At 40.3% G+C, this 65,433-nt stretch overlaps 1 protein-coding gene across 1 annotated transcript; it reads left to right on the top strand.

Moving 5' to 3' along the window:
• The first annotated feature begins 20,922 nt into the window (after positions 1 to 20,922).
• On the top strand, positions 20,923 to 55,218 carry LOC119826016 (ankyrin repeat domain-containing protein 26-like). The gene is made up of 10 exons (XM_042055939.1): positions 20,923 to 21,043; positions 24,199 to 24,391; positions 30,845 to 31,028; positions 32,539 to 32,676; positions 38,676 to 38,746; positions 39,200 to 39,293; positions 43,588 to 43,878; positions 45,092 to 45,306; positions 46,742 to 46,970; positions 55,180 to 55,218. Exons 1-10 carry the CDS (start codon positions 20,923 to 20,925, stop codon positions 55,216 to 55,218), a joined length of 1,575 nt encoding a protein of 524 aa, XP_041911873.1.
• Positions 55,219 to 65,433: the final 10,215 nt, after the last annotated feature.

The following is a 65,433-nucleotide window of genomic DNA, read 5'->3' as shown; positions in this document are numbered from 1 at the left end:
GCTCTCTCTTCCACTTCTTGAGCAACTCACTTCCTTTGTGTCAGTGGCCTCCTCTATGAAACTATAAACACCACAAAGGTCATGTGTCCGAGGAAGTAAGGTGAAGCAGGTTTGTGTCCAGCTCTCATATCAGGGTTTATTCCTACATCTGTGTTGTCTTTGTTTCTGGGCCGATGATCTCCAGTGAACCAACGTGACCTCTACTGTTGCAAGATAACTTCTTTAGAAAACATTTGGACTCTTAAAGCCAATAGAAAGTCTTTATTTGCCACACAGGGAACTTGCTCAAATTATGTGACCCAGAGCCTCATCATTCCTTGCCTTTTATGCACAAAGAGCACATCCTGTTTGACACTTTTTAGTCATCAAGAATCAAAACTACAGAAGCGAAAAACAAGGTTGGTACATTTAGGACTTTCCCAGGTCCTGGAACTATGCACTAAGTCTTTCATGGATTTGGTCTTTGTTCCCATTTTGGCAGGTGTTGGAGCCTATGGTGCTCAGTTCAAAGGTCAGAATGGTGCCTTTAACATGGCATCAGTTGTGTTAAGGTCTTGGGGGCTCCTAAGGTTTGGGGCCATGTTACGTCACCAGGCCATACCTTGTTCATTGGAACCAATAACTACTTGCCCTGTGTGCTGGCTAGTCAGTCTCATGTCAATTTGACACACACACTGGGAGGAAACCTGAAAGGAGGGCACCCTAATTGAGAAAGTGCCTTCATAGGTGTAATATTGAGTTGGAAGTGTCACTCCCAGCCTGCCAAGTGCTGACCCCACAGGATATTTAAGCTTGCACTGAAAAGAGAAGCATGTGGTTTGGGGTTTGCACATGTGCTCCCTGTCTTTCCCTCACCATGTTCTCCCGGCCACCCGGAAGTCCGCTATCTATTAAACTCGGGCACTTAATTTGGCTTAATCTGGTTTGATTGGAGTTCTTTGCGCCAGTGGAGAGGTTTTTCTTAACAATAGGATCCAGTTGAAAGGCATTTTCCCAATTAGTGACTGACGGGGAGGGTCCAGCCCATAGGGTGGTACTATCCCTGGGCCAGTGGTCCTGGGTTCTATAAGAAAGCAGACTGAGCAAAGTATGAGAAGCAAGCCAGTCAGGAGCACCTCTCCATGGCCTCGCCTCCAGGTTCCTGCTTGAGTCACTGCCCTGACTTCATTTGATGACTGATGTAGAAGTGTAAACACACCCTGTCCTCCCCAAGTTGCTTTGGTCATGGTGTGCCATTACTGCAGTAGCTACCTAAGACAAATGGGTCAGGGTCTTCAGGTCTGCTGGGGGCTAAGGGGTCTCATGAGGTTAGCATAGGGGGTTAGGGGTTGGCCTTTAGGGTCATGTTTATTGCTAGGGTTTATTTAAAAGTCTGTCCCTATCATGCTATATTTTACTGCTATACAATAGTTAAATATTTTTATTTTCATCTCATGTAGCACAACACCTGCTGTGGTCTCCCTTTTTACTTTGACCCCATTCCCAAAAGATCACAAAGATCTCCAACCATCCTTCCCCCAGTGCATGTCCTGTGGACAAGAGCGTATTTGAAGAAACAGAATAGGTGAGGAGCAGCCCGAGGTGGGTGCTTCATCGCCACCAAGGGCAGTGGTGATGTTAGTATTCAGGCATCTGTACCGGCCTGCCCTTGGGGTCCTGACAGGAAACGTCCTCAGTGCGGCCACTGAGCACCTAAGAGCACCTCCTGTGCGTGTTTACTATGTTCCCTTTCAAAAGGTGGGCCTTGCCCAACTCCTGTCTGTCTCTTTCTGCTTCTTTGCCTCTCTCTCTCTCTCTCTCTCTCTCTCTCTCTCTCTCTCTCTCTCTCTCTCTCTCTCTCCCCTCTTCTGCGGCTCTGTCCCATGGCGTCTTACTCTCACACGCTGCTTTTTTTTGTTGTTGTTACATCAGTGCTGTCTGGGCCTGGGCTGCTGTTGGGGTCCATGTCTGAGTTCATGGCTCTGTTGGTGTTCTCTGTTGATGTACATGGCTCCTGATACCACCAAAGGCCGAGATGCTAGGGCTGTGCAGAGTTGGCTCCACCCCTCACTGGCTGCAGCTCTAGAGAGAACTGGTCCTGCCCCTCACTGGGTGTAGCACTCGGAAGAGAGGGTCCTACACCTCACGTGGGCAGCACAATAGAGCTGACCCCATTTGCAAGGGTGTGGGTGAACTGGCCCTAAGAACATGAGAATGGGAGAAGCAGGTGGTGTCTGCCAAGTGGTGATGCCCTCCTTCCCCTCTCCCCTCACTACCTGTAGCAGGTGGGAGACCTGACCCAACATGTCTGTCATCAGCTGCAGCACCCCTGAAAACAGGCCCTGCGCCTCACCTGGGCAGCACGGTAGAACTGACAGGGTGCTACTGAGGTAGCCCTAAGGGCTCTAGATGGTCATAACTGGTCCGGCCTCCCTCGTTTGCAGTGTGATGGTGGGAGGAAGGGAAAGATGACCTCCTCTCCAGCCCTACTGCCTTCAGCTGGTGAGGGAGCTGACCTCCCCTTTACCAGCTGCAACACTCAGGAGAACTGGCCCTGCGACTTGTCTGGACAGCATGGCAGAGCTGACCCAGTTGGTGGAGGTGTGGGTGAGCCAGCCCTGAAGTTGTGAGCTTGGGGGACTGTCCCTACTACTAGTCTGTTAAGCGGCTGTGTGGGCCAGGGAGAGATGTCCCTCCTTACCCCTCGCCCCCATCCTCCGGCAACAGACGAGGGAGCCGCCTGCCTCCCTACCAGCTGCAACACTCAGTTGCAATCAGGAAAGGAGGACCCTTGTCTGGGCAGTACAGTAGAGACAGTCCTGTTCGTGGAGGCACCAGTGAGCTGGCCCTGAGGGTTTGAGAGTAGGATACCTGGCCACACTCTGCCACAGAGGAGGGAAGGATGCTCTCTGCCCTTGCCCCTGCCGCCTGTGGTAGGGGAGGGATCTGACACCCCCCCCCCCTTACCAGCTGTAGCACTCAAGAAAGTGGGGACTGCACCTAACCTGGGCAGTACAGCAGAGCTGACCCTATAGACGAGTGTTTGGGTGAATGGGCCCCCCAATAACTGAGAAGGGAGGATCTGACCCCACCCCTCATCTTCCATATCATATGGTGGTATGGGCAGGGGAGAGATGCATCCCTCCTCCCCCGCTGCCTTTGGTGGGTGGGAGAGCTGGCCCTGAGGTCATAAGAACAGGAGAGCTGCCCCTGCCCCTCACCAGGTGCGGCACTCTGGAGATTGGTCCCTGCACCTCACCTGGGCAACACAGTAGAGCTGGTGCTGATGGTGTAGGTGTGGGAGAGCCGACCCAAAGACATGAAAGCAGGAGAACTGACCCTGCCCTTTGCTCAGTGCTGCAAGGGGTGAACCAGCCAGGGTAATGCTGGAGAGCTCACACTGGTGGTGAGGACAAGGGAGAGCCAGCAGGCTGGCCAACCCTGCCATTACCTGGGCCCAGAACCAGGATTATTAGTTAGCTCACCCCAACATATGCCCCATCTATGATCTGCTGGAGCATGTGAAGGGACCAGTCCTACAGACCCAAAACTGCAGGATATCTAAGAAGAGTCCCAGTGAGGGCCCAGCATTGATAGTGTGTTAGAAACCAGAGGCCGTGAACCGGATCAATGACTTTGCAATGAACACTTGCAAGTAAAGATGTACGGACAAAAGGCTTTACTGCGTGACTCACTGCGTCACATTGTAGCTTCCATGATGAGGTTTTTCCTTTTCCTGTTTTTCTCTTAAATTTTTTATTGGGAGGTTGCAAGTGCAGAGGAGGGATATGAAGAGATGCAGAAATGAATGGGGTCAAGATGCATGATGTGAAAGACACGAAGAATAAATAAAAAGAAAGTTAAAAAAAAGACACAGACTAACAGAATAGGTGCAAACCCCCAATCTATCCTTTTGCTACACCCAAGAAACATACCTCAACATCAAGGATAAACATTACCTCCAAGTAAAGGATTACAAAAAGATATTCCAAGAAAATGGACCTAAGAAGCAAGCTAGTGTAACTATTTTAATATCTAACAAAATAGATTTCAAACCAAAACTAATCAGAAGAGATAGGGAAAGATACCACATACTCATCAAAGGAAAAATCTACCAAGGTGGCATTTCAAGTCTTAACATCTATGTCCCAAACACAAGGGCTCCCACATTTTTAAAAGAAATCCTTCAAAACCCATAGAGAGAGCTGGCCTGAGCACATGGGAGCCCATGGACTCTGAACTGACAGCTGGAGACCCTGCATGGGACGGAACTAGGCCCATGCAGAGGCATGTGGGGGGGCAGTTGTGTGACTTGATCTATTTGTGGGGCCCCTGGCAGCGGGACCAGGATTTATCCCTGGTGTGTGAACTGGCTTTTTGGAGTCCATTCCTTGTGGTGGGATACCTTGCTCAACCTTGATGCAGTGGGGAGGAGCTTAGTCCTGCCAGGCTTTGTTGACTCCCCATGGGAGGTCTTACCCCTCCTGAGGAGTGGGATGGAGGTGGAGGAAGGGGAAGTGAGGATGAGCAGGAGGAGGGAAGGTAGGGGGAACTGTGGTTGGTATATAAAAGGAATAAAAATTTAAAATATAAAAGAAATACTTCAGTCGCTTAAATCACATATTGACCCTCACAGGCTGATAGTGAGAGACTTCAATACCCCACTCTCACCAATAGAAAAGCCATCCAGACAAAAACTAAACAAATAAATTCTGGAGCTAATAGATAGAAACCAAATGGACCTAGCAGGTATTTACAGAACATTTTGTTCAAACACAAAAGATATACCTTCTTTTCTATACGTCATGGAACTTTCTCCAAAATGGACCACATACTTGGACACAAAGGGAGTCCCAAAAGATACAGAACCTCAAAATAATACCCTGCATCCTCTCAGAGCAGCGTTGGTTAGAACTGATAGCAACAACAACAGAAAGCTTAAAAACTCGTGGGAACAGAACGAATCTAATGAACGAAAAATGGGCCAAGACGGAACTTAAAGATTTTCTACAGTTAAACGAAAGTGAGTGTGAAACACACCCAAACATGCAGGGCACTATAAAGTGAGTGTGAAACACACCCAAACATGCGGGGAACTATACAGCTGTTCTAAGAGTCAAGTTCATAGCCCTAACCAACTAGATTAAAAACAAAACAGAAAAATAGACAGATCTCATACTACCAACTGAACAATACACCTGAAATCTCTAGAATAAAAGAGAAAAAGGAAGGAAGGAAAGAGGGAACAATCACATCCCAAAAGACTAGACAGAAATAATCACAGGGCCAAAATCAATAAAATAGAAAAATACAAGAGTCAATGAAACAGAGTTCAATCTTTGAGAAAATCAATAAGATTGTCAAAAGCTTATTCACATCAGCTAAAAGACAGAGAGAAAATATCCAGATTAACAAAATTAGAAATGAAAAGGGGGACATAACAACAGATACTGAGGAAATCCAGAAAATCAAAATCATAAGACATACTTTAAAGGCCCATGCCACCAAATTAGAAAATCTAAAATAATTGCATAATTTTCTGGATAGGTACCACTTGCCAAACTTAAATTAAGGTTAGATAAGTAACTTGAACATACCTGAAACCCTTAGTGAAATAGAATCAGTCATTAAAAGTCTCCCAACTAAAAATGCACAGAATAGATGGTTTTAGAACAGAATTCTACCAGACTTCCAAAGAAGAGTTAACGCCACTACTCCTCAAATAATACTACAAAATAGAAACAGAAGGGACACTGCCCAGTTCATTTTATGAGGCCATGGTTACCCTGATACCTAAACCATGTAAAGACCCAACAAAGAAAGAGGATTACAGACCAATTTCGTTCATGATGTAAAACCACTCAATAAAATGCCTGCAAACCAAATTGAACACATAAAAAGGATCATCCACTGCAATCAAGTAGGCTTCATCCCAGAGATGCGGAAATGGTTTGACATATGAAAACCAGCAAATGTAATCTACCATATAAACAAACTGAAAGAAAATAAAACCCACACATGATCATCTCATTAGAAGCAGAAAAAGGCCTTTAACAAAATCCAACACTCCTTCACGGCAAAAGGCTTGGAGAGATGAGAGATACAAGGAACATACCTCAACATAATAAAAGCAGTTTACAGCAAACCTGTAGCCATCATCAACTTAAATGGAGAGAAACTCAAAGCAATTTCACTAAAGTCACTAAAATCAGGATCAAGACAGGATGTCCACTCCATATCAGTTGGGCAAAGCAGCAGCCTACAGCATGGAAAATGATTTTTATCAACTCCACATCCAATAGAGTTTTAATATCCAATATATATAAAGAACTCAAGAAACTAGATATCAACAAACCAAATAATCCAGTTAAAAATGGGTACAGATCTAAACAGAATTTTCAACAGAAGACTCTCAAGTAGCTGTGAAACACTTAAAGAAAAGTTTAACATCCTTAGCTATCAGGGAAATGCACAATCAAAACCACTTTGAGATTCCATCTTACACCTGTCAGAATGGCTAAGATCAATAACACAAGTAACAGCTCACACTGCCAAGGATATTGACCAAGGGAAACACTCCTCCATTGCTGGTGGGGTGCAAACTTGTACAGTCACTTTGGAAATTAATATGACAGTTTCTCAGGAAACTGGGAATCAATCTACCTCAAGACCCAGCTATACAACTCTTGGGAATATACCCAAAAGACTCTACCGCAAGGACACATGCTCAGTTATGTTCATTGCTGCTCTATTCGCAATAGCTAAAAATTGGAAAAAAAAAAACTAGAAGTCACTCAACCAAAGAATGGATAAAGAAAATGTGGTACATTTACACAATGAAGTATTACTCAGCTATTTAAAAAAAATAGTCATAAAATTTGCAGGCAAATGGATGGAACTAGAAAAGATCATCCTGAATGAGGGAACCTAGACCCAGAAAGATAAATAAGATATGTATTTGCTTATATGTGAATATTAACCATTAAATAAATTATAACCAAGTAATAATCCATAAACCCAGTGAGATTAGGTATAGAGGAAGGGACTAGGGAAAACACAATGGATCTTCCTGGGAGGGGAAAATAGAATAGATTTTTTTTTTTTTTTTTTTTTTTTTTTTTTTTTTTTGGTTTTTCGAGACAGGGTTTCTCTGCGGCTTTGGAGCCTGTCCTGGAACTAGCTCTTGTAGACCAGGCTGGTCTCGAACTCACAGAGATCCGCCTGCCTCTGCCTCCCGAGTGCTGGGATTAAAGGCGTGCGCCACCACCGCCCGGCTAGAATAGATTTTTATGTGGACTAGAGGTTGTGTGGGCTGGATTGACAAGATATCATGGGGATGGGTAGAGAATAAGGGGAAAGACAACTAAAACTGAGGGGTGTTTGAGGGGTGGTATGGAAACCTAGTGTGATGGCTTGAATGAAAATAATACTCTTAGGCTTAAAGGAAGTGGCACTAATTGAAAGGATTAAGACTCCTCGCCTTGTTGGAGTCGGTGTGGCCTTTTTTGTGGAACTATGTCACTGGGGGTAGGCTTTGAAGTTTCAGAAGCCCAAGCCAGGATCAGAAACATTTGATCTTTCCACTACCTATGAATCCAGATGTAGAACTCTCAGCTCCTCCTACACCATGTCTGCTTGCTTGGTGCCTTTTTTCCTGCCATTCTAATAATAGACTAAACCTCTCAAACTGTAAGCAAGCCCCAATTAAGTGCTTTCAATTATAAGAGTTGTCATGGTCATGATGACTCTTCACAGCAACAGAACACTGACTAAGACAACTAGTATAGTGAAACAGTAAAATATAGAAAGGTGATCCCAATGACAGCTCCAAATAATGGGGAGACAGAGAGTCCTAACTGGCTGTCTCTTGTCACCAAACAAATGGGACTGAGTTACAGTCCAGTTGCGTTGTTGGACAAAGAAGTCCCATGGAAATCCCCAAACAACCCAGGCTGTTTCCAAGACAATAGGTTGCTCTCCACAAATTGACAGCAAGCCCCCTTGCTGAAGACAACACCCACACAATTCATTGAACATGAAGAGTTCTCCTTCACCCCTATGTTCTGATGTCTTTTTAAAAATTTATTACGTATACAGTATTCTGTCTGTGTGTATGTCTGAAGGCCAGAAGAGGGCACCATACCTCATTACAGATGGTTGTGAGCCACCATGTGATTGCCGGAAATTGAACTCAGGACCTTTGGAAGAGCAAGCAATGCTCTTAACCACTGAGCCATCTCTCCAGCCCCCTGTTCTAGTGTCTTTTATACAGGAAGTTACTCTATAGAATACCAAAAGAGAAATGTATATACCTAATGTAGTCACAAAACCTTTGATCTACAATGGTGTCCTGCCTGCAAAATATTCTAGGGCAATGGTGGCACAAACTTGTGGAAACAATCAACCAATGTCTGATTTGACTTAAGACCTACTTCATGAGATAGAACCCATACCCAACACTGTGTGGTTGACTAAGAACCAGAGACTAGATAGCTCAGAGACTTAAGGTAAAATCAAATACTATTGTTCTTTTGTTCTAAAGTAGTAATAAAATCACTCCAAATGATAGTCTATTGTACTCACAGATCAGTGGCTTATTCAGTCATCATCAGAGATGCTTCTCAAATAGCAGATGGAAACACACACAGAGACCCACAGGCAGATGTTATGCAGAGAGAGAAGCCATGGAACATTTAGTTCTAAATGGGATATCTCCGTAAAACCTCTCCCCTTGGAGATCAGGAGAGGGGGTAGAAACTTTCATCATTACTGTCTTAGTTCGGGCTTTTATTACTGTGAAGAGACACCATGACCAGCAACTCTTATAAGTGAAAACATTTAATTATGGCGGCTGTCTTACAGTTTAGAGATTCAGTCCATTATCACCATGACTGGGAGCATGGCAGCGTGCAGGCAGACGCAGTGCTGGAGCTGAGAGTCCTACATCTTGCAGGTAACAGGACATTGACTGAGACACTGGAAGGCATGCTGAGCATAGGAAACTTCAAAGCCCACCCCCACAGTGACACACTTCCTTCAACAAGGCCATACCCACTCCAACAAGCCACACCTCCTATTAGTGCCACTCCCTAAGAGATTATAGGAGTCAATTACATTCAGACTACTACAATTACCAAAATGATTTTTTTTAAAAAAGGACACAATCCAAGTGATTGCACTCCCAAAGGATGATTCTTCTAAAATAAGCATGGCCATGACTTTCCTTGCTCTCATCTTTTCTGCGATCACTGATCAACACTTTAATGTTACTCTTGCTTAAATCTCGCATTTTAGTCTTGCAAGATTTATGTCTTCTTGGAGAGCTAATGATTTTAAGTTCCCTTTGACAGGAATTCCAGATAACTCTTATTACTGGAAATGCGAAATTTCCTCTTCAATCAAAGGATGAGATAGGGAATTTTGTAGTTTTCTTAAGTAGAGAATCTGCCCACCGTCAGCTGAGAAATAGTATTAGAAGGTTAATTGATCAGCACTGCCTTAGTATGACTTTCTATTGCTGATGAAACACTGATAAAAGGTAAGTCGGGGAGGAAAGTGTTTGTCTAGTGTATGCTAATCATTGCCCTTCACTGAAGGAAGCCAAAGCAGGAATGGAAGCAGGACAACCATCATTGATCAAGGAAGCTTCCCCACACATGTGCCTACAGGACAATCTGATGCTGGCATTTTCTCTGTTGAAGTTACCTCTTTCCAAATGATCTTGGTTTGTGTCAAGCTGACAAACTAGCAAGCATAATTGACTCCTTGTCAACTTGACACAAGCATATTATTATCAAACCTTAACTTCTCCTCTTTCATTTCCAAGATCTCATGTTAGTATCACAATACATCAGTTAATCTATTAGAGATTACTACAGCAAAGTCTCTCTGTCTCTCTCTGTCTTTCTCTGTCTCTGTCTCTGTCTCCCTCTCCCTTTCTCTCTGTGTGTATGTGTGTGTGATCTGAACTGCCTCTATTGCCTGTGCCTGTTCTGTATCTCTGTATCTGTCTCAATCTGTGCTTGTCTCAAAAAAAAAAAAAAAGTACTTTACTCTGCATTTCTTAAACATAAAACAGCATGGGCGGGAAATGAAAGATTCTTTATAGAAATCTCCAACAGAGGTTTTGTTTTTGTTTGTTTTTAGGAGGCTCTCACTTTGCAGCCCAGCTGCCATGGAACTCACTCTGCAGGTTAGGCTATGTCTCTGACACAACAACCCACCTGCTTTCCTGTTGCTGGAATCTCCCTGAAGGCAGCATTGTGATACTGCTGAGAAAGGAAGAGAAATGTCACTAGTGGACGGAAGCCAGGATAGTTTGCATTTCCATCTTACACTAAAGCCACAAGGTGGGGCCAGCAAGCAGGGAGGTGGGAATTTTCCAGACAGAAGCATAGTTGTCAGTTAGCCTTTTATTTTAAAGGCATAAATTATAGTTGACAAGTTTAAGTTTCTGTGGTCAGGCTCCTAAAGGCAATGACTGCCTTGGGCCTGGGGCTTTCCAATTTCCTTGACTCCTGTCCAGAATAAGAGTTAGAGGGTTAAGGTAGGATTATGGTTAGGATTAGGGTAGGTTAGAGATTGGGTTAGGGTGATGGTATGTTAGGGTTAGGATAGGTTAGCGTAGGTTAGGGTTAGTGTTAGGATTAGGGTAGGTTAGGATTAGGATTTGAATTAGGCATGGGTTAATGAGGTTTTAGTATTAGGATTAAGAGTTTAGGGTTAAACTTAAGGTTTAGGATTTTGTTTAAGGTCTCTACTAATAAAAACATCAGTTTTGTGTGTATAATGGCTCTATTTTTATAGATATTTTTATAGATATAGATATATAATAAAGATATAAAATATCTTTATTACTGGAAACTGTAATATAGAGACATTGACTGAGTCCATTATACATTTGCGTAATATGATGGTTATATGTTAATGTCTAAATTGTCTGCAAATATCCTACACACATCCCACATTTTACCAGTCAGGACACATTATACACACACACACACACACACATGTACACACACATACACACAAGCACACATATCTGTTCAGAGATTTTTATCTCTGCAGATGACTTGTGCACATAAATCATAATTCTCTTTGCTTGGTGATCATTTCTGGATATCTATCTTATCCTCTTTTGGCATCCAAACATCCAGGGCCTTTCTTCATTTTGAAGACAAGTATTTTCCTGCAAAGACAAGAACAGAACCCTGCCCAAACTTTTATGAAGTTTCCTTACCACCTGTATGGTTGTCACCTCTATGGTCAAGCTGTCATTTCTCTTTCTCAAGAAGTTTCTCGGGGTACTTGCATCCATTGCTGGTGGGAATGCACACTTGTGCAACCACTTTGGAAAGCAGTGTGGCGGTTTCTCAGGAAATTCGGGATCCCAGGACCCAGCAATTCCACTCTTGGGAATATACCCAAGAGATGCCCAATCATACTACAAAAACATTTGTTCAACTACGTTCATAGCAGCATTATTTGTAATAGCCAGAACCTGGAAACAACCTAGATGCCCTTCAGTGGAAGAATGGATGAAGAAAGTGTGGAATATATATATTAGAGTACTACTCGGCGGTAAAAAACAATGACATCTTGAATTTTGCATGCAAATGGATGGAAATAGAAAACACTATTCTGAGTGAGGGTAACCCAGATCCAAAAAGATGAACGTGGGATGTACTCACTCATAATCGGTTTTTAGCCATAAATAAAGGACATCGATCCTATAATTCGTGATTCTTGAGAAGACAATAAGAAGGTGAAACCAAAGAAAAACGTATAGTTATCCTCTTGGATATTGGAAGCAGACAAGTTTGCCGGGCAAAAATTGGGAACTTGGAGGTGGGGTGGGTTGGGGGCAAGGGAAGATGGGGAGAGAAAAGCGTGAAGGGGAAGATAGGGAGAGCTTGGGGGAATGGGACGCTTGGGATATAGGAAGGGTGGATATGGGAGCAGGGAAGCATATATCCTAATTAAGGGAGCCATCTTAGAATTATTAAGAGACTTGACTCTAGAGGGGTTCCCAGGTATCCAGTGAGATACCCCCAGCTACTTCCGTGGGCAGCTGAGGAGAGGGAGTCGGAAAAGGCCAGATCCTATAGCCATACTGATGATTATCTTGCATATCTTCATAGAACCTTCATCTGACGATAGATGGAGCTAGAGACAGAGCCCCACATTGTTGCACCGGACTGAGCTCCCAAGGTCCTGACGAGGAGCAGAAGGAGGGAGAACATGAGAAAGAAAGTCAGGACCGTGAGGGAACCTTCATCTGGTGATGGATGGAGATAAAGACAGAGCCACACATTGGTGCAGCGCACTGAGTTCCCAAGGTCCAAATGAGGAGCAGAAGGAGGGAAAACATGAGCAAGGAAGTCTGGACTGCGAGGAGTGCTCCCACCCACTGAGATGGTGGGGCTGATCTAATCGGAGCTTACCAAGCCCAGCTGGACTGGGACTGAAAAAGCATGAGATAAAACTGGTCTCCCTGAATATGGCGGACAATGAGAGCTGTTGAGAAGCCAAGGACAATGACACAGGATTTGGACCTTACTACACATACTGGCTTTGGGGGGGCCTGGCCTGTTTGGATGCTCACCTTCCTAGACCTGGATGGAGGGGGAAGGAACTTGGACTTCCCATAGGGCAGGGAACCCTTACTGCTCTCTGGACAGGAGAGGGAGGGGCAGTGGAGGGGGGAGGGGGGTAAATGGGAGACGGGGAGGAGGCAAAAATTTTTAATAAAAAAAAAGAAGTTTCTCCTTTTCAAACTGAATCTTTATTAATTTTGATGGTATCCATAGCTTTTCTTCACCTTTAAAAACAAGAGCAAAACCCCTTCTCCAATGTAACACATCTCCTGGTTTCCACTGTGAGGTCAACATATCCTTGAACTACACTAGCTGATTTAACTGTGAAGTTTTTTCTATTATTCAATGTTTCTCTGCTGCCGTTGTTCCTTTCTCATTAGCATTAATCAAATTCAAAGTTAATAAAGCCTATGTTATCTATCTGAGGGTATTTTCCAACCCTTTCTGTTTATTTAACATATCCTTTATAGTTGAATATGATCTTTCTATATCTACCTCACTTGTAGGATTGTTTGGTATACTTCTAATATGCTTTATAATAAGAAAAAACTATTTCATTTTCTTAGATACATATGCTGAAGCATTATCTGTCTTTATTTGTGTAGTTTTACCCATAATGGCCATAGCTTTTAATAAATGTGTGATTACTGAATCAGCCTTTTCTGAGCTCAAAGCAGTTGCCCATTGAAAACCTGAATAAGAGTCAATAATGTGGTGTACGTATTTTAATTTTCCAAAATCTGCAAAGTGGAACACATCCATCTGCCATATTTCATTCCTTTAAGTACCCTTTGGTTACTCTCTGTGGGTAGCAGGGTTTGGTTATAGAAAGAACAAGTAGGACATCTCTTTATAATCTCCTTAGTTTGTTGCTATGTAATAGGAAACACTTTCTTTAAACCTTTGCTATTTACATGACATCTTTTATGAAATTCTGAGGTCTTCAGCACATTTCCAATCAATAATTGATCAATTTCTGCATTACCTTGTGCTAGAGGGACTAGTAGACCAATATGGGATCAGATGTGTTCTATGTATATGGAACAAAGCCTATTCCTGATCATATCTTGAATGTGAATGAATAATGAAGTCAATTCTGTATCATCTGGTATAAATTTAGCAGTTTCAATATGCATGATATTTCTTTCTGCATATTGTGAATCAGAAACTATATTGAGAGGTTCCTTAAAATACCTTAGAACCGTGAGAATAACATATAGTCCTGTCTTTTGGACAGAATTATAAGAACTTTGTTCTACCTGACTCAAATCTTCTGATTTGTAACCTGCCTTTCCTAATTTATTTGCATCTGTATAGTATTGCTCCAGTAGTTGGTGCATCACATACAGTTTGGAGAATTCCAGTAGTTATCTTTATAAAGTTAATTCTATCACTTTTGGAATAATTGCCATTGATCTTTCCTAAAAAATTAGCACAAGCTCTTTGCCAGGGTTCATTGTTTTCCCATAATTTTTAAATTTCATCAGCAGTAAAAGGCACTATAATCTCTGCTGGGTCTATTTTTGCTAGTTGATGAAGTCTCAATTTTCCTTATAATTAATTCAGAGAACTTTTCCACGTAAGTTTTACTTTTTTACTTGATTTATGTGGTAAAAAGATCCAGTCTAAGATAATATCTTCCCTCTGAATTAAAATTCCTGTAGGGAAAATTCTGGAAGGCAATATGACTAGAATGCAATGAAGATATGGATCCACCCTATCCACATGTGCCTCCTGTAATTTCTCTTCAACAACTGTTAATTCTTTCTTAGCTTCAGCTGTTAATTCCCTGGGACTATTTAAGTCTTTGTCACCATCTGGGGTTTTGTTTAAATGAATTATTAGATCAGGTGTTATCTCAACTGGAAATGTTGTATACCGAAAAAGTCTCCTAACAATCTTTGAAAGTCATTAGGAGTCTTCATTCAGTCTCCCTAATTTGTGCCTTTTGTGTTCTAATTTTCTGTAAACCTATTTTATAACCTAGGTAATTGACAGAATCTCCTCTTTGTATTTTTTTTAGGAACAATTTGTAATCCTGATTCAGCCAAAACTTTCTTTACTTCTTCAAACATTCTTCCTTCCTTCCTTCCTTTTTTTTGTTTTGGTTTTGGTTTTAGAGACAGGGCTTCTCTGTGTTGCTTTGTAGCCAGTCCTGGAACTAGCTCTTGTAGACCAGGCTGGTCTCCATCTCACAAAGATCCTCCTCCTTCTGCCTTCCGAATGCTGGGATTAAAGGCATGTGCCACCACCACCCGGTTTTTACATGTATTCTTATGATTATCTGAATTTCCTTAGTGTGTGTTGTAATGTCTCTCTTTTCATTTTTAATTTTATTAATTTGGGTAACTTTTTCTTTTGAAGAAGTGAAATATCTATCCAGGGAGACTCTAAGATACTGAAAAAGAAATTGAATATATCAGAAGATGGAAATGCTCATGGATTGGAAAGATAAATAGTGTTAAAATAGTCATTTTACCGAAAACATCTACAGATTCAACCAGTTTTTGATTGGATTTAAGACCTGCTCCATTATTGAACCCATATCTGACACTGTGAATGAGCCCAAAATGTGAGACTAGATGGGTCATAAACCTCCTGCTGTTTTATAGCTAAATGAACATAACAATAAAACAACTCAATGACATATTGCTCGATGCATTCCTCAACCCTCAAAAGGGAAGCATCTTACAGAGATGGTAATTAACAGAGATGCACAGCTAGTCAGCCCTAAATGGGAAGCCCTTTCAAACCCCTTCCCTCAAGGATCAGGGATCTGTGTGTGAAAGGAAATAGAAAGATGTTTAGAGAGAGAGGCAGTGAACATGTTCAAAGACTGATGTACATATACATATATACATAGCAAGCGCAAGACCTGACAAGCTCAAGCCAGATGAAATCTCAACACAGATATAGGAAAGTGGCCGCAGAGAGGCTGTGTGTATTGATAGTTGCTGTTAGAGGGAAAATCAGTTTTCTTCAATGGCTGGATGACCCTATGGCATCCACACTCCAGGACAGGCCCCAGGCTCAGTAGCACTCAGCCAACACGAACCAGACTCTGGTGATTTGTGGGCTTATTTTTAAGTTTTGGGTTTGTTTTAAGAGAGAAAGAACATGAAATTGGGTACGTGGGATGGTAGGGGGATCTGGGAGGAGTTGGAAGAAGAGAAAGAATGTGATCAAAATGTATTATATAAAATTCTCAATAAATAAAAATACTTTTTTTTCAAATCAAACAAACAAACAAAAAAAAAAAACTGACTGGTTTCTTGAATTAGTTTTGTGTCCCGATACTTTGCTGGAAGTGCTTAGAGGACCTGAGAATTTTCTCTTGACTGCTGAGGATCTTTGAAGTATAGGATCACATTTTCTGCAAGCAAAGGAAACTTCCCTTCCTTTTGTGCTTGTCTCCCTTTAATGCCATTCTCCTGCCCCACTGCTCTTTCTAAAACTTCAATGTGGTGTTGAATAAGTGTTGAAAGAATGCATCCCTGACTTTTTCCTGATTTTAGAGAAAATGATTTCAGTATTTTCTCTTTTAACATACTTGCTGTAGATAGCATTTATTATGTTGAAGTATGTTTCTTCTGCTGGTACTTTTTTCAAGGTTTATAAAGAAACATTGATATCTTTCAAATTTCTCTTTTATAGTTAGTTATTCAGATGATTATATGATTTTATACTTGAGTGTAATTATATATTTCAATTGTTAATTTATATTTTAAAATATCCTTGTCTCTCTGGAATGAAAGCAATTTGTTCATGGTGTATGGATTATTTTAGTGTGTTGTTGAATTTAGTTTTTGAATATTTTGTTTTTTATCTTTGACAATTTCATATGTGTATACAGAAACCTATTGTGATATTATTTACTCTCAGTGACCCTCTCTTATCCCACTCTCACTGATTCTTCATTTTCCTGTCTATTCCATCTTCTATTTCAGGTCTTTCATGTGTTTGTATACCTCACCAAGTAGAAATAGAGTTGCTTGCACATAAACTTACCAGTGGCTACATCACTGAAAAACACTGTTGCCCCTTCCCCAGCGACCATTAACTGCCAAAAGCTCCTCAGAGGGGGATGGGAGCCTCATGATGGAACATTGAAGGGCCCAATTTTGTAAGCTGGAACCACCTACATCAATCACTAATTATGAAAATGCCCCACAGGCTTAATTACAGACCTATCTTATAAAGGCATTTTCTCAATTGTGGGTCCCTTTTCTCACATAATTCTAACCCATGTCATATTGAAAACAAAAATTTGGATTTCATTAGTATCTATTATGTATCTATTAGTATCATATCTAATTTTATTAATGGAGCTTTTCCTTTTTTGGTTGGCTTGATAAAGCGTTTCTCAGTCTTGTTTATATTCTTTAAGAACCAAATCTAGGGGCTGGAGAGATGGCTCAGATGTTAAGAGCAATGGCTGCTCTTCCAGAGGTCCTGAGTTCAATTCCCAGCAACCACATGGTGGCTCACAACCATCTATGAGATCTGGTGCCCTCTTCTGGTGGGTAGGCATACATGCAAACAGAACATTGTATACATAATAAATAAATTAAAAAAAAAAGAACCAAATCTATGTTTCGCCTATCCTTTGATATTGTTCTTTTCATTTCCATTTCATTAATTTTTGCCTCAATCATTACTTTCTTTCTAGTAGTTCCAGGTTTTTCTTACGTTTCTTTTGTTTGTCTTTTTGTTGTTGCTTTTGAAATAGCCGCTCATGTGGCTCCACTTGGCTTCAAAATTACTCTGTAATGGGGAAAGGATAGCAGTGAACACCCATTTCTCTAGCTTCTGCTTTTAAAGTGCCGTCTTGTGTGGGTAAGACCTGGAGCAGTGGTTCTCAACCCCTAACACTGTAACCCTTTAATACAGTTACACATGTTGTGGTTATCCCCAACCATAAAATTATTTTCATTGCTACTTCATAACTGTAATTTTGTTACTTTTATGAATTGTAATGTAAATAAATGTGTTTCCCACTGGCATTAGGTAACCCTTGTGAAAAAGTCATCGTTCAATCCCCACAGGTTGAGAACCACTGACCTGGAAGAACATTAAATCATTATAGAAATTTCTTAGATTTTTTTTTCCAATATGGGCAATCACAGCCATGAGCTTTTCACTTAGAACTGACTTTTCTATACCAACTTCTGTTTTCATTTTCATTCTGAATGTATATTATTCCAGCTTGTGTTTTTAGGTTTCTGTAGTTATTCTTGTTGCTGATTTCTAGATTTATTCCACTTCAATCTGCCAATAAGTGGAAATATTTCAATTATTTTGTATTCTTTAAAAATCACATTAAGAAATAGCAAAGAATATACCGCCTACAGGGAAACCCTGTCTCGAAAAACCAAAAAAAAAAAAAAAAAAAAAAAAAAAAAAAAAAAAAAAAAAAAAAAGTCTAACAAATTCATACACAAAGCTCAAGTAAATATAAAAACAATAGTCCCGTGAAGTAAATATTTGTATTAACAAGAAAATACTGAAGAATTTTTACAAATGTGCTATATTTAATCCCCTCACAACAAAGGAAGCAGAAAGTACGAAGTACCGCAGGAAAAATCTTGTCAGGGACTCCCAGAAGCCCCTGCGCCCAGCCGTATCCCCGCCCCTATCAGTCTCCCCTTCCCCGGCAGCCACCACTGGACGGTTGAACCCTCCTGGCTGGAGGACAAGGCTGGACTAGGCTGCTGTGCGCTCTTGTGTTTTCGGCAAAGAGGTGAGAAATATGGATTGCTATGCGGTTTTGGGAAAACGTACTAGGTGCGCTGAAATGAATTCAAAGTTGTGATTTTGTAAATGACCCTAAAATCCAGGTGTTTCCGTTTATCCGTTGTTCAGACTCCAGGGAAAGGGGGGATTTTGTTTATGTGAAATCAACAAAGTAAAGTTGGGTCAAGCATAGGTCATGAGATCCAAAGTCCCAACGGTGTCACTGCTTGGATATGACGACGATGGGTGACTGTGGTGCATGAGTAAACAGCTAAAAACATGCCCACTGAGGAATTTATTTGAGGGCGAGGGAGAAAGTGAGCTCCCACATACTGTCTATGTTTATTGCTACTTTATTTTTTAAAATATTTTCAAGATTCAGGGGTGAGGATACTACTCAGTTGGTAAAGTGTTTGCTTGTCAAGCACCAAGACCCGAGTTTGGGTCCCCAGCATCCATATAAAAGTTCCAGGTATGGTGATGCTCCTGTCACCCCAGCACTAGACGGCTTGGGCAGGAGACTCTTAGACCCAAAGGCTAAGTCTAGTCATGGTAACTCCAAGTTCAAGAGACAGTGTCTTCAAAAATAAGGTGGGAGGTTCGGAGAGATCAGCAGGTAGAAACACTTGCCACTGTTGCTGCAGAGAACTGGGCTTGGCTCTCAGCACTGGCATGTCGGCTCACAACTGCCTGTAACTCCAGTTTCAGTGGGTCCAGTGCTCCCTTATGATCTCCCAGCCACCAAGCCTGCACGTGGTACACAGTCCTATATTCAGGGATGTAAAATACACATACATGTAAAATTAAAAACTAATTAAGGGACCTGGAGAGACGGTGTGGAGGTTAACAGCATTAGTTGCTCGCCTGGTGGCTCACAAGCATCCTTAACTCCAGTTCCAGAGAATCTGACACCTTCTCTGGCTCTGCAGGTGCCAGGCACACATGTGGTGCCCACACTACATACAGGTGAAACACGCATACACAAACACAAAATAATATTTTTAAGTAGTTAAGGTAGGGAATAATATTTGAGACCATCAGGCTGACCTCTGGCCTTCACATGTGTTCATATATGTGTATACACCACATACATGTGCACGTGTGCACATGAACACACACACAAATATTTGCAAGATTCAGAAATTATTGATTGTAACAAGAAGTGGAGTGCTAATACGAATTCATCTGCCAGTATATGACTATTGGAGACACTACATTACCACATAGGAAACATGCTCTGCAGTCAGAATCCATGGCTGAAATTCTCATGTAGCCACTGATCCGCTTGGGTGAGTGGTCCGGGCTTTCTTTCTTTATTATTTTTTTACACTGATAGATGGGAGGACATGTACTTGCCACATGTGGAGGTCAAGGACGACTTGTGGAGTCAGGTCTCCGCATCCATCCTGTGGATCCTGGGCTGGAACTCAGGACCTCAGATTTAGCAGCAAGTGAGTGCATTTACCTGCTAAGCCATCTTGCTGGGCCAGGACCCCAGGAATTTTTCTAATTCATTTCTTCATAATGTAACGAATGTGTAACCCACCTCACAATTCTGTGAGGGCAGAAATGAACACAACACATGCCCAGTGCTTGGAATAATACATAGTAATTGCATAGTAGCTCCTGAGAAAGCTACCAATTAAAAGTGTTTCCCCCGATAGGAATTTAAGTAATATTTTCTAAATTGAGTTTGATTCTCATAAAAGCTTATTTTATAAAAAAATGACAATAACAGCTAACTGCCTGGTTTATGTCTATTTAATAGCGAAGCTAATGTGTTTTCCTCTTGCTTAGACTGAAAGTTTGATTTTGCCATCTTATTAGTAATACTAGCCTTTGACCCTTAATGTTGCTCTTTCCATTACAGATATATCACCCTTTCATTGTTTTTCAATAGTTTGCAAATATTATCAATGGGGCAAATAAAGAAATCACCCTTATATGAAGTTACTTTTAAATGGTTTGTAAACTTTGTGAACAGATATGATAAATGTGATTTTATATAAAGTGATACAATTATAGACATTCTTCTGTATTTCACAGATTTACCATTTGTCTTAAAGTGATTTTATGGGTTTGTGATCCAAAAGGGCCACACTGAAGGCAACAGTGTAGGCTGCTGTAAAAAAAAAAAAAGCAAAGTAATATCTCATTAGAATACATCATAAAATGCATAATTATGCTTTTTTCAAATGAAGGGAAGCTTCCAGGGATGTGGAAGGGATAGAAGAAAAGGAAGAAAGGATAAAAGAGTATAGAGTGAATTAATATTATATATATGCATGTATGGAAATGTCATAACAAACCCCTGCATTTTGTACTGCTAATATACACTAATATAGCAATATTAAAAGATACCTTATGAAAGATAAGGTAAAAATCTATTGTTAGGTGAAGTAATTTAACTTTTAAAATGAGATCAAGAAACATTGTTTCATGGGTAGTTTCCTCCCATCAAAAACATCAATTCTCTTCCGAAATCCCTATGGTTCTAACTATAAAAAAGTGTGGACATTTGCCTCTTCTGTGCTAATAGTATGTAGTAAAATTATTAAAGTGCACTTTAAATTGGTATGATTTATTTAAAGGTCGTAAAGGAAACCCACCTGTGATGGAAGATTTTGATGATTTAACACAGTCATCTGAAACAGCCTCAGAGTACGGCAGGTTTCCCTGCCCTAATTATGAAACTATATTAAAAGTAATTGCGCAACTTAGCCTGGAATGCAAAGGTAAGCCTGCCGCACCTAGAAGAGCGGCAGCTCTGCACATTTCCTCGCGCTGCACCCGGGCACCGATGCGTCTCAATGCATGCCAGGGGCACAATGAGATGCACATACGGCTAGCCAGAAATTTTATTATTCCTACTGTATTTGCCTCAGTGTGAGTGGTAGGCCTGGGATTTTAAACCCACAATTTCTCTCTTGAGTGTTTACTATGATTTGATCAGGTTATCTTTGTCTCTACCTGGAAAACTTTGGAATGCTTTGGAATTGTTTCTCTGCTAACCTTACTCGTCTCTTGAGGGCAAGATCTGCTTCACAACCGAATCATTTGTTGTTAGCAATTAAAATACAATCGATCATGTCAACACCTTGCTTAAGATCCAACAATTGCTCTAATTTCATTTATACTGCATGCCTGTGTTTCCATCCTGTGCCTCAGAAGTTTGTCCTTGTAATAGAGCTTTTTCTTTCCTATTGATTTATATATATATATATATATATATATATGAGAACTGCACAAAAACAAAGTATATCATTTGACAATTTAGATATGTTGCTAAACATGTTGACTTATGCTAAACACATGTTTAGGCACCATATCAAGATAGCAACAAACCTACCCCTCACAACACTGTTTCCATGTGTGCTTAAGAGCTTTCAAAATCATTTCCATGTTTGTACCGTCTTCCATTCCCTTCTTTCAGAAGCATAGATGTCAGTTGTTTTAACTTTCCCCATGGATTGTCATGCTATAACACAAAATACATATAACACAGATCAATAGCAATGCTTAACATTTCTCCATGTCCTTATTTTCATTTGTATGTCTTCTTTGGGAAACTCATCCCCAGTCTTTTGCCAATTAGAAATTCAGATTGTTAGGCCAGGAGGTGGGTGGAACATGCCTTTTAATCCCAGCACTCAGGAGGCAGAGGCAGGTGGATCTCTGGGAGTTCAAGGCCAGCCTGGTCTATAAGAGCTAGTTCCAGGACAGGCTTCAAAGGTACTGAGAAACCCTGTCTCGAAAAACCAAAAAAAAAAAAAAAGCCAAATTGTTTATTTGTCTGATTTTAGTTTGTTGTGTTGTACATGTTCTCCATATCATTCCTTCATCAGCTGTCCCCACTCCAGTTTTTGGGTTGTCTATGTATTCTCTTTATAGTATCTTTCTTTTTATTTATTTATTTGTTTGTTTGTTTGTTTGTTTATTATGTATACAATATTCTGTCTGTGTGTATACCTGCAGGCCAGAAGAGGGCACCAGACCCCATTACAGATGGTTGTGAGCCACCATGTGGTTGCTGGGAATTGAACTCATGACCTTTGGAAGAGCAGGCAATGCTCTTAACCTCTGAGCCATCTCTACAGCCCCTATAGTATCTTTCTTAGGTGCTGTGTTTTCTTTTATACTGGAGGATAGCTCAGGGCCCTGCACATACTAGGCAAGCATTCTAACAGTTAACTACATCCCTAACCTTAGTAAAGGTATTTTGAAGGGCAAGAGTTTAAATTTTTATAAAATCCAATTTATGTTTTGTTCAGTTATAGATTTTGATTTGGGGGGTCATAGGTAATAATCTTCATCTAGCCCAGTCTTTGTTTAGAGATTTTAGGCCCATTTTGAGTTTATTTTCATACACAGTGTAAGATTTGAGCTAAGTTCATTTTGTGGCTGGGAGTATCCAGTTGTTCCTCATCCACATGTTGGAAAGTCTATCCTTTCTCTCATTGAGCCCCTCCAAGGTAGCTTGTGCTTGCTTTTAAATGTTCAATATGTTCCTGTAGGTTCTGTTGTTCTTCACTGATTTATTTGGCTTTCTTTATACTAGTGTCACACTGTTTTGATTACTATATGTTTGTTGTATCTTAAATGGACTCTTCTTGGAGGTTTTCCGGGTAATTTTTATAGTCTAGCTGTTTTGCATTTCCATATAGCTTTCTGATTGCTTGGCTTTTATTTGCATTTGCTTTTGTGTAGTCATAAGGATTAAATATAAGCCTTGAAAATATTCCTTAGAGCCCTAGCCACCCATGCCAATGTGAATTTTAGAATCATCTTGTCAATTAAAAATAATTGAAAATTTTAATTAAAAATAAAGATAAAAATAACCTGCGTTGTGGTCCTGCGCTGACCATTAGACTGCCAAGCATTAACATCTGAGCAGATCCTCAAACTACTAAGCAATAGATTGCATTTAATTTCATGCATAACATTTTATATTTTCATATTGCTAGAATTTCCATGTCTTTGTGCAATATATATACATATATATGTGTGTAAACATACGGTCTATCTATCATCTCTCTTTATATATACATATATATATATATATACATATGTATTGATGCATGTAGGTATTTCTATATTTTATCAGGGCTTTTTTGTTTGTTTGTTTTTCAAGACAGGGTTTTTCTGTAGCTTTGGTGCCTGTCCTGGAACTAGCTCGTGTAGACCAGGTTGGTCTCGAACTCACAGAGATCTGCCGCCTCTGCCTCCCGAGTGCTGGGATAAAGGCATGTGCCACCACTGCCTAACTTATTTTATCAGTTTTATCTGTATTTTAGATATCTTGATAAAATAATATTCACTTTGTAAAAATAGCATTTTATTCTAACTAACACATGGGAACATGTCTTTACTTACATTTATAGGGCTTAGTATAGCATTTTAATATATATGCATGATGTATAATTACTAAAACATAGCTTTTATATATCTATAACCTCAAGCTTTCGTCACTTTTTTATTTATTTTTTATTTTTTTAAAGATTTATTTATTTATTATGTATACAACATTCTGCCTCCATGTATGCCCGCATGCCAGAGGAGCATGCGAGATCTCAGTACAGATGGTTGTGAGCCACCATGTGGTTGCTGGGAATTGAACTCAGGACCTCTGGAAGAGCAGCCAGTGCTCTTAACCACTGAGCCATCTCTCCAGCCCACTTTTGTCACCTTTTAGCGCTACTGTGAAATATTTAGTTAACGTTAAGCATAGTTGTCCTGTCGTGTTATGTGGCATCTCACTCGGCTGCTTCATGCCCTTTCTGTGCCTTATATTTGCTCAGTATGAGAATGTGTGAATGTGGGAACAGACTGTCCTTCATATACAAAATGTACTCACCTATTCTATTCCCATGTTGGTGTCTCCCTGATTCAGATTCTGGTAGCCTATTAATAATCCAAGACACAGTTCATTCATATAAAAGGTTAATAGGACTTAAGAATAGTCACTGCAAAGCACTTCTAGGAAAACTTGGAACTGTGGAAAATGAAGTGATTGGACTCCATAAGAAGTTATCAGATGCCGAACATGAGAAAATAAAGCAGGAACAAGAACTCTGCAATCTAAGGTATGACATCTCAATGTTAAAGATGTCTAAGGGCTAGGGGTTATGGCTGGCTTAGTGGTAGAATACTATGCCCAGCATGTGTAAGGCCCTAGGTTTTAATCCCCATAACTTCGACGGGGGTGAGGAATCAAATTTTGAATTGGTTGTGGTAGTGTGTGTAATCCCAGCATTTGGGCAACAGAGGCAGTAAATCTCAAATTCAAGGTCAAAGCCAGTCTGGGCTACATAGGGAAACACTGTTGAGGAAGGTGAAGAAAAGGAAGACAGGAGGGTGGGAAGGAGGAGGAGAGAAACAAGGAGGTAGAGGGGAATTGGCAGAGGCAGCATTCTTAGTTTTGCAAAATAGGAAATTTTGGCATTGACACAAAAAATGAGCAATCACCTCAGAGGGAATAACAGTTTATTATGGAGACAATGTAAGTAGCCTGGCCCAAAATACCAATATGGTCACAATTTTGTGGACTTCTACAGTAAAAGAAAGGAGAAAGTCATAAATTAAGGCATTTTTATTTATTCTTATGCAATACATCCTAACTACAGCCTCCTCTCCCTGCACTCTTCCCAGTCCCCCTCCGACCTCCCCCTCTCCCGGATCCACCACTGCTCCTCTGTTTCCCTTTAGAAAAGCATAGGTCTCCCGGGGATGTCAGCTGAACATGGCATAACAAGACGCAATCAAACTAGGCACAACTCTCATATTAAGGCTGGATGAGGCAACTCACTAAGAGGAAAAGAGTCCCAAGGGCAGGCAAAGAGTCAGAGACACCCCCCACTTGGACTGGTGGGGACATTAAGTAATCAGATATGTAAAGCAGAAAAGTATCTGCTGTAGACCAAGATGTTATCTGCTAACATTCTTTTAAAAAGGATCTCACTGGGCAGTCAGAGATGATCACTCAAACAGAGGACAATACATGGTTGTTTAGGAAGTGAAAGATATCCCATGATAACTGTGGTCTGCAACCTCCTAGCTCTCCACAGTTTCAGAATAAGTCAGCCAGATGTGGCTTTGGGAGGGGAGCTTCAGGTCAGAGTTCATCTTTTGGGCAAGAGGCACATTTTGTGCTAAAAGACATAAATATTATTTTATGTTCCATGGTACTAGGAAGGCTCGTTCCCAAAATCTGTTAGAGATGAGGCTGAGCTAAGAGAAAAGCAGAGAGGGGGGGGGGGGGAGAGGGAGAGAGAGAAGGGGAGAGGGAGGGAGGGGGAGGGGGGAGAGAGATCTGGTAAAGTCATTAAGGAAGAAATCCCCAGTTTATACCACATAATGTGTTTGGGTATTAGATTGATAACTGGCTTCATAGGATTTTGGGAGTATTCCTCTGCTTCTCTGCTTCTTTATTTAGAATAGTTTAAGAAGGATTGGTTCTAGATCTTCTTTGATTTTTTTGTTTTTTCGGGGGGGGTTTTGGGTTTTTGTGTTTGTTTGTTTGTTTGTTTTTCGAGACAGGGTTTCTCTATAGCTTTTGGAGCCTGTCCTGGAAGTAGCTCTTGTAGACCAGGCTGGCCTCGAACTCACAGAGATCTGTCTGCCTTTGCCTCCCAAGTACTGGGATTAAAGGTGTGCGCCACCACTGCCTGGCTAGATCCTCTTTGAATGCCTGGTTGAATTCTGCTGTGAACGCATCTGGTCCTGAACTTTTCTTAGCTGGAAGGCTTTTATTACTATTTCAATCTCCTCAATTTTTTTGGTCATGTTGGTGTTGTTGACTTCTTTTATTTAATTTTGACTGAATCTAGAAAATTACTCATTTCTTTTAGATTTTCCAACTTCATGGAGTACTTGTTTTTAAAATATTCCAATACAATATTCTAAATTTCTTCTGACTCTTAATTTGGGTCTTTCTTTCTCTCTTTCTTTTTCTTTTTTTTTTTTTGTTTAGTTGAGTCAAGGGGCTGTCAGTTTTGTTTAGTTTATCTTCTCAAAGAACCATCTCTTAGATTTGTTGATTCTTTGTATTGTCTTCTGTGTTTTATTTCATTAATTTCAGCTCTGATTCTTATTGTTTCTTGCCATGAACTGGGTTTGGATTTGATTTGTTTTTGTTTTTCCACCTCTTTTTGTTACATCATTAAGCTATTTGTTTGCACCCTTTCTGATTTTTTTTAATGTAGACACTTAGAGCTATAAATTTCTCTGTATGGCAGGGTACCCTGCCTTCTCTTAGGACTGGAGGGGGAGGGGAGAGGGGAGGGGGGAGGAAGTGGAAATTTTGATTGGTATTATTTATAAGGTAATAAAAAAAGAAAAATAATATGACTTAAAAAATAAAATTTCCTGTATGACTGCCTTTAATGTGTCCCTGAGGTTTTCATTTTCACTCAGTCCCAGAAAGTATTTTTTTTTTTGTTTTTTTTTTTGGTTTTTTTTTTTTGGTTTTTCGAGACAGGGTTTCTCTGTGGCTTTGGAGCCTGTCCTGGAACTAGCTCTTGTAGACCAGGCTGGTCTCGAACTCACAGAGATCCGCCTGCCTCTGCCTCCCGAGTGCTGGGATTAAAGGCGTGCGCCACCACCACCCGGCCAGAAAGTATTTTTTATTTCTTTCTTGATTTCTTCTTTGGCACACTCGTTGTTTCGTGAGTGTTTTAATATCCACGTGTGTGTGTATTTACTAGAGGTGTTTTGTCTTGCTGTCAACTTTAAGATGATTGCACTCCGATAAGATAAGATATAAGCATTGATTTCAATCTTTAGGAATATGTAAGTATTTGTTTGTGTCACAGTGTGAGGTCTGCTTTATAAAAGTGTCCGTGTACTGCTAGCGAGAATGTGAACTCTTTGGTGTTTGGACAAAATATGCTGTAGATATCTGTTAAGTTCTTCTGATGCGTGAAGGCAATTAATATTGATGTTTTTCTGTTTTTGTTTTGTCCAGGTAACCTGTACATTGGAGAAAGTGGGATGTTGAAATCACCTACTACTGATGGATTGATGTTAATTTGTGTCTTCCAGTTGTTGATATTTTCTGAGATTGGGTACCCCAGAGTCTGGTGCATATCTGCTTAGAATAGTAATGTCTTCCTGCTTATATGTTCCCTTGATTTGGATAAATTTCCTATACTTTTTACCTCTTCTGATTCGTTTCATTTGCTATTTTGTCAGATATTAGGATAGTGATACCTTCTTGCTTCCTGGTCCCATTTGTTTAGAGTACTTCAGTCCAGTCTTTCACCCTGTCTTTAAAGGCGATACCTGTCTTTAAAATTAAGCTGTGTTTCTTATAGGCAGCATATAGGTGGGTTTTGTTTCTTGATCCATTCAGTCCGTCTGTGTCTTTTGATTGGAGAATTGGGGCCATTGCTATTTCAATGTGTGTTAGTTGTAATTGTATTGTTGATTTTGGTCTTGTTTGTATTCTCGACGGCGTTTTTTTGTTTTAGTAGCTACCAATTTGTATTCCTTTCCACAGTCTCTCTCCTATGTTCATTCTCTTCAGCCTGAAATAATGCTTCCTATATTTTCTTCAGGCTTGAATTTTTGGACATACATTTTTATAGGGAGATAATGATGTGGAAAGTTTTGCTTTTCTCTTTAATCATGGTGGATAGTTTTGCTGAATATATTAGTCTAGGTTTTTGTCCTTTGTTTTTAGGAATTGGTGTTCATTGCTCTAGACTCTTTAGGCTAAGAAAGTTTTTGTAGAGAAATTAGCTGTATTCTGATCGATTTCCATTTGTATCTGACTTGCATTTTTTTCTCCTGTAGCTTTCAATACACTTTCTTTGTTACTTAGTGTTTTAAGAATGGTATGCTGTGGGGATTTTCTTTCTGGTCTTGTCTATATTGTGTTCTGTGTGCTTCTTATATTCATATGGGTGTGTTTTTTCTTAGTTTATGTACATTTTCTTCTATGAGCTTATTTAATACATGCTTTATGCCACTGACTTGGGATTCGTCTCCCTCAACTATGCCTATAATTCAAAAGCTTTTTCCTGTGCTTTTAATTTTCTCATGTTTGTTGCTTATTTGGTTTAGATCCTCTATTTTATCTTTCAGACCTGATACTCTGTCTTCCAATTGATTCATTCTATTTGCTAGGCTTTCCTTTCCTTTGAGTTCTCTTGTTGAGCTATTGAGTTTTCAGTTCCATCTTCATTTCCGCTTGTTCTCTTCAGTGTTTCTGTTTCTTTATTTGATTCTGCGTTCAGGTCCTGGACTGCCCTCATCGTCTCCACCAGCCTCTTAGCTGCGTTCAGGCCCTGGACTGCCCTCACCGTCTCCACCAGCCTCTTAGCTGCGTTCAGGCCCTGGACTGCCCTCATCGTTTCCACCAGCCTCTTAGCTGCGTTCAGGCCCTGGACTGCCCTCATCGTCTCCACCAGCCTCTTAGCTGCGTTCAGGCCCTGGACTGCCCTCATCGTCTCCACCAGCCTCTTAGCTTGTGTTTCTCGGGCACCGCTTTAGCTCTTTCTACTTGATTTCACTGAACAGTTTCTCTGTGTTTTCTTTAAACTGCTTGAATTCTCTGAGGAGGTTTATACTTTTTCTTTTAATTTCTGTGTCCTGGAGTTCATATAGGTAAGTTTCATGGGCAAACATTTCTACAGCACTGGTGGATTTTGGAGAAAAGATACCAGCTTGATCTTTCCTCTTGTTAGCGTTCCTTAGGTGAGATCTGGGAATGTAGGCTTCCTTTCTCAGTCTTAATTTTGTCATGTATGGAGCAGTGCTGGGGAGAAAGAAGATGCTGAAGCAGGCTTGGATATAGAGATTAGAAATGGCCATCAGGTAGGCAGAGGAGACTGGCCTGGTACACAGGACGTACTTCTTGTTCCAAGCTGAGAGTGTGGGGATAGATAGGTCTGAACGGGAAAGTTGGCCATAACTGGGAAGAGTTGTGTTGTGTGGCAGTTGGGCATGGAGGATACTGAACCAAGCTAGAGCTCCTCTGCAGTGAAGGCAGCGAAGGCCTGTCTAGGCTGTGCACTCATTGTGGGGACGGTAGAGAGGGTGTGGACAGTAGAGAGGGTGTGGACGGAGAGGACAGAGCCTGGAGGAGGACATGGGTAGTCTGCACGTGGCATGGCTTGTGAAGGCTGCATGAATGATGGTAGACTGAGTCTTGTGGAAGCCTAGATGTTGAGTGCAGCACAGGAGGAGGTTGTGGGACTAAGTCAAGTCATGGGATTGGGGACCCTGTGGAAGCCTAAAGGTCTCCACTACCAGGCAGGGGCCATCAGACTTGGCTGGGGCACTGACTGTAGGACCCAGGCTATATCTGGTACTCACCAGGCTAGATCCTGGAGGAGGATGTGGAAGTCTAGGTATGGAGTGGGGTGGTATAGGCAACACAGAGGATTCTGGGAGTGGATCTCAGTAGGTTTTTTTTTTTCTTTGATCAATCCTGATGGTTTGATTCTTCAGTATTTAAATAAATGTTGTTACTTTGTATGTACTTGTATTAGTCACTTTTTGTTGCTGTGACACATAGAGCATCCCATAAGGAATTCCTACTATTATAGAACATGGCTATTTTCTTCGGTAGGCATCCTTTTGAGATAAATCCTTTAGAGCAGTAATGTCCATTGGGAACGGTTTACTCCTTAGCTCTTCTTATGAACACAGGATCTTTACTCCTGGGCTGCTTTGTTGCACTCCTTTTCTCTGACACAGTAAGGGGGCAGCCTGACCCAGGAGAGAGGTTAGGAGGACAGGTTGAGACATGTATCTGAGTGGGAAGGCCAGTTCATCTCCAGAGCCAGTTTCTTGGTGTAGCAGTTTATCAATATAATGTGTTTGTGGATGTGTGTGTGTGTGCATGTATATGCATGTATGAGTGCATGCATGTGTGCACATCTGTGCATGCGTCCATGGGTGTGTGTGTGTGTGTGTGTGTGTGTGTGTGTGTGTGTGTGGCATTTGCTTCTGTGTAGAACTCAAGTCAATGGTTTACATTGAATAGGAAATTTGCTGTGGAGTCCGGTGAAAAGTGGCTAGGCCCAAAGCACCTCCTTCTTATGACCTACATAAAATTGTTCAAACAAGTCATGAGTTCTGTGTTGTGCATTGCAAACAGGCTGACAAGGGACAGAGAGCATCTCATCTCCCCCCTTTTGGTGTGCTACAAGAGACAGAACCCTTGACTTAGGTTCCTTTCTGATCTCTTCAAATTTTGTAAGGTGGCAACTGTGTGCCACTCTGTACTTATGATAAGTAAGTCACCTTAATGAAGGTGACAGCACTCTCTGCCTTTGTTGGTGTCTGACTTGATATGGTCCCTGGCTAGTCTTGAGGCGGCCAACTACTTGAAAACCTATACCCAGTTTGTGTGTGTTTGAAAATGGAGGCATGACGTCAGAAGGGGCAACAGGAAGTAAGAGTACTTCAGAGGAGGTTCAGAATACTCTGGAACATAGACACTTTAGGATAAAATTAAATAAATGACGAGCCCAGCAAACTAACATTTTCTAACAAAATGCATTCCTAACAAAAGCATTTTTAAACTGCAGATTTGCTTTAAAACAAGAGGAGGAGAAGAGAAAAAATGCTGACTGGGTTTATGAAAAAATGAAGGCACAGTTAAGAGAAAAAGAGGAGCAGTATAATAAAGAAGTTAAAGTGAGGCACAAGCTTGAGATGCGCGTTAGAGAACTGGGTGCGGAATTGAAGACCGCGAGAAGTAGTCTTGATAAAGTAAGTTAATCACATACAAATAAAATTTGGTTTTATTTTTATCAGTATTGCTTTTCCCTTTGGATATATTGAATATAAACACACACAGTCGTGTGTTACTTACATATGGGACACGTTCTGAGAACTGCGTATTGATCTGCAGTCATCAGGGGTGTGCACTCACACGTGTGGCCCGTCTAACTCATCCCCAGGCCATGCAGTCTCAGCCTAGGGCATCTTTGAGTGGAATGGAGACTTCCTTGGCTCTTTTTTTATGCTTACTAGGGAGGCTTGGGTCATGCAAACTCAGCTGTGTCCAAAGCCACCCTCAGCCAATGGCTTCCAAGTTCATTGTTTCAAGTCCACAAAGAATAAGGAAAAATAAAGAAAATACAGATTCATTAAGGAAAATTGAGAACGAATTCACCAGACTAGGACAGGCTCCAAAAAAGAAACACCCTCGTGCTTCTCTGATTGTTTGTGTTGCCCTTGTCTTTCATGGGATTTGTAGAGAGAATTTAGTGGAGCCTGAGTAGGCTCTCCAGGGATTGGTCATTTCTGTGCACATAATGGGCCCAGCTAATGAGAAATCTGTATACCCTGTGCATGCTGTCTTGGCTCTACCTAAGAACTTTTTATCCAGTCAGGGGAGGGGTCACATGTGGTATCTGACTAGCTGGTGATCGACCATGGGTGACACTACCAAAGGGCAGCTAGCTCCTGTCTTATTACAGGACCACTGTGTTTTCTTATGTGGTAAATGACAGTATTATTTAGGTTCTAAATAAAAATAGTGTCATGAGAGTGCTGGGAGTTGTCTAGGGGATTGACAAACTCATTCCCTGGGATGAACAAAGAATTGAGTGAGCATCTAAGAAAAAGCAAAAGACCAAGCAATAGAGAAAGCAAGAAAGCCAAAGCAACCCCTTGGGATGGGAGGGTCCCTAAAGCTGGGAGTCTGCTAAATTGGCTCTGGGTTGGATATTCTCTAGGGCCTCTAAGTCCTCCCTGTTCCCCTATTGATCAAAGTCCAAGTAGACGGTTTTGGACTTCCATGGCGATTTTATGAAGTGCTAGCTAGCGGTCTGGGGACCTTTGTTGTGTCCTTTCCAAGCTAAGTTTGCACCTTTCCAGCTCCAGTAGCATCTTCAAGTATCTTCAGACTGTCATTCTTGAACTCACGCTAGCCTAAAATGACCTTGAACTCCTAATCCTCCTGGATCTGCCCACTGGAGTTTCGGCATCACCAGCATGTGCCGCACTTTCTGATTTTACAGTGTGTTCTGAATGGAACCCAGGGCCTCATGGAAGCACCCTGCCACCTGAGCTATGTTCCCAGCACCAAGTTTTGTTTTTACTGCCGAAAAAGCTGGCTATCATTTATGTGATCAAATGATGACTAATTCATGTGGGAGGCAGGTTCTTGTAGATTTGATCCACTCTTTGAACATTTTTTTTCAAAGTGTGTCTCTTAATATGGTTTTGTCTTGTTACATGGTATAAGAATAAATCCTTCTCTAAATGTATCTAGGCTATAGAGGAACGGAATGATATTGAGAGGCAGCTTTTGCAAGAACAGAATGCCAGAATCCTGCAGGACCAGATTCTGGCAAATCACTTTCACAAACAAAAGGAGCGAAAAATGGCACAAGAGAAAATCAGTTCTCAGGTACTGTCTTCAGTCTCTTCCGTTTTAGACTGTAGTCTCTGTATATGTATTTGTATGTGTGCATAGCTTTTAAAAACAATTAAAGGGCTCATGAAAAGTACAGAGCACTTTTCAAAATTCTATGTGGATATACTTACTAATACACAATTTGATATGGGAATGGCTTTTTCAGAAAGTTGGATAAAGTAATGTTAATTCAAGTCCAACTGTTTACAATACAGTAATGAAGTTCACAGTGGCCTTGTCTAAATGTTCATTCATGTCCAATTTTAGGCAGCATAGAGTAATGTCTTTCACAATGGTCTCATCTGAAAGAAGGGCTTTAGTATTTCCCATAAGGATTCATTTTTACATGGTCACAAAGCCTTGTTGAGAACAATGTTTCAATCATCTGTGGAACTGTGTTTTTTCCCTCTTGCTCTGCCAATGGGCAGGTCTGCTTATTTGTCCCAACATTTGATAAGGAGGAAAAGCAGAGCCAGCAGAGATCACATTCCAGACCTCATTTCCTTCTTTTCCAGAAGAGTAACAGCTCCCTCCAAATCTGTATTTCAGCACAAAGAGCTTTTGACAGCAATGATACATTGTAGTGTAGACAGAGAACCTTGTTACCGCTAAGTCTCACCCAGAACAAAGGCTTTTGTTTCTGTGCTGTGATTTCTACAGTGTGGTGGCTGGAGCCCAGGTGTTTGCTGCACAGTTTTTCTCACAGTGAGGCAGGTCTCAAGCTCAGAGCTGGACCTATTTATTTCATACAGACATGTCAAGATAACACTATAGAAAGGCCTTTATACCCTTCTCCAAAAGTATGTAAAGGATGTGAAAGATAAGGTATTTCTCTTTCATTTTAGGCGTATTTTGAAGCACATAAATAGTAGGAACAAGTTTAATACTTAATATTCAAAGTAAATCAATGAGAAATTATACAGATTTTGCCATTGGAGCGTTAAAAAGCAACTTTGTTTAGATATAACAGATGTAATGCTAAATAGTTTATATGTTTGACATAGAATTCACTGTTTCTTAATATACGCACAGAGTGTCATAACTACTTCCAGTATCACAAGCAACTTTAGAACATCTTCATTACTTTGAAAAAGAAAGCATACACTTTTTATCTGGGAAACCTCTAGTGACTGGTCCCTCCCTTGTCTTCTGTAGTGGTGGGCTGCCGGCTGCGTTCCCGCCGCCCAGCTCCCAGCCGCCTGGCTAGCTTATGCCTCAAAATAACAACACACAAATTGTATTCATTTAAACACTGCCTGACCCATTAGTTTCAGCCTCTTACTCACATCTTGATTAACCCATATCTAATCATCTGTGTAGCACTACAAAGTGGTGCCTTACCGGGAAGATTCTAGTGTAAATCCATCTTGGGCCGGAGCTTCATCGCGTCTGTCTCCCTGAGGAGAGGCAAGGCGGTCTGACTGAGCCATCTACCTCACTTCCTTCTTCCTGTTCTGTCTATTCCACCCACCTAAGGGCTGGCCAAGGCAGTTTCTTTATTAACGAATGAAATCAACACAAACAGAAGACTCTCCCACATCATTTCCCCTTTTTCTGTTTAAACAAAAAAAGGCATTAACTTTAACATAGCAAAATTACATATAACAAAACAGTTATCAAATAAGAATTACAGTTACAATATTTATATCTACTTTATCTTTTATCATAACAAAGGAAAACAGCTATAACTATCTATTCTTCAACTCTATCAAAGACTCCAGAAGGATATAATATTACCTAAGTAAATGAGAAGTAAGCAACTTACAAAACTCTAGGAATCACAGAGACATTTCACTGCCTGGACAGTCACCCAAAGTTCCTCTGTACCGTTGGGGAATCCATCTTTGGTCTTCAGGCCCATAGTTTCCAGCAGACATTTCCATGATGCAGGAAATTTCAAAGGCAGTTCAGTCACTTTCTGCTGTGTCCTGCAGAATGTCTCACAGACTCTTTCATGAATCAGGAACCCCGAGAGATCATCTCACCTATAGGCAAGTTCAGCAGTCCTCTCTCTGAGGGTTCTTTGTGTCCAGTTTATACAATAGTCCAGGCAAGAGCAGTTTCTTGCCCAAATGGCTATCAAACTCCATAAGTAGCCTCTTCGATGCCCATCTTCCTCTTGAAGTAGCTGGTGCTTTCAGGAGCAGATGTGTCTCATTGTCATGAAAAGTCTAAGTTATTAAAACATTAAATGCCATATTCTGTAGTCTTTGAAAGATATGAAGAATGCCTATCTAACTGAAATATATCTCTATATATCTAGAAAATCTAACTAACATGACTATAAGCTTTACTATTATTGATGATTATCCATTAACAACCTATATTTCTTAATTATACATTACATTTTTAAAATGAACTACACAATCACAATACCTTAATCAGTATCAGAAATACATATACATATTACAAAATTGACCTTAAATTTATATCAATAGAGTAAAATTTATACCAATGTAAATTATTCACATCTATATCAGTCTTCTGTGCTAGAAACCCATCAATCTGTTCCTTGTCTCCTTAATGTCTGTTTAATGTCCCAGATATAGTCCTTTTTGTGTGTCTTATTTCTCTTAAAATAATACAACTTATGTAATTTCAAGTGTCAGTCCTTTTCCTTCTGTTTAATGTGTATCTATGCTACTTACCCACTCACCGGCTGAGAGATGTCAAGGCTCCACTTGCTGGCTGTCTTAGTTGCTTCTCTTTTGCTGGGGAGAGACACTATGACTAGAGCCACTTACAGAAGAAAGGCTTTATTGGGGCTTACAGTTTTAGAGGCTGATTCCATGACCATCCTGTTGGGGAGCATGGCAGTAGACATGGCGCTGAAGTAGCTGAGAGCTTACATGCCTATCCATGAGAAGAAGGCAGAGAAAGACACACACACACACACACACACAGAGAGAGAGAGAGAGAGAGAGAGAGAGAGAGAGAGAGAGAGAGAGAGAGAGAGAGAGACTAGGAATAGCATGTTTCCTAATCTTTTCCAAACAGTTATGCCAACTGGAGGAGACCAGACATTTAAATATATGAGCCATTGGCCATTGTCACTCAAACAAACCACCATCCTGGCTGTTCCTGAAAGTGCTGCCAAACTCTTTTTTATGGAGTACAATATGTGTATCTCCCTACTACTGGATTTTATTCTAGAGCTTCCTAGGCTGCTTTGATCATTTTCCTTCTTTTGCTCTTGCTGACCAATTGTGTTCATCTCATGTTGCAGCCAAGATGAGCACAATATATAGGCTGAGTAGGCCTAGAATTTGTGGTGATTCTCATGTCCTGTCTCCGCCCCCCCCCCAATGCTTGGATTCCAGGCATAAGCCACCGCACAAAGCTAGATGTCTTGTTGTTAAATAAATGTAAATATGTGCACTTAACAGTTGTTAGGTTAAAATTAACTCTTCCAGTCTAAGTCATCAGACTACACAGATGCCTGCACAGCCATATTTATTGTGGCATTATTCACAGCAATCAATTTAAGGAACCAACTTAGATGTCCATCAACAGATCAGCAGATAAAGGGGAAAATGGCATGTTGCACTGTAGAATTTTATTGTGCCATAAAAGAACAAATTATATATATATATAATATATGTATATTCATATATATAATATATATATATATATGAATACCATGTAAGTGATAAAAAGACAGTTTTGGGAAATGAAGGAGCTATCCTAGCCTAAAGGGAAATGAGAAAGGTGGAAAAGGACAATGTTGCCTGGGGTTAAATATAGTTAAAGTATATGATATATACAGATGAAAATGTATTTTTGAAACTTGCCACTATGTACAGTGAAATATGCCAATAAATAAAAGAAAAAATTACATTCTTCATACCACAGCAATAATTTATTTAAGACACTGACATAATTAGGCTCTCATTTTAAAGAGGCTATGTAATTAAATATAAAATTAATAACATTCACTTTAACAGTGAGGAATTGTTTTGCATTTTCTCACTATGAATAAAGAATGAGAATTACCATCATTCTTTATTATGCAATCAAAGCTGGAATTTATGGCTGTATAGTAATTTGCCACCTAAAATGCTCTGGATTCAGATTTTCTGATGTGCCATCATTCCATATAGTCTTCAGTATTCATCAGAGTGCACACGAAAGCCTCCCAGCATGAACAGTGACGGAATGAATTGATTCGGGAATTCTACTACAGCCCAATATTTTAGCCACTGGCTCTCGCCTGCCTCTGATGGCCAGGCCACTTGCATACTCCTCAACCAAGAGGCAGCATTTGCCTTGTGTTTCATCATCACTTCCCACCAAGGAGTCCTGAGAACAAATGAGTTGTAAATATTGATAAGTGGGCAAAGGTTCAATATGTTAGTGATATTAATGGCTTCGTGGGGTTTTCAGAATGTATTCTGGGCCTCCTAGTCCCCATTTGTTACACTCTCTAGAAGGAAAGAATGATTAGTTCACTTCACATAGGTTATTTCATCTACTGGCATACCTTTTAACCTAGAACACCAAGTTGTAATAAGCATAAAGTATAACAATAATACCCATGACAGTATGTATAATTTATACTATCAACCTATTGAAGTTCTTTATGTATACCCTGTCATTTAACCTTCCCAAATGTCCAGTGAAGTCTATACTATTATTGTGTCCATTACAGAGAAGAAGCAGAAATGGAAAGATAACTTACCTGAGATCACATAGCTAGTAACGGTTGCATCTGGGCTTTAACCCAGTATTTAGACTTGTGCGCAGACACCAAATGTGTCGTTCAGATTACTATGATGATTGGAACCGCCACAGTCCTTTATATATGTATGGACATTTCAGATCACACTTGAGGTAGTCCTTGGAACCCAACAGTTTAAATTTTCACCATGGGGAATGTATTGTTTTCCTCCATGTTACCAATTTTGTTGTTTTTAGTGTTGTTACGGCTTGAAAGCAAAATGTCTCCTGCAGACACATGAGTTTAAATACTTGGTCTGTTGTGGTAAGTTATCTTGAGAAGGTGAGGCCTAGATGAAGGGCGTGGGTTATGAGGAGGCAGGTCTTGAGGCATGTAGGCTGGCCTTGCTCCATTTCTAGTCTCTGCTCTCCTGGTAGAAATACAGCAAGCTGTGCTGCAAATGCTTGCCACCACACATACGCCCCAGCTGACTTGTGTTCTCCACCATAAAACTGAGATAAAATAAATTTCTCTCCTCCTGAGTCACTTCTTGGCAGGTTTTATACCATGGCAATGAGGAAAGAAACTAACACTGAAAATTGGTACCAAAAAGTGGAGTTATTGCTGAAATAAACCCGATTATGTGGTTTGTGAGCCTTTGGAACTGGTTTGCTTGAAGAATATGGGAGAAGTTGTAGCTCAAGGCTAAATAAGCCCTAGAATGTTGTAAGTAGGGTTCCTTTTTGCAGTAGATGATAACAATTAATGCAGAGATCCACAATCAGTCAAATGCAGAGTATAAGGAATTGTGAGAGGCTCAGCTCTAGATGAGATATCCGTGTCACACTCCCTCTTCCAAAGGTTCAGAATTCATTGCAGAGAGGGGGACAGAAAAATTGTAAGAGCCAAGATAATAAGCACCTGCAGCAAAAACAGTGTTTGCTAGACATGATGGAACGTATTCCTCAAACCATGAGTGAGCCATGGCTTCTCCTCATTATTTCTGTAAGGTATTCTGTTATAGTGACTTGAAAAGTAACTAATATGATAACACATAAATAAAAAATAATATTTCCTTTCAGTCGTAGTATAGGCATCAGTAAATTTTTAAAGGACATCTAGGCTCTGTGAATCCTAAGATCCCCATATTTTGCTATAAGAGATTCTTTTGGATATGTGTGCAGTAATTTGGATAATTTTGCAGTTGCAACAACAAAAAGTAGCTAACACATTCTTTAGATGAAGGGCTATTGTGACTACTGAAACTTGACAGCAATGCCCGGAGTGGGCATGTTTACACCTGATGATTAGTGAAGGATGTTTCCCTTTATTTTAGTTGCAAGAAGCACTGGATCAACACATAGAGCCTGCTCAATGCGTTCAGAAGATGCACGACTGCATTCAGAAGTACACAGCAGCATGCATAATGGCTTGAGTATTAACAAAGCAAATAAATAGTGTGCTTTGAGATTTATGCCAGTCATGACGATTTACGAGAGTTATTCTTAATTTACTTGGAATGCACAATTGAGGCTTGGGGTGCAGTTCAGCAACATAATAATTTTTGCACATTTTACATAAATGTTGCATCTTATCTACAAAACATAACTAGAAAAATGATACTTATTTTACTATTTTGTTCTGTTTTGGTTTTTTAAGATAGGGCTTCTCTGTCTGTATAAGACCTTTGTAGACCAGGCTGGCCTCAAACTCATAGAGATCTAACTGCCTCTGCCTCCAGCTACTTTTTAATTTTTAAGAATTTAAATAATTATTACTCAAGATGTTTGTTGAGAAATTATGAGATGTTTTTAAAATTGGCACATGAGAATAACTATTTTAAAATGTACATTATAATAGACTTGGACTTGAAAATTGCAAATTAAAAGCTACAGCAAGAAAACAAGCAGAGAAAATTGAACAGTTAAAGAAGAGTCTACTAGCTAAAATTTTGGTAAGTTATTCCCTGACTTCTCATAATAATGAAAATAAAGGTTTATTTTTCTAGTATTTGGAAAGTTTTAGGCAGTAGAACAGTTTCACTGGTGAACACACTGTATTCATACCAATATGTACAATTGTATTAGTAACACACATACTCCTCTTTCCAGAAGTTTGCTGACTTCATAAAATTAATGATCTGGGTAGCAAATTTTAAATTAAAATGTTGTGAGTCTAAAGCCAGTCTGTATGTGCTACATTTTTAGCTACTCACCCCCTGAAGGACATGTAGGCATCTTCCAGGTTTTGAGTATTGTAAATAGTGCTGCTCTTACAAGATTGTTTAGTAAATAATGTGTAAAATTTACATACAGTGTACAAAAGGAATACATTTCTTTTATTAATGTAGTTATTACTGCTATGATTGTTATGATGTTTTGCATAGGGATTGAACCTGTGACCCAACAGATGCAAAACAGGCATTATGAGCACCGAGCTACACACCACGCCTGCACTATGCATCCTGAGGCTGTGATTGAATCTCTGCTTGGCTTTTAGAAAAGCTTTTAAAATTATAGGAAAGTAATTATTTGATGTAGACTTTGGGATACCTATTTTAGTCTAAGCCTTCCCCACAAGATTGTGACAATGAACTTCTTATAACATATATCTCATCAGGAATGAGTACTAGGTCATTATATAAACATTTTTTCCCAGAGGACAGTGGAATCTTTGGATTCTAGAAAAGAAATTTTTATATTCATCTGTGATAATTAGCCAAAGACTTATTAGTCAAAGTTCAATTTAGGAAAAAAGAGATTGTTCAGTATGCCAATATAAAAGCTCTATAAATGTTTTCCAAGCAGAACAGAATTCTGTTATCCATGCTTTCACCTGTAGAACTTCAGATCGTAAGTCTGCAATATAAACACCAAACTGGAACACCGCAGTCGTTGCTCCCAGTTGTTGTTTTTTAAGTCACAATTACCGGACTCTTACAGTTCCATTATAAAGCTGTAGTTATGTAGTTACGCAGTTGGATGTGTAGTCACACTTTCTGCTCCCAGCTCATGCACACAAGGACTTCAATGCTGAAGCATTGCTCACTGGCTGGTGCATCCAGTCACTGGAGGTGAGTGGCTTATGATGGCACTAATCTCTTTAATGGACTAACACTCTTGTCTCATAGCTGAGTCTAGATGAAAAGAGCAGCGGGAGGCACAGCGGGAGGCACAGCGGGAGGCACAGCGGGAGGCATAGCTCTCCTTGGCCTCGTCGCTGTTTCTATGCTCCTTGACTGCCATGAACTGAGACTTCTCCTCAGTAACATGTCCAGGCCGCCTTCAGGCACAAAACGACAGGGTCAAGTGGTTGGGGACTGAAACCTTTGAAGCCATGTCCCGAAACAAATCTTTTTCTAATTAATTGTACCAGGGGCAGGGAAACCTGAACAATAGAATGTCAGCACCAAGAAGCATAGTAACTGCTGTGCTTCTTAGTGTGTGAGGAGTGCAGAAACGTTTGAAAAAGGAGCTTATAGAAACTTAAGAGAACTTTTGTCCAGGAGCTCGGAAGACTAAAATGTGGAAAATAGAGGTCATGTTCATGAAGCTTCAGATAGGAACAAGGACTCCATTGTGGGTTAGACTACAGGCCATTCGTGTTCTCTTCTTGAAAAAACATGTTCTACTTTTGTTCATGGCCTAAGACTATATGATGCCAAGTTTAAAGTGATAAATTAATTTAACTTGCAAAAGAAGAAATTCCAGGCAGCCTGACATTCAGGCTGTTACACCACCATTGCGAGCTGGTTTCAGGCAGGTGTTTACTAAATAAAAACTAGGAGCAAAAATATGATTGGACAATTTTTAAAATTTTGTGGTTTGGTCAGTTTTGCATGTATCAAACTGGGATTATCTCTGCAGAGATAAAAACTACTTAAAAAGAAGCCAAGGCCAGGCGATGGTGGTGCACGCCTTTAATCCCAGCACTCAGGAGGCAGAGGCAGGCGGATCTCTGTGAGTTCGAGACCAGCCTGGTCTACAAGAGCTAGCTCCAGGACAGGCTCTAAAGCTGCAGAGAAACCCTGTCTCGACAAAAATAAATAAATAGATAGATAGATAGATAGATAGATAGATAGATAGATAGATAGATAGATAGATAGATAGATAAAAATAAAAAGAAGCCAAGGAGCAGGGCACAGTGTTGCACACCTTTAATCCCAGCACTCAGGAGGCAGACACACATGAATCTCTATGAGTTTTAGGTCAGCCTGCTCTACATAGTCAGCCAAAGTTACAGAATAAGACCATCTTAAAAAAAAACCCAAAATAAACCCCAACACAACAAACAAAACAAACAAACAAAACCAACAACAACAGCAAAAATAACTATATAAAAAAGAAGCTGGGTATTTTTCACCAGAACAATCAGAAAGATTTCTTGAGGACATCTCAGGTATCAACAAGACCACCACACCAGTAAAGGTGTTAATGTTATAGAAGGGTAAATTCATTTTTAAAAGACTTGAGAAGCAAAAACAGCTAGACACACTTCCGACACAAGACTGCCTAAGATGCTGTTTCTCAGAATTCCTTACACGATGCTCAAATCATACCTAAGGGTTTGCTTACAGCTCAGAAACTATTTGACAACAGGTTGTCAAAATTCTTGAATGTACACTAAATGCATTTTGCATTATGACAAGGATGTACGTCTTTAGGGGCCAGAGGGAGACTATTATAGTTTAAAAAGCCTCATATGTTAAAGACTTGTGCCCTTGCTGATGGGTCCAATTTATCAGTGATTGGCTCATAGAGGTGCTAAATTCGACAAGAGATTAATGCATCCATAAATTCATATCTGAATATGGTATAAAACCTGAGGCCTTCTTGGGGAAAATAAATCTCTGGGGATGGGCCTTTGACAAATGGGTCTGTCCTTGAAAAAAACCCACTAACAGTTGTGTTGACAGGTCTATCTTATGACTGAAAAATATTTTTTTAAATATTTATTTATTTATTATATATACAATATTCTGTCTGTGTGTATGCCTGCAGGCCAGAAGAGGGCACCAGACCCCATTACAGATGGTTGTGCGCCACCATGTGGTTGCTGGGAATTGAACTCAGAACCTTTGGAAGAGCAGGCATTGCTCTTAACCTCTGAGCTATCTCTCCAGCCCTGAAAAATATTTTTGAGATTTCATATACTCTCATTCTCTTACTACATTTTAATACACGTAATTTGACAATTTATTAATAATGAGTTAGCTGAAAATGAAAGCCGCAAGGTATCCTCTTATATCAGTATCATACAGATCGGAAAGTGAGAGACAGTAATAGAACCCTAACCCTATTAAATTTATCAAAAATAATGAGGGTTTCTCTATTTATTCTTCAAAAATTAGGAATATTAACTAGAATCATTAGCCACTTTGAACTCCTACCCACAGGTCAAAGTCACCCCAAGTGTCCCAGCTCCTCACATTCAGCAACATCTCACCTCACATTTCTGTGCCATTTTTTGTGTGTCAGAAATCACCTCAAAATTCAATGTCTCAAAACCAACATTATTTTTATAATCTACATTTAAGTTAGACTTATGTGGCTGGCTCACTTAGCATCAACTCCAATGACTAGAAATTAGGCACTAAAATATTCTCAAAACTTGTTTAAACACGTTTAGCAGTAGAATCTGAATTTTGACTAGGCCTTTGACAGGGTTGTCTACATTAGGATTCATTGTGTGGCTTAAGTTTCCTCACTATTACAGTATCATGCTACCGAATTAAATCATTCTTATGCCCAAAATAATATGGATTGTGTCTCTCAATCTTTTTATCTCTCATGTTTGAGAATCATTGCATCTTGGCACGTAATTCAAATATTAGTAAACATTTGCAGTTTAGGAAAGAATTATTGACATTAGAATCTTTATTTATAATATTCAGTAGAGTCTTATGTATTACTTTCCTTCATCTGGGAGCCAATTATTGAACACCACGTAATATCCTTATGTCTTCTTTAATGGTGACGATAGATGCCATAAGGTGCCTTCTTCTAGGGGTAACTTCATGTTAAGACAAAAGTATGGAAAAATAAAATTTTTGTAACAAAGATAATGAATATAAAGACCATGTTTTTATGACTTTGGTGAAGTTTTTATTGTTGACTTTCTGAGTAACAACCATGTTGTAAGAATCAATTAGAAATGATACTTTGTTGCAACTAAAATTGTGTCAGATTTCTCTTAGACTTTTCCCAACCCACTTCCCCAGCACCAAAGCTATGATTTTGTGTCCGCAGAATGATGATCTTACTGCAAAACTGGAAACTGCATCTTCCAAATGTCTACATCTGCATAAAGAAAACCAACGGCTTCGGCAGGAGTTACTGTGTATGAAAACTGTACAAAAGAAATGTGAAAAATTAAAGAAGCATAAAACGAAGTTGGAACAGGAAATAGTTATCCTCAAAAGTCACATGGAGAAGAATATGATAGAATGTGGTCAAGTAGAACAGTATAAATGGGAAATTGAGGAGAAAACAAAGCAGGACTTAGTGGAAAAATTAAAACAAATCAACCTATTTTTGCAGGTTATTTGCTTACAATATATCTCTTCACTGCCAATTATATTTTGGGTGTATACACTGCATGTGCTCCTTCTACTTCTTTTGTAGAGGTCTGTTTTATAATTATTAAAGAAGTGGTGGAAGAGGCCAGAGGTTAGGAAGGATCAGACTGAAACAGTGTCTTCTGGACACAAGCCAACTGAACTCACAAACGCAGCAGATGTCACAGTTTGCAGAAGACCTGGACGAGATGGAGCCAGTCAACATTTAGCATGAAGTGGGACAGGGATCGTGAGCCCCTCCCCTAACTAAGAAACTATGAACAGGTGATGGCTTCTAGGGAAGAGAGAGTAAGTTTTATAGGCTATAGTCCCTAGTAAGTCAATCATGATTCCGTAGATAGCCCTACAGCATGATTATATGAACAGCACAAAATTGGTACATTACTATATTTAAGAAAAGAAAGACAAGAAATTAAATGTAGGAGGTCTTGAAGTTAGGAGAGGGGATGCACATGACAAAATACATTAAAAATACATTCTTATGAGACTCTCAAAGAATAAAATGTTATATTAGAAGTTTGGACGGCAGATAATAAATCTTTTTTCTGAAGATAGTCCCATTGGTATAACCAAAATGATCATAAAAACTATTTTTCTTAGAGAATCATTTGATATTGAAGACTATCTGGCACAAAACATGATTTAAGGAGAAAAATTTAAAATATAGCACAAAAATTGCACTTTGAATTGTACTTATGTTACCATATTCCACTTCTAAAACTGTTAGATTGTGTGATCTGAGCATAGCATAGTACTGATGTGAGGCCGTAGTTCATGGTTAGCACATGGTAAGCACATGCATTCAATGCTCAACGCCATGAATAGTATAATGGTGACAGAGAAATGAATGGTTCCATTTTAAGCTCAAGTTTAATGTAATTAATATTTATGAAAAATGTTTAGAATTTAGCATCATTTTACATATTTAAAATGCATCTGTGTTGCTGGGTGGTGTTGGTGCACGCCTTTAATCCCAGCACTCGGGAGGCAGAGACGGGCGGATCTCTGTGAGTTCCAGGACAGGCTTCAAAGCTACAGAGAAACCCTGCCTCGAAATAGAAACAAACAAACAAACAAACAAAAAATGCATCTGTGATGTAATTGGTCAAAACTAAAGGAAACATGCATAACAACTGTTTGAGCTAGTTGAAACTGCTCTCCTTTGCATTTGCCAGACACAAGCAGCCTATGAAGACAAGCTAGAGAAGCTGAGGCACAAACAGAACACTTCAGTGCGAACTCAGATGGAGCTCAGAATAAAGGACCTGGAATCGGAATTCTCTAAAATGAAGAATCAAGTAGATTGTAATCAAATCGAAATGGAAAACTATAAGCAGCTCTACCTGCAAGAAGTCAAAATTAGAAAATCATTGTCAAATAAACTAAGCAAGTAAGTCAGAACATCATGGAAGATAAATCGAATCCATTAACTTGTCCCCACGACACATGTGGGATAAGGAAAGAAACTCTAGGATGTAAATTTGGAGACTGGTGCTGCAGCCAATCAGAGTGCTGGTCTAGCAAGGCAGTGCCCCTCCCCTGCAAAAGTTTCAAAGGAAAAAATAAGATCAAGAAAATAATCTATCCTTAAGGGGCTGGAAAGATGGCTTCGTTTCTAAGAATGCATACCGCTTTTGCAAAGTAACTGAGCTGAGTTTCCAGCATCCTCATTAGGCATCTCACAATATTCGTAATTCCAGGTCCAGGGAATCAGTGTTTCAGGCTCTGCCAGCACCTACATGTGAGCGCACACACATATCCCTTTTTAAAGTTTTAATAACCTCACCCATGTCAGCGTCTATTTCCCCCTCTTCTTCCATATGGCTTTTTATCCTGCTTTATACTCTGCTATAGTTGGCCTGCATATTCTAAAGCTGTGTACTTCATACACTCTTGTTACCAAATTTCTGGTTAGCATCCTCTCAAAAAGAAACACTGACAAGGTTGGAAAATTACAGCTTAAGCCCATGGGTCATGCGATACTATTACCATGGCGCTGGGCACATTCTAGCCTGTGGGATTAGGTTCTTTCCGTTACCTCTTGAGGGTCCCTACACACAACTGTCCTATAGTGTGTTGTACTGTACCTAAAAGTTCTACAGTTTTATCACAGGAAAACATAAGGAAAGTGTAATTTGGAAAGATGAGAAGACACCTGATGCAGTGCAGTCTGAGTGGGGTGGAAAGGGCAGAGTCTGTCCACCTCTACCCTTGGGAAATGTGTAATGGCTGTTCTGTCCTTGGAGGTGCTTAAGCTGTTCGTGATCGCCATCTCAGCCATCTCTTCTCTTCTAGAAATGATTCCTCTGAGTTATTTTTCACTGTCCCACACTTAAAATGGGCAGAATGTACATATAATAAAAGACAGATGCCTTTAAGGGATCGTTTTTTATATTGGTTTGCCAAATACATAATTTCTAACTTTCTCACTCTTACTTTCAGTGTTCTCACGAAGTAGATTGGCAATTGAAGCCGGGCAAACTAGTGTACTCATCATTTCACGTGTTTCTAGGGACATCGGGAATCAGATGCGTAGGGCTTCTCCAGAAGTCAGCGGTGTGACTCACTGAGCCATGTGTTAGCAACAGACATCTCTCTCGGCTACACTGTTTGGATTGTTTGCTAGTTAGAAATTCCCCTAGAAATATATGCACTGCTTTAAAGCAGTTTAAACTCTTTATTTAGATCAATGTATATGCTCTGACACAGTCTGAGTACTAAGATACTGCTTAAGGAGGAATTTCAGTAACCGTTTTAAAATGTAGATTACCGAGGATGCACTCAGGAAAATGAGGTGTGAATGACTTGTCTTGCACTCTTCTTAGAACAGATGAAAGACTAGCGGAGGTGAAGACTAAACTTCTCCTGGAGAGGAAGCAGAGCAGAGCTTCTCAGCACAGCACCACTGACACAAGATCTGTGCTGGAGTCCACCTGTCCTAGAGACCTTAGTAATAGACTTTTCATTCCAAGAAGTTTCTCTGGAGAAAACATAATGGTTCCTGCCTCAAACCTCTGGCGTTCAGTTGAGACCACGGAAAACTGCAAGACCAAGGTAATCTTTTTACTTGCTTTAGGTTCCATTCTGGTGTGGTTCTTTTTCATTCAGATAATACTAAGTTATTTAGTTGGTTTATGCATGTTGAGTGAACACCACAGTGTATGCTCATAAAGAAAGAAAGCAGGAATTTGATCATCTTCAGAAGCTCAGAGGCTCTCGTTCGCACGCAGCGCTCATTTGTTAGCTTGGGTTTCAGATGTGACTGACTGCTAGACTTGGCAGTTCCTTTAAAACCGTACTAGCTCACACTTTAGAAGAGGAATGTGACAGCCAAAAGCCAAAGGTTTCTTTTAAAATACTTGGACTTTCCTTGTAAATGATTTTACTTTGTGCTTCTATATTAGTTTCAGCTTTTTTTCCTAGTTAAGTGAAAAATATCATTAGAATTTTAATGGAATTGCATTGACTCATGATTTGCTTTCCATATCATGGCCAAATTCACAATATTAATTCTGATAGCCTATAAGCATTGTGACAACTTTTTCATTTCCTGTTGCCATCATTGGTTGCTTCCTTTGCTATTAATTTTGTGAACTTTCCACTGTCACCTTCCTTACCCACTCAACTTTGTTTGCCCCCTCTTTTGTTCATCCATCAGTCCAATTTTAATGTCCATGTATTCGTGAATGTGTAGTGTGGAGAACCTATCAGTGGCAACACTCTTAAAGAAAAGTGACTCTCAACAGCTATCAGCTACAACAGTTTCTCTGATATGTCCACTTCCCATTGCCATGGTACTTCTTCTGGCTTGAATGTGCTCCAGGCTTGTGTATGCTGTCATAACTACCATCATTTCGTGTGTGTAACATGAGGGTCCTCCTTGTTTGTTGGAGTTTCTGTCCCACCCGGTACCGCACAGCCGGCAAGCCCAAAGAAAACCACATAGAGATCTCTATAAGTTACAAAGCTGATTGTCCCATTAGCTCAGGTTTCTTATTAGTTCTTATGACTTATATTAACCCACTATTCTGATCTATTTTAGCCATATGGCTCTGTACCTTTTTCAGCTGGCAGGTCACATCCTGCTACCTTGGTGGTCTGCACAGGAGTGGGAGGAATCAACTTCCTCCTTCCCAGAATTCTCCTGTTCTCATTGCATCATTTCTACTTCCTGTCTGGTTTTCCCACCTATACTTCCTGCCTGGCCAATCAGCATCTTTAAAAAACATGATTGACAGAATACAATTATCCCACCAGTGTGTGTCGCTGGCTGCTTTGTCTGGAACATACTGGTCCCTTCTTTTTATTTACCTCCTCTTGCTTTTGCAGTTTTTATGCCCCTCTGCCATGGTCCCTTAGCCTTGGGAGGAGAGGGTGCAGTATAAATATGCCATTTAGGGCTGAGAATTCTGCAGGATCTTATTCCCAGAACCTTGGCTTGTTGTGAGTCTCTATGTTAATCACAGTCTACAGCAAATAGAAAGTTTAACAGTGAGGGTTGAGGAGATACATTAATCTATGTATACAATGGTAAGTCATTAGAAGTCAGTTTAACACAGTGCCCATTTACCAGAAGAACAATAGTAGGTTCTCTCCAAGGACTCAGGACCTGTCTAGTCACATGTTCTTGGGCCAGTAATGGTGACAGATAAGGGTTTTATCTTCTTGAACAGTACTTAAATCCAAAGTGGTTGGTTACTCCCATAATGTTTGTGCCACGATTGTACCAGTAAATAATACCTTGACAGGCCAATCCCTATGTACATCACAGGGTCTCACAGACAGGTAAGAGTGATGATCACCTTCTCCTTCTAGTAGCACACACAGATGTCCCAGCACTGTGAGAGCTGGCCAGTATGGGTAAAGCGTCCAGGTCAGCACCAACTTGACGTCTCCATGCTCTATGACTCAAGCATGTGGAGTCTTCAGCAATAAGGTCTACCATCAAGTTCTGGGGATAACCAAGATCTTTGTTAAAACCTGTAATGTGGGGTCCTTTGGAGACTTAATAACAAACAACTTCTAGAGAAGTAACCCATTCCTGGGGCTGGGTTTTTATTTGTCAGACTGTGGTGTCGAGTAGGGGCATTATTGCTGTGCTGTAGAGTAACTCCCCATTTTGAGACTTTTCTGTGCAAGAATAGATATACTTTAGTATCTGCATTCGCAGGTTTCCATATGAATTCTTTAAGCCTTTATTGTTTATTTATCCTTCCCAATTATTTTCTTTATCCTACGCTGTTTCTTTACCCCAAATTAACCCCTTTTGTTCCATAATTCCCTCTTAACCTTTCATAAATCTGCAGTATCTATCCCTTCTGTTGAGCACGAAACTGGAGATTTTTATATTTTCTCACATTTAGGCTTGTGCTGACCCTAAAATATTAAGTGTCAGATATCTGTTAGACAGAAATAGCTGGGTTGGGGTGGGCTCGGCTCTCTGATGGAGAAATTGCAGCACCCTGGAAGCTCAGCATATTCATTACATAGAAGTGAACAAAGATGCAGTTATTACAAACAGCTAAACGTGAAGACATGGTTATTGCATATTTATAAACAAGAGGCAGGGTTTATGGTTCATGAATGGATCACAAGTTTAGCTACTATGAGTAGGAACAATCTCTGCAGGGGAGTCCAGGAGGAGAAAGCTATGGTGGGCATTTTCTGCACACACTGTCAACGCTCACTCTTAGTCCTCCAAGGAAGGCTTTGCCTTCCCTCTGAGCCAGAGGGTAAGGAACCCTTGATGTGTTAATAGCGTGCATCCACTCAGGACTTCCTTCACTCAGGACCCCTCCACTTCCTACACAAGACAACAGAGCTTCTATACCACTGAAATTTCAGTGTTTTCAGTTGGACCACCCATGAATCTCAAGTGATAGGCGGCTTCAGAGTTGGGAGATCTGATAACTTCAGGCTTGACCAATGAGATTCTTCAGGCTTGACATCTCCATAAGATAGGCTTACCTCCTGGCCTCAGGGCAGACTGCTTATACAAATCCTCTTGCTGCTTGAATTTCTTGGCATGTCAGAATCCTGCCCAACTTCTCTCCATGACTGCCTTCTGCTCTCTGTCTTATATTTTGGCTGTGGGGTTGGCTTTGGGATTCTTCACATGTATTTGGGATTCTTCACACATATTTGGGATTCTTCACACGTATTTGGGATTCTTCACATTTTTTCATCAAGGACCCCCCACAAAATTTTAGTCTTAAAAACAATTAGATTCCCTCTCAAGATGATGACTTCCCACAGCTCTCTGGGACTTGGGGAATGAAAAACAGACCTGTTATGGACTGTTGACCAAACACATGAAGAATGATTGTTTCTTCCAAGCTCAAAGTTTGCAGGAAGCATTAATTTGTCATGTGCATTGACCGCTTGTCTCTTTTCACCAGGGCCACATCGTCTACCTTTTGAAAGGAAATTGGTCACCCTCTTCCTCAAAATTGGGAAGTATGTGGTCATTCTTCCTTTGTCCCGCCACTCTGTTCTCCACACTTTTCAAGGGTCTTCTTCGTGGTTTCCAGTGCTTTGACAATCTTGCTGTCTCTGGATTAGTCCATTCCTTGCTATTTGGACTCTTTTCATTCCCTGCAGCACATGGAGGTAGTTTCTAATCCATCATCTTACCCAAACAGCCTCAGTTTTTAATTTTTTAATTGTAAGAAATGTAAAGTTCTTTTTTAAAAAAATTATTTATTATGTATACAGTATTCTCGGTATTCTGTCTGCATGTATGCCTGCAAGCCAGAAGAGGGCACCAGATCTAATTACAGATGGTTGTAAGCCACCAAATGGTTGCTGGGAATTGAACTCAGGACCTTTGGAAGAGCAGGCACTGCTCTTAACCACTGAGCCATCTCTCCAGCCCTGTAAAGTTCTTTTTAAGAGAAAAAAACACTGAAGTGAAAAAGGAGTTTGAACAGATACCCTTTTTATGAAGAGTAACATTTTGCTAAGAATCACAAAGTAATGCAACCAGCCTAAAATATGAGGATTTCTTTAACTTTTGTATTAAAAACACAACTCTTTGAAACATGGACATGAACTACATGAAGAGTAACGATCACACTTGCATTGATAAATCTACAACAGGTCCGCACATTGTCCCTATTACTTAACTCGGAGCACAGTGAGATTTCAGTTTACTTATGATTTTAAAGACATCTTCTAGCTAAGTATACTCCTAAAAGTCTCAATTAAGGGTAATATTTTCTTTTTATTTTCTACACACATTTTAAAATAAATGAATGAATAGATACATACTGTATTTAGTTTTTTAAAATTGGATCACTGTGTAATCCAACTGACCTTTGTATTACTATGAATCCCAGGTTGGCCTGGGATTCACAGCTCTCTCTTACATTACCCTCCTGTCAGTAGAGATTGCAGGCATGTGTTACCTCAATGCTTATTGGCCACATTTTAAAGACATATAGTCCCCATCATATTGTTTCTTGCTTAATTTAAACATTATAACTAATATTTGACTGATTTCAGGTGCTGCAGGAATGGGAACAAAGTATAACTAGAGGATTAAGACAAGGTAGGAGTCAATTTTGATTCATTAAATTTGTATTAATTAACTGATTCCTGGAATAAAGTATAAATAGCTAACAGTATCTCTTTCAGTGGGAGTTTCTACATTGCTATCTGTTCTTACAAAATCAAAGGAAAGGTGTGCAAAACACAAGCATTCTTAATGAAAATATATTTGTCCACTGTTTATTCCTTTCCTATCACTTTAAATTCCTCAAAGCCTTAAACAGGTTAAACAGATACTTTTTTATATATAAAGAGTAACATTTTGCTAAGAGTCGCAAAGTAATGTGGTTAGCCTAAAATATGAGGATTCATTTAACCTGCTATTAAAAACACTACTTTTCTGAAATATGGATATGAACTAGATGAAGAGTCGTGATCACACTTGTATTAGATGATACAAAGGGTACATATTATTCTGTATGCACCATGTGGCTCCCACTCTCTTCATTTCTCCCATTCTTGTGAAACTATCCTTAAAGACAGTGGCATAGCTCCAAAGACCCTCGGGATTATAGGCAGCTAAGGAATTCGAAGAGCAGGATAAGTATTCTGCTGCAGGGAAGAACACAGCACTTGGTATCCAACACGAAATGGCCAGCCCTGAAAATATACATACAGGTAGCCTTATACAGACAGAGCAGGTGGTATTTATGTATTTAGTAATGTATACATGCATGTATGTATGTGCATAACAATAATTAATGAAAAAGTGACCATGAATTTGAAAAAAAGTGACTAGGGATATATGAGAGGGTTTGGACAGAGGAAAGTGAAGAGGGAAATGATAAAATTATATTATAATCTCAAAAAAATTTAAAAATAAAACTGCAATGGCATGGTGCTCTTCTCAATTACGACCAAGAAGCCAAGGTTTATTTACTAAAATTTAGTCAAAAATCAAAACAGCAACAGCAAAAGAGCCACACTTCATAAACTGTCACTTGGCAAGTGCATTTCCAATCTCCCAGCATTTACTTCCTTATCTGTTTTCTGTTTATCCTCAGGGAAAACTTAAATTTCCTTATCATCAACTCAAAATATCCAAATCCACTTATTCTTGGCAGTAGTCAGACTTCCCTCTGCACAGATTACCTCTACCTGCTGGCTCTCACTCCTCACCAAGGCAGCCTACTCGGAACTCCACCCGCGCTCCTCCCGCCCTTGTCCACCTTCTTCTCTTATTCTGCTGCATTCCCTTTCTTCTCGCCCTTCAGATATCAGCTCTCAGATATCCACCAAAAAGCCGTACTGACATCTGAGTCTGATTGTTTTAGAAGTGTTGTGTTTTGTACCTGTCAAGGTTTCTGTGAGTACATGGACATTGTCACCTCACCTGTTCCTTTTCTTAGAATTATAGTATTTGGTTGTGGAGGAACAGACTGTGTGGCCCTCACCTGTCTCACCTGTGCTTGTCACAGTGCCTTACTAAACGGCTCTTCCAGAATACTTGAAGACTGGGAAAACCAGATTCACTGTTATTTAGTCACATTGGCAATTACTTGTATAACTATTGCCAATTTCATTTGTCATTTCTGCTGTAATAATTTTAATTTTTTTATTAATGAGAATTTTATACGTGTATATAAGAAATACGATATACATACAGATAGATAGATAGATAGATAGATAGATGATAGATAGATAGATAGATAGATAGATATAGATATAGATATACCTTGTTTCCTCCAACTTCCCTTATTTTTCCCCCAATAAGTCCATCTTTACTTTTTGTTTTATAATTCACCAACTTCAGTTAGTGCTGCCCATATGTTCATGAGTGTAGAGCAAGTCACTGGAGCCTAAGAATACTCCTAGTGGCCATATTTCCCCAAAGGAATGATTCTTTCCCTTTAGCAGCTATCAGCTATCAATAGCTCCTCAGTAAGGGGCAGAGCCTGGAAGTCATCATCCCCATCTGTGCCAGATGTTGATCTTGGGTAGGTCTATGCCCCATCTGTGCCAGATGTTGATCTTGGGTAGGTCTTTGCCCCATCTGTGCCAGATGTGATCTTGGGCAGGTCTTTGTCCCATCTGTGCCACATGTTGATCTTGGGTAGGCCTTAGCTCCATCTGTGCCAGATGTTGATATTGGGTATGTCTTTGCCCCTTCTGTGCCACATGTTGATCTTGGGTAGGTCCTGTGCAGATAAGCACATACGCTGTGAACTCATGAGTATGATTGGTGTTTCCTGTCCACAAGACAGCACCCCTCCCCATCCTCTCATTTTGATATTCTTTCCACCTCCTTTTCTGCATTATTCCCAGTCTTGGCTCAGGGGATTGTCCTGTTTAGAGCTGAGCACTCTCTCTTATTCTCAGGGCTCTGACCAGTTTTGCATCTCTCCACCGACTACTGTCTACTGCAGATAGAAGCTTCTCTGATGACTACTGAGACCAGCCCAGGTCTTTGGGTATAAACATAACTGTTTAGAAGGTTACAGATATAATGAACATTAGCAAAACAATAGTAGGTTCTGCCCTCCAGTCTGTGGCCTGCCGAGCTGTGCTGTCTAGTTTTATGACAACTTGACACAAGGTATATTCATCAGAGAGGAGGGTACATCAATTGAGAAAATGCCTCTAGAAGACAGGGCTGTAAGCAAGCCTGTAGTGAATTTTCTTAATTAGCTATTGTAGCATGGATAATAAAAATCCAGAGACAGATACAGGGGTTAAAGCTAAAGATGAGAGAAGCAGAGCAGTAAGCCACTAGAGACACCTTTTCCCTCTATCAATCCTCAGACCAAAGGGGCGATCCTCAGACTGCCTAGACTGCACTGTGTCTCCACCAAACCCCAGACTCCACACTCCAGTGACTTCCTGTCTCTTCCCCTCTGTCTGCTCAGCTATATCCCTTTCTGTCTCCACCTCCCTAGTGCTGGGATTAAAGGTGTGTGACTTCCAAACACTAGGATTAAAGGAATGAGATTAAAGCCACCACCACCTGGATCTGTTTTGGATAGATCTTGTGTAGCCCAGAGTAGCCTTGAACTCGCAGAGATTTGTCTATCTCCGTCTCCTGAGTCCTAGGATTAAAGGTGCATGTCACCACTCCCTGGCCTCTAGTGGCTTAGCTTTGCATTCTGATCTTCAAGCTTTATTTATTAAAATACATATAAAATATCACTACAAGCTATTGAGGGAGGAGGGCCTGGCTCACTGTAGGTGGTGTCAACCGTGGGCTGGTGGTCTTGGGTCCTATAAGATTGAGCAAGCCATGAAGAGCAAGCCAGTAAGCAGCACTCTCCTCCATGGCCTGTGCATCAGTTCCTGCCTCTGAGTTTCCGCCCTGTTTGAGTTCCTGTCCAGACTTCCTTCAGTGGTAATCAGTGGCATGGAAACATGAGCCAAACAACCCTTCCTCCCCACGTTGCTTTGGTCATGTGTTTTACACAGCAGTAGAAACTCTAACTAAGATACCAACCAAAGGTTTTTGATCAGGATGACAGTACCAGGCACTGAATTTCCTTCTTTTTATGGCCTCAAGTCCAATCAGAAAGCGGTTAGTTAGTCCATAGCAGTCATGCTACAATTCCCCAGTGAGACATACAAGGTTTATCTTCTTTAACATTGATAATTTTTTTTTTTTTTTTGGTTTTTCGAGAGAGGGTTTCTCTGTGGCTTTGGAGCCCATTGATAATTTTTTTAACTTGTTAAAGCTAACTCACTGTTAATTCACTATAAAGTCTTTGACATAGAGATTTTTTCTTTGCAGCTACTGCTGAATCAGGACTTCATAGAACTTCTTCTCTAGAATTCACTCATATGTGAAGTCAGAGTCTTCCTAACAGACCTAGCAGAAGAATGTGTAGAGATCTTAATACACACACACACACACATACATAATTTGAAATGTAATATTTTACCTTTAATATGTTATTTGACAGTTCATAAAACATTTTTATTATTTTCCATTATGTATAAAACATTAAAGAATATTTTGTTCAGAGACTGGTAGTAAAAATTAAATATTTTAAACTGTCTTTGGTATCTGTAATTAATTTTTAAGTAAACATTTCAAGTTAACACATGGAATTACCATGGAATTTTATGCACTCAGGCTTCTTCATTGCTAGTTGTCACAGTGGCAAGCAGAGAAAAAATTCTTAATGCTTTGGTGGGATTAAATGTCACCTTAGTGAAGACTTATTTGCCAATTTTTATCAACCCATGGATATATATATTAATATATATTTTAAATATTATCATATATAGTTTAAATATCATCCTGATATACTGGCATCATAGCCATTGTCAACACATTTTAATTCAAGTTAACAAAATCAGGGATAAAAAAACCAGACACTGTGGAAATTCAGAAACTCATAATGACTTGCTTTTAAAATCTTTATTCCACCAAACCAGAGCATCTAACAGAAATGGATCAATGTCTAGCTATATATGGGATACCAAAGCTAAATCAAGATTAAAAGCAATAATTTAAATAGACACACAGCACCCAATGGATTGCAAGTGGTAATTAAAAATCTTCCAACAAAAAATGCCCAGGGCCAGATGGATTCAACACAAAATTATACCACATATTCATCTTTCTTTTTTTTTTTTTTTTTTTTGTTTGGTTTTTTGAGACAGGGTTTCTCTGTGGCTTTGCAGCCTGTCCTGGAACTAGCTCTTGTAGACCAGGCTGGCCTCGAACTCACAGAGATCCGCCTGCCTCTGCCTCTCGAGTGCTGGGATTAAAGGCGTGCGCCACCACTATACCACATATTCAAAACAGAATTAACACTAGTACTCCTTACGGTATTCCATGAAGCAGAGAATAAAGATCATTTCCAAATTCTATTTTAAAAGCTAGCCGGGCGGTGGTGGCGCACACCTTTAATCCCAGCACTCGGGAGGCAGAGGCAGGCGGATCTCTGAGTTCGAGGCCAACCTGCTCTACAAGAGCTAGTTCCAGGACAGACTCTAGAAACTACAGGGAAACCCTGTCTCAAAAAAACAAAATAAATAAATAAATAAATAAATAAATAAATAAATAAATAAATAAATAAATAAAAGCTAGTATTACTGTATTACCAAACCAGACAAATACCCTATGGGAAAAAAAAAGAGAATTATGGACTAATATCTCTAATGATCATGGATGCAAGAACTTTAAGATTTGGGTCACCCAAGTCCCACACCTACTGGGACCACAGCTTCCTCTCAGATAGTCTTCTTGACTTTCAGATCCACCCCCATCCCAATCAGCTTGCAGCCAGGGAGTCTCTACTTATCACAGCTAGTGCACTCCCAGTTAGGCTACTGATGCTCTTTCTCCTCCTCCTTTCCGGTCACCCAGGCACTGTGACTGTTTGCCAGGTACCACAACCTCTTTTGAGTACTTCCCTTCCCCTGGGACCAGCCTACTCCCAGACCATCCACTACCGGGGGCACTCCGTTTCCACAGTTGGCATGGACCCTGCCTACCTCATTTCCTGTCACAGCAGAGAACAGAAAACACAAAATAGAGGCAGTTTCCCTAAACACCATGATAAACAGAGCAATCCTGGTATGAGTAAGACTCCTCCTGAACACTGCAAACGCCACTGCTGAAAGAAGAAAGGTGACTTGAACAAAAAAGAGAAAAATTCAACCAAGAAACTAGAAAGGTGTACAAATCCTTCAGCAGAAATAAAAACATGGAAAAATAGTCACCTCTAAAAATCTAAGTCCCATAGTAATGGCCCGAATGAAAGTGACATGAAGGAACTTCAGACAGAGAATTCAAAAGTGTGATTATAACCATGGTCAGACAATTCAAAGATAACAATGAGCTAAATGAAACAAGTTGATCCAATACATGAAAATAAGTTTGAATTTTTAATGAAAACCCTCAACTGAAATAGTGTTGGAAATCTAATACTCAATAAACCAATTACAGCCCTCAGTGGAAAGCCTTACCAAGAAATTTGCTCATATGAAAAACAGAGCGTTGGAAATGGAAGACAAAATTGATGAATTGGCTCATTCTGTAAATATCAATGAGAAACTTTTAAAAACATGAATGGAATGTGGGAGAGTCTGGAGATATCAGGATAAGGCTGGAGACTCAGATCTGCCAACTGCCTGGGTTATTGGCACCAAAGAAAGACAAGAAAACTACCATGAAGACATCCCCAAAGACAGAGATGCCCATCCATGTGCAGGAAGCCTACAGAACACCAAATCAACAGGACTAGAAAGAAACTCTCTTGACATGCTATATTTCAAACATTAAAAACACAGGATACAGAAAGAGAATTGGAAGCTACAGGGGAAAAGGTAAAGTCACTTAAAAAGGCTGGACTGGAACAACACCTGGATATTCAGTGGAAAACTTAAAAGCCAGAGGGTTCAGGAAATATTTATCCCAGGTTGTAAAAGACCACACTGTCACTCTTAGCAAAAGTCTCAGAAAGTTGGAGAACCAAAAACTTAAGAGCAGTGTAAGTGGAGACTACTTGTTCATTTCCTGGCCAGCCAACCCAAATAACCACACAGAATCTATATTAATTACAACACTGCTTGGCCTATTAGCTCAGGATTCTTATTAACTAACTCTTACATCTTAAATTAACCCATTTTTAAAAATTTATTTATTATGTATATAGTATTCTGTCTGCATGTATGCCTGCAGGCCAAGAGAGGGTGCCAGATCTCATTAGAGATGGTTGTGAGCCACCATGTGGTTGCTGGGAATTAAAGAGCAGGCAATGCTCTTAACGGCTGAGCCATCTCTCCAGCCCCCCATTTCTTTTTTTTTTTTAATTTTTTCATGACTCCCAGATCTTTATTTATTTATTTATTTTATTATGTATAACAATATTCTGTCTGTGTGTATGCCTGCAGGCCAGAAGAGGGCACAAGACCCCTTTACAGATGGTTTTGAGCCACCATGTGGTTGCTGGGAATTGAACTCAGGACCTTTGGAAGAGCAGGCAATGCTCTTAACCTCTGAGCCATCTCTCCAGCCCCCCCCCATTTCTTTTTTTATTGAGCTATACATTTTTCTCTGCTTCCCTTCCCTGCCTCTCCCCTCCCCTTCAACCCTTTCCCATGGTTCTCATGCTCCTAATTTACTCAGGAGATCTTGTCTTTTCTACTAAATTAACCCATTTCTATTAATCTCCCCATAGACTGTGGCCTACCGGTAAGGTTCCAGTGTTCTGGCATCTTTCTCCTTTGGCAGCTACTTGACATCTACCTGATTCCACCTTTTTTCTCCCTGTATTCAGTTTGGTTTTCCCTCCTAGCTCTAGTCTGTTAAGCCATAGGCCAAAGCAGCTTCTTTGTTAATCAATGGTAATAAAACATATCACAGCATACAGAGGGGAATCCCACATCAGAGAAGATAGGGAATTTGCTACAACTGAGCCAGATCTACAGAGGGTGCCAGTCTGAAGAGAAGGATAAATTCCCAAGAGTCACAGAAAAGAAATAAACAATGCTGTAACAGGGAATCAAAGAGATAAGAGAAAACACCACAACACTAACAAAGTTATAGAAATTGACTTTGATTTTCAATAAATGTGAATGTTAACCGTCTCAATTCCATACTAAAAAGACAGACAAAAAGATGAGGTCAGAAAAAAGGATGCATTTCTTTTCTGCCTCTGAGAAACATGTCTCATATCAAAATAGATATCATCTTAGAGTAAAAGATGTAAAAACCAAATGTAACTAAAAACTAATCATATTCCAATATCTGAAAGAACAGATTTCAAAACAAAATTAATTAAAAGAGGTAAGGAAGAATACTCCACTCTCATTAAAGAAAAAAAAAATCTATCAACAGGATTCTACAGTCCTAAACACATAGACACCAAACACAAGGGCACCCACTTCATAAAAGAAAGACTTTTAGATCTAAAACCACAGAGGAGGTCCAACCAAGTGAGAGTGGCTGCTTTTAATACCCCATTCTCACTAATAGTCAAGTACAGTGGTTTGTATAAAACGTGTTCCCCATTGTCCCTAGTATTTTATGTCCCAGTTGGTGGCACTGTTTGGGGGGGAGGTTTAGTGGGAGCCAAGAGCTTCAGGTCTCCCCCACATTTGTATTTGTATGCAGGATCTTCTCAGGCATACTCTGTTTATTTCCAACCTTTCTGCCAATCAGCTTCTTTCATATGTTATTCTCTATGCTGTTATCTCCAGTACCTACTCAGTAATCACAATGTCTCAGTCTTCCTTGCCGAGTTGAATTTCTACTCAGGCATTATGAGGCTCAGCCCTCTCTTGTAAGTTCCTGCAACACATGGCACTAGCTTAGAATAGTGATCGTGTGGCCAGCTCCTGTCTTCTCTGTGTGCTGAGTGTCAAATAATTTGGTAGGTTAGGTTATAAACTGACAATTTTTATGGTGTTACTTGGCAGTGGTGGCTCACGCCTTTAATCCCAATACTCCAGAGGCAGAGGCAGAAGTTTGAAGCCAGCCTGATCAACAGAGCAATTTCCAGGACAGCCAGGGCTACACAGAGAAATTCTGTCTCAAAACCAAAAAGAAAACAAGACAAAACAAAAACCGCCTCCGCCGCCGCCGCCGCCGCCACCACCCCCACCACCAGCAAAAACTATAAATAGTGCCAAAATTGAAAACTAGAAAGAAACTGTGTCTGCAGAGACTGATTATAATTTCAATACTGGGAGGATTGGACCGCTACGGGTCCTGAGGCTATTGACCTTATTTTGGGCTAGTTTTAACCCTCAGGTCAGCCATTCCTTGACCACCTCTGTGTGAGAACTAAAGTCTTGTGGGTAACACACAAAAGCTTTTGGAATCTATTGGCTTACCCAATGCACTAGCTCTCACCAACCCAAAGCAAGAATGTCATCAGATGGCATTTTAGGCCTATAGCAAAGCCTCCCCTTCTCTCTGTAACCCTCTCTAAAGTACCCTCTAATTCATTTTACACTTGTCTTGGTTTATGACTTTTCTGGTCTGTAAAACTATAAACCTCCATAAAACTTCCTCCACGTTAGAAGACGGAGTTGGGGGAAGTCTGAATCGGTGTCCTAAGCCGTGCTCACACAAATGGCTCAGGAATAAAATATCTCTAATTCTCTTTACGATGGGGCTCTGTTTCTTCTTTTGACAGTAATGTTATTTTTTTTACTTGCATTATAATGGTCGTATGCCTGAGTAGTTGTACCATGCTTGCTAAGCGCCTTCCCATATTTGTTAATGTGAGATGCAGAATGGCATCTGAACTATGTTTTAAACTGTACTTTCCTCGGTTGGTGTAAGTTGACTGCGTTTCACATTTACTTACTGTGAGGCCAGTGGAAAAGACAATCAAGGAAACGAGTGAGCATTGAGCGTACCAGCACAGGTTTAATGGGGGGGGGGGTGCTCCTGTACCAGCACAGGTTTAATGGGGGGGGTGCTCCTGTACCAGCACAGGTTTAATGGGGGGGGGGTGCTCCTGTACCAGCACAGGTTTAATCGGAAGGGGAGGGCGTGCTCCTGTACCAGCACAGGTTTAATCGGAAGGGAAGGGCGTGCTCCTGTCTGCCTACAGGCTGGGGTAGTTAGGGGAAAGTGGTGGAAGGGGGAAGGGAACTGGGTTGTTTCCTCTTTTGTCTCCGGGTTGGCCAGTGCTAGGGAGTTATGCCCAAGTTATTAATCCCCAAATGAATTCACGCAGCCCAGTTTCTGATGCAAATTACACGAGGGTCCTTCCTTTACAAACCCGAGTTTGGACCACCCCTTTCTAGCAACCCAGCATCTTGAGTGAGGAAAGTGTGTGGTGGTGAGCCAGGGCGGGGAGAACTTTTAAAGGGAAAGTGCAGGAATCAGGACAACTCCTGTCCTGTTGTCTTGGGACTGGGTAAAGAGGACATAGGTAAGGTAGTTTCTGAATCCATTGGCCAGTTTGGGGGCATGAAACACTAACAAAGAGCTACAGATTACGGACAAGGTGTCTTCAAGGGCAGGATGCTTCCTGGGAATAGCTGGACCTCATTAAATTTTATGGTCCTGGTCCGTAGCTCTTTAATCGGCTAATTATAGGGTATCTATTCAAATTCCACTATTGCAGCACATTTCTGGAGCTGAGACACCCCCCGCCCCATTATATGGCTTAAGATGAAGCCCTTTCTTTAAAATGGAGTTTGCAAAGTCAGGACCTCACAAGGGGTAAAGAAGTAACGGTGAGTTGAATTTTAAGTGATCCATAGATACTTCTAATCTATACTCTTCACTTCCTCTTACATTATAGGATTTCCCCCCTTAGTTCATCTGAGGTGTTTTGTATATTAAGGAAAGTATAGAGGTGTATTGGTTTTTTTTTCTATTGCTTTGTTAAAATGCCATGACCAAGGCAGTCTGTAGAAGAAAGTGTTTACTTGGGGCTTATGTCCAGAGGGATTAGAGTCCATCACGGTAGAGAATTGTGGAGGCAGGCGGCAGAAAGCTGAGAGCTCACATCTTGAATAGCAAACAGGAAGCAGAGATGCTAACTGGGAGTTGCGTTGGGTTTTGAAATCCCAAAGCCCACTCCAGTGACATACTTCCTCCACCAAGGTGACACCTACCTCAAACTTACCTCCTCAAACTGCACCAGCAACCGGGAACCAAGTATTTCAAATGACTGAGACTTAGAAGTGACATCTCTTTCAAACCACCATGATAATAATAATCATGTATCTTGGGAAAACTTTAAAAATTATCCACAGCTTTCTTTTAATTTTTCTCTCCATGTTTGTTTGGATGTGTGGATTTAAAACTGGTTTTTTTTTTGGTTGTTTTTTTTTTGTTGTTTGTTTGTTTTTTCGAGACAGGGTTTCCCTGTAGTTTCTAGAGCCTGTCCTGGAACTAGCTCTTGTAGACCAGGCTGGCCTCGAACTCACAGAGGCCTCACAGAGATCCGCCTGCCTCTGCCTCCCGAGTGCTGGGATTAAAGGCGTGCGCCACCACCGCCCGGCTTAAAACTGTTTTGAAACAACACCCTCACTGTGTTTGTTGCTGAGGTTGATGGCCTGAGGTCGGCTGAGCCTCCCACTGCAGCTTCCGGGTAGCCGTGAGTACAGCGCGTGCCACCAGACTAGCGCTAAGCAGCTTTATATAGTTAAAGTTAGCGTTTGGTATATTTATATGTATTGCAGTAATACACACGGAAAGATACAGACAACCAGCTGATCAGCTAATGAAACGTGTGAGTCCTTTATTATCCAGCAAATCAAAGTGGGCTACACCTCGGAGTCTGTTGGTGCTAAAGCTCAGGGGTACAGCCGTTTTTGCCTTTGAAGAGCGTACTTTACATCAGCATCAGAGGACAGATTAACCTAGCAATGTTCATTCCTGGCAGAGTACGGTACCTATTTCAGGTGTAGCATGGTAACTATTTTTGACTTACATCTTCTTTGGTTGCTTTAGTTTCTATTCATTATTTTGGTTAGAAATCTCAAACATAACCGGGCATTAGTGGGGCATGATTTTAATCCCAGCACTCAGGGAGGCACAGGCAGGAGGATCTCTGTGAGTTTAAGGCCAGCCTGATCTACGTACAGAGTGAGTTCCAGGACAGCTAGAGATACACAGAGAAACCGACTCGGAAAACCAAAAATAAAACAAAAATAAGAGAAAAGAAGAACAATTAAAAGACATCTCAGACACATTGCCAAGACAGGCATAATTATTGGGGAGTTAGAAGGCTGAGAGAGGAGCACAAAATGGAGTCAGGACAAGATGGCATTACCATAGTCGACATTCTGAGTGTTGGGATGGGTGGACAAAATCCTTCCCTGTTCTGTTTCCCATCACATCCTCTAGAACTTTAAAAATGTTATACATGGGAGGAAGTGGGAAGAGTAGAGGGAGGGATTTATACTGTATGAGAAAAGAATCTGTGTTTAATAAGGGGGCAGGGAGCATGAAGGACAGCAAGAAAACAAGTCCTTTTGAATCAACACGACCCAAGCTCATATGACCTCCCAGAGACTGAGGCAGCACGCACAGAATCTGCTCAGGTCTGCACCAGGTCCTTCGCATATAAATTATGGCTTAAGTTTACTGTTTTTATGGGATTCCTGAGTGTGCAAACGTGTAGGTTTCGTTTCTTGTGCTTTCTCTTGGGCTCCTTTCCTTCAGTTTGTTTGTTTTGTCCAATTCCTACTTACTAGTTTGTGTATTATCTTACTATATTTTATTACTATCCCTTAGAAGTCCATTTGTTTTCAGATGAGAGACAGAAAGGGAGTGGATCGATAGTGGAGGGGAGGTAGGAGGACCTGGAAGCAGTCAAGGGAAGGAAAACAGTAATCAGGATATATCGTATGAGAAAAAAATAACTTCAATAAAAGAAAAAAGGAATATCCAATATTCTGGTGTTTTTATCTTGTTGTGGAAATGTGGGTTCAAGGAAGAAGAACAAGCTGTAGAAATAATTGGAAGAATTTACGCATCAATTTACAAGATGTTTCCCCTTGATTTTTGTAGTGCTCCAGAAATGAAGGGCAGTTGCCTAGCCTTTTCAGGAGAAATTATGTCAAGGGCATGTGAGTGGATTGTCAGTCTTCCACATCTGTGATCCTGAGCTGCTCTTGGAGAGCACTGAGCCTTCTCAACTGTAGCCCACAGGACTCATGCAGCTAGGAAGGTCCGGCGAGATGGGAAAATATAACGAAAGAACCCTGTCATGTTTCCAGAAGTCACCCAAGTAACATAGTTGAGGGAAAATCCCTTTAATTTATTGAAATCATACAAAACATTAGACAAATAATTGTAATCCTACTGGTGAGACCAGTGTAAGACCGCTACCACAACTTTAGAGCCAAGTTAGACGCAAGGTTTATTAAATACTGGCAGGGACAATGGGACACTGGCCAGGTCCATGCCTGGGATTTCCAGAGAACGGCACGAGTTAGTTATATTAATATTAATCCAGTGCCTATAAAGGCAAAACCCACAAATCTATGTACTTACTACTGCCATCCAATCCAGGATAGCTTCACCCTATCTCTGTAATTTTATTTATCAGTGCCTGCCAAGTGTGTTGCTATACCTCCATGGATAGCTATTTCAAGAAGAGTGCACATTTATCCAAAATACCTAAGAATCGGATACTTTCAACCAAAATTTCAATTATATACTGTTGTTTTTATTTGCTGTAATGTTTTACATGTCAGATGCAATTTGGGATTCAAAAGCTAGGATTCTAAGTCAGTGTGTGCATTTCCCACAATGAGCTGCTTAAGGGTGAGGCAGAGTACAATATGCTGACTAGACTTCCCACATCTGTGCAGTAAATTATATGTATTCTGTGGTATTGAGATTATAGAAAGATTAGAGTGACAAACATGTTTAATCTATATTTTAATTAAATTTATGGCAATTAAAATATTTGGAGGCAAGGATAACAAAGTTATACATGTATGTGTACATGTGTGTGTATTTGCTCATGCACACATAAGCTCTTGTCCATTTAAAGCTTATTTGGTGTTGAGTGTGCAACATGAATAACGACCCAACATTCTTTTTCCAGGGAACCTAACCCCCCCCAACTCTTGAATTACTGAGTACAACAAAGAAGGATGACTGGGTTTTGTCAAAAACTGGCCAAATAACTATGAACAGAACATTTTCTTTCTCACAAACACCAACACGATCAGCTGAATTGGGTGACTGCTCAGTAGTAACCCATTCTCACAGTAAAATTCACCTTTTATATGGCACTGTGTGCTTTAGCAATGTTTACATAGGGTTTCCCACTAACACCCACAAGTGACATTGGGTTATCATTATGTGTGTGAAGAATTGTTGTTTTATTGATTTTGGCATTGTCATTATCTTCATTAAAAAAAAAAATCTTCAAAATTTTCCATCCTTTTGTGATCTAGGAAAAAATCAATTGCTTTTCAGTGAACCAGTTTTTATCAATTATATGGGATTTCTCTGCAAGGGAAGGTGGGGTTTTTTGTTTTTCATCATTTGGGGTAGGTAGAGGGAAGAGGAGAGTGCAATGGCAGGAAGAATTATTTTTTGATC

Source organism: Arvicola amphibius, chromosome 11 (genome assembly GCF_903992535.2).
Source record: "Arvicola amphibius chromosome 11, mArvAmp1.2, whole genome shotgun sequence".
NCBI classification, from domain to species: Eukaryota; Metazoa; Chordata; class Mammalia; order Rodentia; family Cricetidae; genus Arvicola; species Arvicola amphibius.
Note: the sequence above shows the minus strand (reverse complement) of the source record. Positions and strands in the feature narration are given on the sequence as shown.

Bases quoted from the DNA above. Each gene is read 5' to 3' on its own strand.
- LOC119826016 (XM_042055939.1), top strand. From the start codon at position 20,923: ATGGAAGATTTTGATGATTTAACACAGTCATCTGAAACAGCCTCAGAG. The intron at 21,044-24,198 runs GTAAGCCTGCCG...TCCCTGATTCAG, and splicing joins ACTTAGCCTGGAATGCAAAG to ATTCTGGTAGCCTATTAATA. The intron at 38,747-39,199 runs GTACACAGCAGC...ACATTATAATAG, and splicing joins ATGCACGACTGCATTCAGAA to ACTTGGACTTGAAAATTGCA.